At 31.9% G+C, this 72,089-nt stretch overlaps 5 protein-coding genes across 5 annotated transcripts; 3 read left to right on the top strand and 2 right to left on the bottom strand.

The window, feature by feature from the left end:
• Positions 1–24,858: 24,858 nt before the first annotated feature.
• LOC119603530 lies at positions 24,859–25,909 on the bottom strand (the record flags this gene model as incomplete). The annotated part of the gene is made up of 2 exons (XM_037955573.1): positions 24,859–25,104; positions 25,160–25,909. Coding segments are annotated over 2 exons (996 nt in total), but the record flags the coding sequence as incomplete, so codon positions are not given.
• Positions 25,910–27,787: 1,878 nt separating this feature from the next.
• On the bottom strand, positions 27,788–29,060 carry LOC119603529 (putative gustatory receptor 59d). Its single transcript, XM_037955572.1, has 2 exons — positions 28,395–29,060; positions 27,788–27,949 (listed from the first exon to the last, which is right to left on the bottom strand). The coding sequence occupies exons 1-2, from the start codon at positions 29,058–29,060 to the stop codon at positions 27,788–27,790; spliced, it is 828 nt and encodes a 275-aa protein (XP_037811500.1).
• A 9,871-nt stretch (positions 29,061–38,931) lies between these two features.
• LOC119603528 (putative gustatory receptor 59d) lies at positions 38,932–39,669 on the top strand. The gene has a single exon (XM_037955571.1). The coding sequence runs from the start codon at positions 38,932–38,934 to the stop codon at positions 39,667–39,669; it is 738 nt and encodes a 245-aa protein (XP_037811499.1).
• A 1,564-nt stretch (positions 39,670–41,233) lies between these two features.
• Positions 41,234–42,698, top strand: LOC119603527 (putative gustatory receptor 59d). Its single transcript, XM_037955570.1, has 2 exons — positions 41,234–42,289; positions 42,540–42,698. The coding sequence occupies exons 1-2, from the start codon at positions 41,234–41,236 to the stop codon at positions 42,696–42,698; spliced, it is 1,215 nt and encodes a 404-aa protein (XP_037811498.1).
• Positions 42,699–45,337: 2,639 nt separating this feature from the next.
• On the top strand, positions 45,338–46,742 carry LOC119603526 (putative gustatory receptor 59d). Its single transcript, XM_037955569.1, has 2 exons — positions 45,338–46,390; positions 46,584–46,742. Exons 1-2 carry the CDS (start codon positions 45,338–45,340, stop codon positions 46,740–46,742), a joined length of 1,212 nt encoding a protein of 403 aa, XP_037811497.1.
• The last annotated feature ends 25,347 nt before the right edge of the window (positions 46,743–72,089 follow it).

Raw genomic sequence — 72,089 nt, 5'->3', positions numbered from 1 at the left:
GGTCAGATTGGAAATTATGCAGTTTATAACCTACCATCTAAATTGATTTGTTATAGCATTTGTAACACTGACAGTTATCGTTTGCTGAACCAATAAAGTATGCAAATATATTATGTTTTCTTATAAAACTCTTAATGTCCGTCAATTAGGGACCAGAGAAGTATAGCATTTTTGAGTCATTAAAAAATGAATGTGTACTTCCATTAAAGGAATTTTTATGTAGTTTTTGTTGGTATGTCTTTGTTTTTTATTCCCAAAATTAAATTAATTAACAAATTTATACATTTGTAAGATTATAATCTCGTCCTTTTTTGTTAAGTGTAAATTTCATTTACAAACCACTTCGCTTCAGTACGTTTAAAACACTTAACATGAGACGAGTTTCCTACTGGTTATTAAATTTACTACAAATACATGGCATACTATTAGGCTACACCACATTGTTTATTGATTTTAAAAATTATCGTCTGAAACGGTACAAATTTGTAATCTTCTATGTAAGAGTAATAAATTGTGTAAATCTTTTAATGATTATAAATTCAATCCACTGGAATATAGTTATACTTGGTTTAGAAGTGAACAATGTTGTAATGAAAATCACTCTTATAAGTATGATCTTAATACGTTTGATCCTGGCGTCAGTGAACATAAAAATGTGCACTGCTAGAGATATTCATTTGAAGAAATGGTTAAAGGAAGTGCTAAATCTACAAACAACTAACAGTGGAATCCTTAAGTGCAATAAAAAAATTCGAAAGTTATGGCTATTTAATGCTGGCCTTTTAATACCTCACACTATTAACATGTATTATTACTTTTGGGATTTCTTTCCTACTCGTGATCTATGGACCGATATAGAGGTGTATTTTATTTGCACTCAATTAAGTATGGAACACTATATATTGCTGCATCATTCAGCTTTATTAAACTACCTCCATGAATGCTTTCTTTTCTAAATCATCAGTTGGCCAATGCTAGGGATTTCCCTAAAAATATCAGTAGTAATTATTTTCAACTTATTAAACTACTCGAGCAATTGAATAAAATATATAGCCCTTTGGCCTTTTGCATACAAATACATTTCCTTATAACCGTTTCCATAGCAGCACATACCACTGTTAATGTCATTTATAATCCCCATAACTATTCGGATATATTTGAATTATCTTTGGTTGGGAACTTTTATATATTACTTATTATGCATATGTTTGGTTATTTTATAATATGTCATCAAGTCTTTCGTACCTCAAGACAAACCAAGGAGATCCTGCAACAGTATGAAAACAAAACGCATAATCAAGAGGTTAGTTCACTTGTGATATTAATATTTGTAGGTGGTATTAATTAATTTTATTATCTTTTTATCTACAGATTGATAAGATATGCCTTAGTCATTCCATAATACAAATATCTGTCAATATTTTTCATTTATTTAAAATAGACTTAAGTTTTTTATTTCATATTGTATCACAAATATTTTTATATACAATAATGCTGGTACAAATTAGTTGGCATGCTAGTAATTTAAAATATATAAATGTATGAAAAGTATTTAAATAAAATAATTTCTGCAATAAAATGTATTCTGAATTTCATATTCTAATATAGAATATTTCATAGTCTATTAGAATATAGACTAGACTATAGACTAGACTATAGACTAGACCTATAGACTAGACTATAGACTAGACTATAGACTAGACCATAGACTAGACTATAGACTAGACTATAGACTAGACTATAGACTAGACTAGACTATAGACTAGACTTAGACTAGACTATAGACTATAGACTAGACTATAGACTAGACTATAGACTAGACTATAGACTAGACTATAGACTAGACTATAGACTAGACTATAGACTAGACTATAGACTAGACTATAGACTAGACTATAGACTAGACTATAGACTAGACTATAGACTAGACTATAGACTAGACTATAGACTAGACTATAGACTAGACTATAGACTAGACTATAGCTAACTAGAGACTATAGACTAGACTATAGACTAGACTATAGACTAGACTATAGACTAGACTATAGACTAGACTATAGACTAGACTATAGACTAGACTATAGACTAGACTATAGGACTAGACTATAGACTAGACTATAGACTAGACTATAGACTAGACTATAGACTAGACTATAGACTAGACTATAGACTAGACTATAGACTAGACTATAGACTAGACTATAGACTAGACTATAGACTAGACTATAGACTAGACTATAGACTAGACTATAGACTAGACTATAGACTAGACTATAGACTAGACTATAGACTAGACTATCGACTAGACTATAGACTAGACTATAGACTAGACTATAGACTAGACTATAGACTAGACTATAGACTAGACTATAGACTAGACTATAGACTAGACTATAGACTAGCTATAGACTAGACTATAGACTAGACTATAGACTAGACTATAGACTAGACTATAGACTAGACTATAGACTAGACTATAGACTAGACTATAGACTAGACTATAGACTAGACTATAGACTAGACTATAGACTAGACTATAGACTAGACTATAGACTAGTCTAGTCTATAGTCTAGTCTATAGTCTATAGTCTAGTCTATAGTCTAGTCTATAGTCTGGTCCTAGTCTCTATAGTCTAGTCTATAGTCTAGTCTATAGTCTAGTCTATAGTCTAGTCTAGTCTAGTCTATAGTCTAATCTATCGTCTAGTCTATAGTCTAGTCTATAGTCTAGTCTATAGTCTAGTCTATAGTCTAGTCTATAGTCTAGTCTATAGTCTAGTCTATAGTCTAGTCTATAGTCTAGTCTATAGTCTAGTCTATAGTCTAGTCTATAGTCTAGTCTATAGTCTAGTCTATAGTCTAGTCTATAGTCTAGTCTATAGTCTAGTCTATAGTCTAGTCTATAGTCTGGTCTATAGTCTCTATAGTCTAGTCTATAGTCTAGTCTATAGTCTAGTCTATAGTCTAGTCTATAGTCTAGTCTATAGTCTAGTCTATAGTCTAGTCTATAGTCTAGTCTATAGTCTAATCTATCGTCTAGTCTATAGTCTAGGCTATAGTCTAGGCTATTGTCTAGTCTTTAGTATAGTAGTATATTCTAGTGTAAAGTCTATAGTCTAGTATATGTTTAGTCCATCATTTCCCTGGGTTTGAATTTTGAAAAAACACAAACATTTTCACAATCGAAGTAATCTGTTTAAAATTTTGTTTAAACTCCTGGGAAAGCAATAATTAAGTAATGAGTTTAACAGCTAAAATATTTATCCAACTGTATTTAATTATATGAAATGAAATATTGATAAATGTTTAAAGCTAACTAGGATAGAATAGGAATATGTGTAGTTACTTATGTATGTAGTTGTTATAGCCACCATCAAAAATATAGCTAAATTAGTTTTGGTCTGATTTATACTGGGAATTTTCGCTCTCATAACGAATAAAGTATACTAGATTATTGACTAGGCTATAAACTTATAATATAATTTTGTTCTCCATAATTTATGTTTAATTAAACTATTTTGCTCATTAGCACGAATAAAAGCATAAATTAAAATAACATAATTATTAGAAAAGCGGCATTAGGACAGTTGTTAAGACATCAAGTAAGGCAAGTTGTGCAGATCTTTAATTAAGTATGCTATTTTTTTCATCTACTACTGATATTTGCATATATGTTTGTAATAAGAGAATCATATATGAAAATATGTTTGCCGATATTATGAACAAGAATCTTAAGTTGATTTCATACATTCCATAAACACTGACGTCAGTAGATACTAGAGCACATTCGCAAGAAAATTCGTCCAGCTGTAACAAAAATTTTTTGAATTAACGAATAAAATATTTAGTTAAATAAAAACCTCTTTGTTATTATCCTCTGTCGTATATATTGATAATGTCCTGTTAGTTTTCCAACTGATGCCGCAAACTTGATCGCATATAAAATAATACACCAACATGTGCATTATGAGTAAAATAAAATAACCTAGAGTTTGTATGAAGTCTATATGCTTTTCGATCAATAACGGATGAGGTAATATCATAACAATTAGAAACAGTATAATGGAAAATATTACCAGGTTATTTAGTTGCAGGAAAAATAATACTGTAGCATATATTTTATTTACTTGTTTTAGTAACTTGCATAGATGAAAATAAATCCTGCTTAAAGCACAATTATATTGTTCATTTTCTAATTGATTGTTTAGCAAAGAAAAGTATTCAAATAGATAGCACAAGGTGGCGGCATGATGTAACATTATTAGGTGTTGCATACCTGTTAGGCCCGTGACAAGTATGAATTCTATAACCACATAGAAAGGAACTGCAAGTGCTAGAGAATAGGCTTGCACCGCCATCATTATGTTATGAATTAGGAACAACAAAGCATTAAAATTCCACAATTTACGAAGTTTAGTATCCCTCGTTGTATTTTGATAACGTATAAAATATTTAAAATGTAAGGAAAATATTTCGTTTAACAATTTTTTCAATTGCTTGTCTCTTTTCCAACGCAGTGTAATGACTGCCAAAATAAGGCTTATACGCATAATAGCATTAAAATAGAAAAATAAGACAATAAGAATGTTCACTTCATCCAGTTGAAATGCTGATAAACTGAAATACAACGATTTTACGTTAAAAACCGAATATATTATATTCATTGCGATTACATAGAATTTAAGATATTTATTCGATTTCAAACGCAGACTATTAAAATCTATAACGATGGTTGTGTAGCCTAAAAATATGCACTGCACTTGCACGAACAGTAATAACCAATATTTAAACCGCTTCATCTCAAATGCTAATAGCATACTGATAGAAAATTGAACAGTGAATTTCTTACTTTTGTCACTAATCATTTAATTAGCCGTATCGCTAATCAGCTATTAAATAATTTCTAAAAGTTAGAAGAATATGATATCCCATTCTGTTGAAAGATTATATCATTCTCAAAATTTTAGTAAAGGTGAACGACCAATATATCTATAGACTATTTTATAGTCTATCCTATAGACTATTTTATAGTCTATCCTATAGACTATTTTATAGTCTATCCTATAGACTATTTTATAGTCTATTCTATAGACTATTTTATAGTCTATTCTATAGACTATTTTATAGTCTATTCTATAGACTATTTTATAGTCTATTCTATAGACTATTTTATAGTCTATTCTATAGACTATTTTATAGTCTATTCTATAGACTATTTTGTGGTCTATTTTATAGACTATTTTATAGAATACTTCATAGTATATTTTATAGACTAGTCTGTAGTCTAGCCTATAGACTAGTCTTAGTCTAGCCTATAGACTAGTCTGTAGTCTTGCCTATAGACTAGTCTGTAGTCTAGTCTATAGTCTAGTCTGTAGTCTAGTCTATAGTCCTAGTCTGTAGTCTAGTCTATAGTCTAGTCTATAGTCTAGTCTATAGTCTAGTCTATAGTCTAGTCTATAGTCTAGTCTATAGTCTAGTCTATAGTCTAGTCTATAGTCTAGTCTATAGTCTAGTCTATAGTCTAGTCTATAGTCTAGTCTATAGTCTAGTCTATAGTCTAGTCTATAGTCTAGTCTATAGTCTAGTCTAGTCTATCATAGTCTAGTCTATAGTCTAGTCTAGTCTAGTCTATAGTCTAGTCTATAGTCTAGTCTATAGTCTAGTCTATATTCTAGTCTATAGTCAGTCAGTCTATAGTCTAGTCTATAGTCTAGTCTATAGTCTAGTCTATAGGCTATTCTATAGTTAGCTATAGTCTAGTCTATAGTCAGTCTATAGTCCTAGTCTATAGTCTAGTCTATAGTCTAGTCTATAGTCTAGTCTATAGTCTAGTCTATAGTCTAGTCTATAGTCTAGTCTATAGTCTAGTCTATAGTCTAGTCTATAGTCTAGTCTATAGTCTAGTCTATAGTCTAGTCTATAGTCTAGTCTATAGTCTAGTCTATAGCTTCTGTCTTAGTCTAGTCTATAGTCTAGTCTATAGTCTAGTCTATAGTCTAGTCTATAGTCTAGTCTATAGTCTAGTCTATAGTCTAGTCTATAGTCTAGTCTATAGTCTAGTCTATAGTCTAGTCTATAGTCTAGTCTATAGTCTAGTCTATAGTCTAGTCTATAGTCTAGTAGTCTCGTCTACTAGTCTAGTCTATAGTCTAGTTCATAGTCTAGTCTATAGTCTAGTCTATAGTCTAGTCTATAGTCTAGTCTATAGTCTAGTCTAGTCTAGTCTATAGTCTAGTCTATAGTCTAGTCATGTCTAGTCTATTAGTCTAGTCTATAGTCTAGTCTATAGTATAGTCTATAGTCTAGTCTATAGTCTAGTCTATAGTCTAGTCTATAGTTAGTCTATAGTCTAGTCTATTAGTCTATAGTCTAGTCTATAGTCTAGTCTATAGTCTAGTCTATAGTCTAGTCTATAGTCTAGTCTATAGTCTAGTCTATAGTCTAGTCTATAGTCTAGTCTATAGTCTAGTCTATAGTCTAGTCTATAGTCTAGTCTATAGTCTAGTCTATAGTCTAGTCTATAGTCTAGTCTATAGTCTAGTCATAGTCGAGTCTCTAGTCTAGTCTATGTCTAGTCTATAGTCTAGTCTATAGTCTAGTCTATAGTCTAGTCTATAGTCTAGTCTATAGTCTAGTCTATAGTCTAGTCTATAGTCTAGTCTATAGTCTAGTCTATAGTCTAGTCTATAGTCTAGTCTATAGTCTAGTCTATAGTCTAGTCTATAGTCTAGTCTATAGTCTAGTCTATAGTCTAGTCTATAGCCTAGTCTATAGTCTAGTCTATAGTCTAGTCTATAGTCTAGTCTACAGTCTAGTCTATAGTCTAGTCTATAGTCTAGTCTATAGTATAGACTATAGTATAGTCTATAGTATAGTCTATAGTCTAGTCTATAGTCTAGTCTATAGTCTAGTCTATAGTCTAGTCTATAGTCTAGTCTATAGTCTATATAAAATTGTACGAAATATTTTAGTATAATGCAAAATAATCTTGAAAAAATTAATTTACATAATTTACGATTTATTAATTTATGCAAACATTTTTGTTCATTTTTAAATAATTTTTCTAATGCATTTTTTTATGAAAATAGTTCGAGAATTATATTATGCTTCTTCTTAAGTTTTATGAAAACATCGTTAAATCATTCATTTCGCTTATTTTCTTAATTGAAAAGGGTTTTATTAAGTAATATTTCGTATTATGCACGAAATTTTTGTAAATATTACGAAAAAAAGTTAGTTAGTAGTTATTTTCAGTGTACTATGAACGACTTCCATAAGAATCGAAGGATTCTGTTACAAATTTTGTTTAAACTCCTAGGAATACAACAATTTCGTAATGAATTCAACAGGAAATTATACAGGATATGTTTATATACATATGTATATGTATGTAGTTGTAGCCACCATCAAAAATATTGCAAAATTTGTTTTGATTTAGTTTATGCTGGGAATTTTCGCTCACATAAACAATAACTAGACTATTGACTAGGCTATAGACAACACTATAAGATAAAAGTATAGGCTACACTAGACTAATGTACACTTTAATAATTTTGTTCACAATAATTTGTTATTTATTTTTAATTAAATTATTTTGATCATTAACATGACTTAAAGCATAAATTAAAATAACATAATTTTTAGAAAAGCGGCAGATGTTGCAGATTTTTAATCAAATATGCTATTATTTTCATCTACTACTGATATTTGCATATATGTTTGCAATAAGAGAATCATATATGAAAATATATTTGCCGATATTATGAACAAGAAGCTTAAGTTGATTTCATACATTCCATAAATACTGACGTTAGTGGATACTAGAGCACATTCAAAAGAAAATTCATTAAGCTGCAAAAAAAATATATTAATTAACGAATAAAATATTTAGTTAAACAAAAACCTCTTTGTTATCCTTTGTCGAAAATAGTGACAATATCCTATTAGTTTTCCAATTGATGCCGCAAACCTGATCGCATATAAAATAATACACCAACATGTGAATTATGAGTAAAATAAAATAACCAAGAGTTTGTAGGAACTCTATATGCTTTTCGATCATTAACGGTTGAGGTAATATCATAGCAAGCAGAAACAGTACAATGGAAAATATCACCAGGTTATTTAGTTGTAAGCAAAATAATACTGTAGCATATATTTTATTTACTTGATTTAGTAACTTGCATAGTTGAAAATAAATCCTGCTTAAATTACAATTATAGTCTTCAGTTTGCAATTGATTGTTTAGCAAAGAGAAGTATTCAAATAGAGAGCACAATGTGGCGGCGTGATGTAGCATTATTAGGTGTTGCATACCTGTTAGGCTCATGACAAGTATGAACTCTATAACCTCATAGAAAGGAACTACAGTTGCTAGGGAATAGGCTTGTACCGCCAACACTATGTTATGAATTAGGAACAACAAAGCATTAAAATTCCACAATTTACGAAGTTTAGTATCCCTCGTTGTATTTTGATATCGTATAAAATATTTAAAATGTAAAGAAAATATTTCGTTTAACAATTTTTTCAATTGATTGTCTCTTTTCCAACGCAGTATAACGACTGCCAAAATAAGGCTTATACGCACAATAGCATTAACATAGAAAAATAAGACAATAAGAATGTTCACTTCATCCAGTTGAAATGGTAATAAACTGTAATATAACGATTTTACATTAAAAAACGAATATATAATATTCATTGCGATTGCAAAGAATTTAAAAAATTTATACGATTTCAAACGCAAACTATTAAAATCTACAACGATGGCTGTGTAGCCTAAAAGTATGCACTGCACTTGCACGAACTGTAACAACCAATATTTAAACCGCTTCATCTCAAATGCTAATAGTATACTGATAGAAAATTGAACAGTGAAATTCTTATTTTGTCACCAATCATTTAATTAGCCGTATCGCTAATCAGCTATTAAATAATTTCTAAAAGTAAGAAGAATATGATATCCCATTCTGTTGAAAGATTATATCATTCTCAAAATTTTAGTAAAGGTGAACGACCAATATATCTATAGACTATTTTATAGTCTATCCTATAGACTATTTTATAGTCTATTTCTATAGACTATTTTATGGTCTATTCTAAAGACTATTTTATAGACTACTTCATAGTGTATTTTATAGACTATAGTCTAGTCTATAGTCTAGTCTATAGTCTAGTCTATAGTCTAGTCTATAGTCTAGTCTATAGTCTAGTCTATAGTCTAGTCTATAGTCTAGTCTATAGTAGTCTAGTCTAGTATAGTCTAGTCTATAGTCTAGTCTATAGTCTAAGTCTATAGTCTAGTCTATAGTCCAGTCTATAGTCTAGTCTATAGTCTAGTCTATAGTCTAGTCTATAGTCTAGTCTATAGTCTAGTCTATAGTCTAGTCTATAGTCTAGTCTATAGTCTAATCTATAGTCTAGTCTATAGTCTAGTCTAAAGTCTAGTCTATAGTCTAGTCTATAATCTAGTCTATAGTCTAGTCTATAGTCTTGTCTATAGTCTAGTCTATAGTCTAGTCTATAGTCTAGTCTATAGTCTAGTCTATAGTCTAGTCTATAGTCTAGTCTATAGTCTAGTCTATAGTCTAGTCTATAGTCTAGTCTATAGTCTAGTCTATAGTCTAGTCTATAGCCTAGTCTATAGCCTAGTCTATAGTCTAGTCTATAGTCTAGTCTATAGTCTAATCTATAGTCTAGTCTATAGTCTAGTCTATAGTCTAGTCTAGTAGTCTAGTCTATAGTCTAGTCTAGTCTAGTCTAGTCTAGTCTAGTCTAGTCTAGTCTAGTCTTCTAGTCTATAGTCTAGTCTAGTCTATAGTCTAGTCTAGTCTAGTCTAGTCTAGTCTAGTCTAGTCTAGTCTAGTCTAGTCTAGTCTAGTCTAGTCTAGTCTAGTCTAGTCTAGTCTAGTCTAGTCTAGTCTAGTCTAGTCTAGTCTAGTCTATAGTCTAGTCTAGTCTATAGTCTAGTCTAGTCTATAGTCTAGTCTAGTCTATAGTCTAGTCTATAGTCTAGTCTATAGTCTAGTCTAGTCTAGTCTAGTCTAGTCTAGTCTAGTCCTGTCTAGTCTAGTCTAGTCTAGTCTAGTCTAGTCTAGTCTAGTCTAGTCTAGTCTAGTCTAGTCTAGTCTAGTCTAGTCTAGTCTAGTCTAGTCTAGTCTAGTCTATAGTCTAGTCTAGTCTAGTCTATAGTCTAGTCTATAGGTCTATAGTCTATATAGTCTATAGTCTAGTCATAGTTAGTCTATAGTCTAGTCTATAGTCTAGTCTATAGTCTAGTCTATAGTCTAGTCTATAGTCTAGTCTATAGTCTAGTCTATAGTCTAGTCTATAGTCTAGTCTATAGTCTAGTCTATAGTCCTAGTCTATAGTCTAGTCTATAGTCTAGTCTATAGTCTAGTCTATAGTCTAGTCTATAGTCTAGTCTATAGTCTAGTCTATAGTCTAGTCTATAGTCTAGTCTATAGTCTAGTCTATAGTCTAGTCTATAGTCTAGTCTATAGTCTAGTCTATAGTCTAGTCTATAGTCTAGTCTATAGTCTAGTCTATAGTCTAGTCTATAGTCTAGTCTATAGTCTAGTCTATAGTCTAGTCTATAGTCTAGTCTATAGTCCTAGTCTATAGTCTAGTCTATAGTCTAGTCTATAGTCTAGTCTAGGTAGTCTAGTCTATAGTCTAGTCTATAGTCTAGTCTATAGTCTAGTCTATAGTCTAGTCTATAGTCTAGTCTATAGTCTAGTCTATAGTCTAGTCTATAGTCTAGTCTATAGTCTAGTCTATAGTCTAGTCTATAGTCTAGTCTATAGTCTAGTCTATAGTCTAGTCTATAGTCTAGTCTATAGTCTAGTCTATAGTCTAGTCTATAGTCTAGTCTATAGTCTAGTCTATAGTCTAGTCTATAGCCTAGTCTATAGTCTAGTCTATAGTCTAGTCTATAGTCTAGTCTATAGTCTAGTCTATAGTATAGTCTATAGTCTAGTCTATAGTCTAGTCTATAGTCTAGTCTATAGTCTAGTCTATAGTCTAGTCTATAGTCTAGTCTATAGTCTAGTCTATAGTCTAGTCTATAGTCTAGTCTATAGTCTAGTCTATAGTCTAGTTTATAGTCTAGTCTATAGTCTAGTCTATAGTCTAGTCTATAGTCTAGTCTATAGTCTAGTCTATAGTCTAGTCTATAGTCTAGTCTATAGTCTAGTCTATAGTCTAGTCTATAGTCTAGTCTATAGTCTAGTCTATAGTCTAGTCTATAGTCTAGTCTAGTCTAGTCTAGTCTTATTAAAAACTTAAACTCTATGATACTTTATGTTTCTTCTAATTCGGCCCTTTATGTTTAGTTTCCCATTATATTATATTTTTCCACTTTTAGGAAGCGTTTTATAAGTATTAACTGTAGTGAGACATTTATCGAAGAAATATGTTAATTTGTTAATTAGTTTCATATCAGAGCTGAAAACTAATTTATTTTAACAAAAGGATAAAGAGGTTCTATAGAATTAAAGGTTAATAACTTCGGTAGGTTTTTCACCAGAAATTGAAGGTGTATTGATAATACTATTCATTTATTTTTAGCACATTTATGTTCATCATCATGTTCATCCTTCTATATAAGATTCTAAAAGAGATATGTTATTACAGGGATGGGATATTACATCAGCTAATTACCAACTAAAAAAATGTAGACAAATAAAATAATTACTAGCAAAGTAGGTGTCTGTATCATCTATTTTCTAGTAGTTTAATTTTAACCGTTGCTATGAATAGTTTAAAATATTGGTTTTTAGAGTTTACGCAATTATGTTGCATACTTTTAGGCTACACAGCCATCGTGATAAATTTTAAAAATCTTCGTTTAAAATCATATAAATTTGTAAGAGTTTATGTAATCGCAACAAATATAATATATTGCATTGTTAATATCCAAAAGTATATTTCAGTTTTTCAAACATCAAACTGGATGAGGAGATACTAAACTTCGTAAATAGTGGATATTTAATGCTTTTATGTTCATAACTCATAACATGTTCTTGGCGGTACAAGCCTATTTACTTATAAATGAAGTTTCCTTCTATACTATTATAGAGTTTGTGCTGGTTATTAGCCTATCAGGTATGCAGCACCTGATAATGTTACACCATACCGCCACCTTGTGCTACTTATTTCAATACTTTTCTCTTTTAAACAATCAATTAGAAAATGAACAATATAATTCTAATTTAAGCACGATCTATTTTCATCTATGCAAGTTACTAAAAAACGTAAATAAAATTAATTCTACAATATTATTATTACTGCAACTAAATAACCTTGTGATATTTTCAAATGTAACATTTGCATTTATGGTTACACTGCCACAGCCAGGAGCACTAGAAAGAAATACATTTAGGGTTTATTCAGACTTCTGGTTATTTATTTTACTTATAATTCATGTGATTGTGTATTATTTTATGTGCGATGATGTCTGCAGCAGCAGTGGCAAAACTAAAGGGATATTGTTACATTTAACAACAGAGAGGTTTTTGTGGAACTAAAATTTTATTATTTCTTATTAATGTTTTATGTTGCAGTTGGAAGAGTTTATTTAAAATGTGCATTACAATCTACTGATGTCAATGTTTATGTGGTGTAAGAAATAAACTTGGGATCCTTGTTCGCAGTATTCGCAAACATATTATCATATATGATTCTCTTAATACATATATGCAACTTGCAATAGCAGATAACGAAAATAGCATGCTTTAAATACTAAATGCCTTTTTCATAAACAAATTTTTATTTTATAAACGGACGGTTTATAAATCAAATTTTGTATGGAAATTTTGTATTATAAACCTTTTATAAAGTAAAAAAAGTAAAAAAAAACAAAAAGCCTAAAGTCTAGTCTATAGTCTACTCGATAGTCTACTCGATAGTCTAGTCTATAGTCCAGTCTATAGTCTAGTCTATAGTCTAGTCTATAGTCTAGTCTATAGTCTAGTCTATAGTCCAGTCCATAGTCAAGGCTATAGTAAAGGCTATAGTCTAGTCTATAGTCTAGTCTATAGTCTAGTCTATAGTCTAGTCTATAGTCTAGTCTATAGTCTAGTCTATAGTCTAGTCTATAGTCTAGTCTATAGTCTAGTCTATAGTCTAGTCTATAGTCTAGTCTATAGTCTAGTCTATAGTCTAGTCTAAGTCTAGTCTATAGTCTAGTCTATAGTCTAGTCTATAGTCTAGTCTAGTCTATAGTCTAGTCTATAGTCTAGTCTATAGTCTAATCTATAGTCTAATCTATAGTCTAGTCTATAGTCTAGTCTATAGTCTAGTCTATAGTCTAGTGTATAGTCTAGTCTATAGTCTAATCTATAGTCTAATCTATAGTCTAGTCTATAGTCTAGTCTATAGTCTAGTCTATAGTCTAGTCTATAGTCTAGTCTATAGTCTAGTCTATAGTCTAGTCTATAGTCTAGTCTATAGTCTAGTCTATAGTCTAGTCTATAGTCTAGTCTATAGTCTAGTCTATAGTCTAGTCTATAGTCTAGTCTATAGTCTAGCTATAGTCTACTATAGTCTAGTCTATAGTCTAGTCTATAGTCTAGTCTATAGTCTAGTCTAGTCTAGTCTATAGTCTAGTCTATAGTCTAGTCTATAGTCTAGTCTATAGTTAGTCTATAGTCTAGTCTATAGTCTAGTCTATAGTCTAGTCTATAGTCTAGTCTATAGTCTAGTCTATAGTCTAGTCTATAGTCTAGTCATAGTCTAGTCTATAGTCTAGTCTATAGTCTAGTCTAATCGTCTAGTCTATAGTCTAGTCTATAGTCTAGTCTATAGTCTAGTCTATAGTCTAGTCTATAGTCTAGTCTATAGTCTAGTCTATAGTCTAGTCATAGTCTAGTCTATAGTCTAGTCTATAGTCTAGTCTATAGTCTAGTCTATAGTCTAGTCATAGTCTAGTCTATAGTCTAGTCTATAGTCTAGTCTATAGTCAGTCTATAGTCTAGTCTATAGTCTAGTCTATAGTCTAGTCTATAGTCTAGTCTATAGTCTAGTCTATAGTCTAGTCTATAGTCTAGTCTATAGTCTAGTCTATAGTCTAGTCTATAGTCTAGTCTTAGTCTAGTCTATAGTCTAGTCTATAGTCCTAGTCTATAGTCTAGTCTATAGTCTAGTCTATAGTCTAGTCTATAGTCTAGTCTATAGTCTAGTCTATAGTCTAGTCTATAGTCTAGTCTATAGTCTAGTCTATAGTCTAGTCTATAGTCTAGTCTATAGTCTAGTCTATAGTCTAGTTATAGTCTAGTCTATAGTCTAGTCTATAGTCTAGTCTATAGTCTAGTCTATAGTCTAGTCTATAGTCTAGTCTATAGTCTAGTCTATAGTCTAGTCTATAGTCTAGTCTATAGTCTAGTCTATAGTCTAGTCTATAGTCTAGTCTATAGTCTAGTCTATAGTCTAGTCTATAGTCTAGTCTATAGTCTAGTCTATAGTCTAGTCTATAGTCTAGGTCTATAGTCTAGTCTATAGTCTAGTCTATAGTCTGTCATAGTCTAGTCTATAGTCTAGTCTATAGTCTAGTCTATAGTCTAGTCTAGTCTAGTCTATAGTCTAGTCTATAGTCTAGTCTATAGTCTAGTCTATAGTCTGTCTAGTCTAGTCTAGTCTAGTCTATAGTCTAGTCTATAGTCTAGTCTATAGTCTAGTCTATAGTCTAGTCTATAGTCTAGTCTATAGTCTAGTCTAGTCTAGTCTATAGTCTAGTCTATAGTCTAGTCTATAGTCTAGTCTATAGTCTAGTCTATAGTCTAGTCTATAGTCTAGTCTATAGTCTAGTCTATAGTCTAGTCTATAGTCTAGTCTATAGTCTATAGTCTAGTCTATGTCTAGTCTATAGTCTATAGTCCTATAGTCTAGTCTATAGTCTAGTCTATAGTCTAGTCTATAGTCTATTCTATAGTCTAGTCTATAGTCTAGTCTATAGTCTAGTCTATAGTCTAGTCTATAGTCTAGTCTATAGTCTAGTCTTATCTAGTCTATCTAGTCTATAGTCAGTCTATAGTCTAGTCTATAGTCTAGTCTATAGTCTAGTCTATAGTCTAGCTCTAGTAGTCTTAGTCTAGTCTATAGTCTAGTCTATAGTCTAGTCTATAGTCTGTCTAAGTCTAGTCTATAGTCTAGTCTATAGTCTAGTCTATAGTCTAGTCTATAGTCTAGTCTAAAAGTCTATAAGTCTAGTCTATAGTCTAGTCTATAGTCTAGTCTATAGTCTAGTCTATAGTCTAGTCTAAGCAGTCTATAGTCTAGTCTATAGTCTAGTCTAAAGTCTAGTCTATAGTCTAGTCTATAGTCTAGTCTAAAGTCTAGTCTAGTCTAGTCTATAGTCTAGTCTAGTCTAGTCTATAGTCTATCTATAGTCTAGTCTATAGTCTAGTCTATAGTCTAGTCTAGTCTATAGTCTAGTCTATTTCTAGTCTATAGTCTAGTCTATAGTCTAGTCTATAGTCTAGTCTGTCTATAGTCTAGTCTATAGTCTAGTCTAAAGTCTAGTCTATAGTCTAGTCTATAGTCTAGTCTAAAGTCTAGTCTAAAGTCTAGTCTATAGTCTAGTCTAAGTCTAGTCTATAGTCTAGTCTATAGTCTAGTCTAAAGTCTAGTCTATAGTCTAGTCTATAGTCTAGTCTATAGTCTAGTCTATAGTCTAGTCTATAGTCTAGTCCTATATCTAGTCTATTCTAGTCTATAGTCTAGTCTATAGTCTAGTCTATAGTCTAGTCTATAGTCTAGTCTATAGTCTAGTCTATAGTCTAGTCTATAGTCTAGTATATAGTCTAGTCTATAGTTTAGTCTATAGTTTAGTCTATAGTCTAGTCTATAGTCTAGTCTATAGTCTAGTCTATAGTCTAGTCTATAGTCTAGTCTATAGTCTAGTCTATAGTCTAGTCTATAGTCTAGTCTATAGTCTAGTCTAGTCTAGTCTATAGTCTAGTCTATAGTCTAGTCTATAGTCTAGTCTATAGTCTAGTCTATAGTCTAGTCTATAGTCTAGTCAATAGTTTAGTCTATAGCTTAGTCTATAGTTTAGTATATAGTCTGGTCTATAGTCTAGCCCTAATCTACTCTTTAGTATAGCCTGGTCTAGTTTATAGTCTAGTCTAGTATTTTTAAGAAATGTTATAATCAGTATTACCGATGTCCTATCATGCCGGTTTAAAATTAACTCTAATTGCCTTTCATAACATTTGCTAGACAAAATCTATAGATTAGTCTATATTCTAGTCTATAGTCTATGGGTTAATTTGTTAATTGGCTTTATATGGGATGAAAAAATTCTATATTATCAAAACGTACAAACATACTTACAATACATAGTAGCAAATCTAATATTTTTTAAAACTGGGGATGTAGTTTAGCCTTTTAAAAGTAATTTTCTTAAGAAAAATTAAATGGTTTTTATCAATACTTTTGTAAAACATCTAAAATTGATCGTAGACACTTATAAATTCATTGACAAGATATTTTTAGGTTATTTATAATGAAATTTATAACCAAATTTAGTGATTGCTTAATAACAGAAATATGTTTTTGCTTTTGCTATATCCAATCAGTTTATTTTTAACATTTGGCGACATGAATCGTTTTAAATACTGGCTATTAGAGTTCACGCAATTTTATTGCATACTTTTAGGCTATACAGCCATTAACATAGATTTTAAGCATTTTCATTTAAATTCGAATAAATTGGTTAAAATCTATGTAACCGCAATCAATATAATTTATTTTGCTTTAAATATTATTACAATATATTACAGTTTTTCTGAAATCAAAGTGGATGATGTGAATTTTTTTATTGTTTTCTATTTCGCTGCAAATGCTCTATTGCGTATAGCTCTGACCCTGGTGGTCATTATAACGCGTTCGAAAAGGGACAACGAATTGGAGAAATTATTAAATGAAATGTTTTCTTTATATTTCAAATATTTCATACGTTGCCAAAATGCCCCGAGGTGTGCTAAGCATTTTAAATTGTGGAATTTTAGTGCTTTGCTCTTATTGCTGCACAACTTGATAATGGTGTTGCAAATCCGTTATGTTTCAACTAACGTATTTTCGTTCCTTCAGTTTATATTTGTTTGCAACCAAATAGCTATGCAACACTTGATAATGTTGCAACATGCGGGCATTTTATGCTTTATATTTGATTATTTTTCTTTATTAAACTATCAGCTACAAAACGAAGAATATAATAGCAATTTAATATTGATTTACTATCACCTATGCATGTTATTGAAAAGAGTGAATGGAATTTATTCTACAACACTATTATTATTGCAACTAAATATGGCGATGCTAATTTCCATTGTGCTGTTTGCATTTATCACAATAATGCCTCTAGAGTTGTTTGCCGACAACGTTCTACGCTTAACTCTTTCTGCCAGCTATTTTATTTTACTTTTTATTCACATGTTTGTGCATTATTCTATATGCGATCAAGTCCGTGGCATTAATGAGGAAACTAACATGATCTTATTGCGATTAACTACAGATAATGAGAACAAAGAGGTTTGTTGTAATAGTGAAATTTTCTTTAAATTAATAATAATTTTTTTATTGCAGTTGGAAGAATTTTTATTTAAGTGTGCCTTAGTACCTACTGACGTTAAAGTTTATGACCTAACTATGGATTTAAAATTATTGTTCTCAATGTTCGCAGCAATTTTCTCATACATGATTCTCTTAATACAAACATATATGCAAGCCACAATGTTGGATGAATCTATTAAACTGGAAAACGATAAAGATCTAAATGGAAAAAATTAAAACAGAAGTCAATTTTATAAGAAGTTAAATTGATAAGAAGTAAGAATATGTAGATAATACATAGAAATTATTTTACATATAAATAGTCTATAGTCTAGTCTATAGTCTAGTCTATAGTCTAGTCTATAGTCTAGTCTATAGTCTAGTCTATAGTCTAGTCTATAGTCTAGTCTATAGTCTAGTCTATAGTCTAGTCTATAGTCTAGTCTATAGTCTAGTCTATAGTCTAGTCTATAGTCTAGTCTAGAGTCTAGTCTATAGTCTAGTCTATAGTCTAGTCTATAGTCTAGTCTATAGTCTAGTCTATAGTCTAGTCTATAGTCTAGTCTATAGTCTAGTCTATAGTCTAGTCTATAGTCTAATCTATAGTCTAGTCTATAGTCTAGTCTATAGTCTAGTCTATAGACTAGTCTATAGTCTAGTCTATAGTCTAGTCTATAGTCTAGTCTATAGTCTAGTCTATAGTCTAGTCTATAGTCTAGTCTATAGTCTAGTCTATAGTCTAGTCCATAGTCTAGTCAATAGTCTAGTCTATAGTCTAGTCTATAGTCTAGTCTATAGTCTAGTCTATAGTAGTCTAGTCTATAGTCTAGTCTATAGTCTAGTCTATAGTCTAGTCTATAGTCTAGTCTATAGTCTAGTCTATAGTCTAGTCTATAGTCTAGTCTATAGTCTAGTCTATGGTCTAGTCAATAGTCTAGTCTATAGTCTAGTCTATAGTCTAGTCTATAGTCTAGTCTATAGTCTAGTCTATAGTCTAGTCTATAGTCTAGTCTATAGTCTAGTCTATAGTCTATCTATAGTCTGGTCTTTAGTCTAGTCTATAGTCTAGTCTATAGTCTAGTCTATAGTCTAGTCTAGAGTCTAGTCTATAGTCTAGTCTATGGTCTAGTCTATAGTCTAGTCTATAGTCTAGTCTATAGTCTAGTCTATAGTCTAGTCTATAGTCTAGTCCATAGTCTAGTCTATGGTCTAGTCTATAGTCTAGTCTATGGTCTAGTCTATAGTCTATGGTCTATAGTCTAGTCTTTAGTCTAGTCTATAGTCTATCTATAGTCTGGTCTTTAGTCTAGTCTATAGTCTAGTTTATGGTCTAGTCTATAGTCTAGTCTGTAGTCTAGTCCATAGTCTAGTCTATAGTCTAGTATATAGTCTAGGCTATAGTCTAGTCTATAGTCTAGTCTATAGTCTAGTCTATAGTCTAGTCTATAGTCTAGTCTATAGTCTAGTCTAGTCTATAGTCTAGTCTAGTCTAGTCTATAGTCTAGTCTAGTCTATAGTCTAGTCTATAGTCTAGTCCATAGTCTAGTCTATAGTCTAGTCTATAGTCTAGTCTATAGTCTAGTCTATAGTCTAGTCTAGTCTATAGTCTAGTCTATAGTCCAGTCTATAGTCTAGTCTGTAGTCTAGTCTATAGTCTAGTCTATAGTCTAGTCTATAGTCTAGTCTATAGTCTAGTCTATAGTCTAGTCTATAGTCTAGTCTATAGTCTAGTCTAGTAGTCTATAGTCTAGTCTATAGTCTAGTCTATAGTCTAGTCTATAGTCTAGTCTATAGTCTAGTCTATAGTCTAGTCTAGTCTATAGTCTAGTCTATAGTCTAGTCTATAGTCTAGTCTATAGTCTAGTCTATAGTCTAGTCTATAGTCTAGTCTATAGTCTAGTCTATAGTCTAGTCTATAGTCTAGTCTATAGTCTAGTCTAGTCTAGTCTATAGTCTAGTCTATAGTCCTAGTCTATAGTCTAGTCTATAGTCTAGTCTATAGTCTAGTCTATAGTCTAGTCTATAGTCCAGTCTATAGTCTAGTCTGTAGTCTAGTCTATAGTCTAGTCTATAGTCTAGTCAAGTCTAGTCCAGTCTATAGTCTAGTCTAGACTCTAGTCAAGTCTAGTCTATAGTCCAGTCAGTGCTCTAGTCCACAGTCTAATCTACATATATTAAGTATTTGAGGTCAATGTTCAATATCACTTTTAAAATTAATTAATTTAAAGCTTTTTTATTTTGTAAATTAACTTGAACTAAAACATTAATAAATTGTACAGTTTGAGCAATTATTGAAAATAAACATTTCAAGTCAATATTAAACATTCCTCTAATATTGATATTTACTTTGAATACAGCAAGATTTAATGAAACTAATTCAATCTGTAATGAATAATTAACTTAGTTAAATAAGAATGAAACTAAAAAGTAAATTTAACTTACTTCTTGGTCATTTTCATCTTTAGCAGTGAAACACCTTAAAATCCAAGAAGTTTTTCGTATTGTATTTATCACTCGATCACATAACAGAAAATACAAGTACATATGTATGCATAGCATTATATAGAGTTTTCCACCTAGCATATAGTCGTATGAGTTCAGTTTTTCATTTTCAGTTGTAAAATATATAATTACTACATAACCCACAATGGAATTTGTTATTATCAGCGATAGCTGAGTCCACACAATAACAGGACTGTAGATAATGTTCAGTTCCCTTATTAATTCAGTCAATTGAAAATATATTAAACTTAATTTTGGATCCATTTCATTGTTTTGTAATTGATAATTTAATTTCGAGCTGCATTCATGTATGTGACATAATAGGACTTCATGATACCACAAAATATAGTGTTGTAAGTTAATAATGCCGCATAGCAAATACATGTCAAAAAAACGCCACATTTCTTGGGATATATACAATTCATAAAGATTTACAAATAAGGAAATACCATGTAAAAACATAATAAATCCATTTATAAACACCCATTTGCGCAGGCTAGTATCGGCTGGTATATATTTAAAGCGATCAAAATATGCAGTCTGTATTAACAATAACTTCTCGAACCATTTCTCCATATCTTTATCTCGTCCTCTTCTCATCAAGATGACCAAGAACATAATTATAAAACGCAAATAAATGGTAGTAGCAAAAGCATAAGCAATCAAAGGATTTTTCACATTCAGCTGAATATGACTCAAATTAACTTTAACTGCATGCGGCAAAGCGTATAAGAATAATAAACTGCTTATGGTCATAAATATATTTAAGAATTTTGATACTTTCAATTTTCTAGTTTTTAAATCAATTCGAATTGTTGTAAAACCCAACCAAATGCCATAAAACATGGCAAAGTAAACCATAAAATATTTCCAGTATCGCATGTTTAAAGACTCGTCCAATACTGAGTGGATAATTGTGGCTAAATCGTTTAACATGTTAGTACTACTAACTAGATTATCTGAAATTCAATTAATTAGATAAATTTACTATAAACTTGGTAACACTGTCAGTCAGTTAATATTTAATTATGTGGCATTTTTACAGGATGTACATTCCATACAATAGTTATAACAACAATACTTTTCTAAGTCAGCTTTCTATAGAAAACTTATTTATCGAAGTTATGCAATTAATATGGCAAAATAATATGTTTCCAATATAAAGGGTATGATACCTCAATAAGAAATGAAATTTAGTCTAAAGTCTAGTGTTATACATAGTCTGGTCTATAGTCTAGTTTATAGCCTAATCTACAGTCTAGTCTATCATCTTAAATATAGTCTATTATACAGTTTATTCTATAGTCTAGTCTATAGTCTATCCTATAGTATAATCAAAAGTCTAGTCTAGACTATTCGAATTGCTGTAAACCCAGCCAAATGCCATAAAAATAGCCAAGTAAACGAATAAATATTGAACGTATCGCATGTTTAAAGACCTGTCATTCATATACAACTACATTAATATATAATTAATGTAGATTATCTTGACGTCAATTAATTAGATAATTATTAGTATAAACTTGGTTACACTGGATGCTAAAATTCAATTATGTGGCATTGCAACAGGATGTATATTCCTGGAAAAAATTATAAAAAAAAACAAACTGACATAACTAGACAATAGACTATAGACTGGTCTAAACTAGACTTGACTACAGAACAGAGTATAAAATAGACTGTAGACTAGACTATATACTAGACTACATACTATACTATAGACTGGTCTAAACTAGACTTGACTACAGAACAGAGTATAAAATAGACTATAGACTAGACTATATACTAGACTACATACTATACTATAGACTAGACTATATACTAGCCTACAGCCTATACTATAGACTAGACTATAGACTAGAATATAGACTTGCCTATAGACTAGACTATAGACTAGAATATAGACTTGCCTATAGACTAGACTATAGACTTGCCTATAGACTAGACTATAGACTAGACTATAGACTAGACTATAGACTAGACTATAGACTAGACTATAGACTAGACTATAGACTAGACTATAGACTAGACTATAGACTAGACTATAGACTAGACTATAGACTAGACTATAGACTAGACTATAGACTAGACTATAGACTAGACTATAGACTAGACTATAGACTAGACTATAGACTAGACTATAGACTAGACTATAGACTAGACTATAGACTAGACTATAGACTAGACTACAGCCTATACTATAGACTAGACTATAGACTAGACTATAGACTAGACTATAGACTAGACTATATACTAGACTATAGACTAGACTATAGACTAGACTATAGACTAGACTATAGACTAGACTATAGACTAGACTATAGACTAGACTATAGACTAGACTATAGACTAGACTATAGACTAGACTATAGACTAGATATAGACTTAGACTAATAGGACTAGACTATAGACTAGACTATAGACTAGACTATAGACCTAGACTAAGACAGACTATAGACTAGACTACTAGACTAGACTATAGATAGACTATAGACTAGACTATAGACTAGACTATAGAACTAGACTATAGACTAGACTATAGACTAGACTATAGACTAGACTATAGACTAGACATAGACTAGACTATAGACTAGACTATAGACTAGACTATAGACTAGACTATAGACTAGACTATAGACTAGACTATAGACTAGACTATAGACTAGGACTATAGATAGACTATAGACTAGACTATAGACTAGACTATAGACTAGACTATAGACTAGACTATAGACTAGACTATAGACTAGACTATAGACTAGACTATAGACTAGACTATAGACTAGACTATAGACTAGACTATAGACTAGACTATAGACTAGGACTATAGATAGACTATAGACTAGACTATAGACTAGACTATAGACTAGCCTATAGACTAGACTATAGGACTAGACTATAGACTAGACTATAGACTAGACTATAGACTAGACTATAGACTAGACTATAGACTATAGACTAGACTATAGACTAGACTATAGACTAGACTATAGACTAGACTATAGACTAGACTATAGACTAGACTATAGACTAGACTATAGACTAGACTATAGACTAGACTATAGACCTAGACTATAGACTAGACTATAGACTAGACTATAGACTAGACTATAGACTAGACTATAGACTAGACTATAGACTAGACTATAGACTAGACTATAGACTAGACTATAGACTAGACTATAGACTAGACTATAGACTAGACTATAGACTAGACTATAGACTAGACTATACTATAGACTAGACTATAGACTAGACTATAGACTAGACTATAGACTAGACTATAGACTAGACTATAGACTAGACTATAGACTAGACTATAGACTAGACTATAGACTAGACTATAGACTAGACTATAGACTAGACTATAGACTAGACTATAGACTAGACTATAGACTAGACTATAGACTAGACTATAGACTAGACTATAGACTAGACTATAGACTAGACTATAGACTAGACTATAGACTAGACTATAGACTAGACTATAGACTAGACTACAGACTAGACTATAGACTAGACTATAGACTAGACTATACTAGACTATAGACTAGACTATAGACTAGACTATAGACTAGACTATAGACTAGACTATAGACTAGACTATAGACTAGACTATAGACTAGACTATAGACTAGACTATAGACTAGACTATAGACTAGACTATAGACTAGACTATAGACTAGACTATAGACTAGACTATAGACTAGACTATAGACTAGACTATAGACTAGACTATAGACTAGACTATAGACTAGACTATAGACTAGACTATAGACTAGACTATAGACTAGACTATAGACTAGACTATAGACTAGACTATAGACTAGACTATAGACTAGACTATAGACTAGACTATAGACTAGACTATAGACTAGACTATAGACTAGACTATAGACTAGACTATAGACTAGACTATAGACTAGACTATAGACTAGACTATAGACTAGACTATAGACTAGACTATAGACTAGACTATAGACTAGACTATAGACTAGACTATAGACTAAACTAGCCTATAGACTAGACTATAGACTAGACTATAGACTAGACTATAGACTAGACTATAGACTAAACTAGACTATAGACTAGACTATAGACTAGACTATAGACTAAACTAGACTATAGACTAGACTATAGACTAGACTATAGACTAGACTATAGACTAGACTATAGACTAGACTATAGACTAGACTATAGACTAGACTATAGACTAGACTATAGACTAGACTATAGACTAGACTATAGACTAGACTATAGACTAGACTATAGACTAGACTATAGACTAGACTATAGACTAGACTATAGACTAGACTATAGACTAGACTATAGACTAGACTATAGACTAGACTATAGACTAGACTATAGACTAGACTATAGACTAGACTATAGACTAGACTATAGACTAGACTATAGACTAGACTATAGACTAGACTATAGACTAGACTATAGACTAGACTATAGACTAGACTATAGACTAGACTATAGACTAGACTATAGACTAGACTATAGACTAGACTATAGACTAGACTATAGACTAGACTATAGACTAGACTATGACTAGACTATAGACTAGACTATAGACTAGACTATAGACTAGACTATAGACTAGACTATAGACTAGACTATAGACTAGACTATAGACTAGACGATAGACTAGACGATAGACTAGACTATGGAAACCTATAATAGTAGAGCGTTTTCTTAAAGAAAAATTATGCGTTATGATTTAATTATTGGATTTACTTAGATACAACAAATAACAATATATTTATTAAATATTTTTCCAAAAACTATTTACTCCTGGGACGCTTCGTTCATTACATTAAAAGCTTTTTTAAATTCCTTCTGTAAAATCTGACCCACATCATGAGAATCTTTAAGGTAACGTATAGATATGGCCACATCATTTTGTACCAAAATCAATACCTGACGTATGGTGAAACCAAACATAACAAACGAAGTGTGCTTATTTAGATTAAACATGCCGCAAATATTAATGAAAAGTCTTCTTTGTACCAAATGTAAAGACAATAGTTCGCACTGTAATTGAAAAATATTTTAAGCTATATATTTAGAAAAATATTCACAAACTTACACTTTTTCTCAAACTTTCTTCCATTTCGGGAAATTCCGAAAATTGTTTTACAATAGAACCCGTGATATTATATGAGCTTTGCACGGTATTACAATTAACATCCAGCAAATACAAATCCAATACCAAACAGCAATAACTAAAACTTCCTATGATGAGATCATAATAAGACAAGTTGAATTTAAAGAAGTCTATACACATCATTAGACCATAATAACCCATGGCGGTATTATTGAATATATGAGTCATTAAAACAGTTAAAATTTGAAACATATAGGAATCATTTAATTCACCCACTATATTCATGAGATTACAGTGTATATAAGTAATACAGTCCATTTCAGCAGCCAAGGCTTTTTGCATTTGCTGTTGAGAGCGCTGTGATCTCCATGAGCTCACTCTTACTATAGTCACATAAATTTCCTCCAAACGATAGTTGATTATATAGAATCTTGATCCGATATAGAGCAGACACATATAGAAATGCATTACTACACCATGTAAAATATTTAAAACAATCACCACATAAAAAAATGTCAGATACCACCAGCCCGAGGTACTAATGACATATCGGTAGACTATATACATAATCGATAGAGACTGCAACCAAACACTGGCGTATTTCAGAAAAAATAAGCTATCGAATTTTTGTATTAATTGCGGTGGATATGTAACTCTTTCAAAATATTCCTCCTCCAAAACAATTAAGCGTTCGACAATTTTTCTCACACGACACTCACGTTTCCAGCGCAACACTCTAGTCTATAGTCTAGTCTATAGTCTAGTCTATAGTCTAGTCTATAGTCTAGTCTATAGTCTAGTCTATAGTCTAGTCTATAGTCTAGTCTATAGTCTAGTCTATAGTCTAGTCTATAGTCTAGTCTATAGTCTAGTCTATAGTCTAGTCTATAGTCTAGTCTATAGTCTAGTCTATAGTCTAGTCTATAGTCTAGTCTATAGTCTAGTCTAGTCTAGTCTAGTCTAGTCTATAGTCTAGTCTAGTCTAGTCTAGTCTATAGTCTAGTCTAGTCTATAGTCTAGTCTAGTCTATAGTCTAGTCTAGTCTATAGTCTAGTCTAGTCTAGTCTAGTCTAGTCTAGTCTATAGTCTAGTCTAGTCTATAGTCTAGTCTAGTCTATAGTCTAGTCTATAGTCTAGTCTATAGTCTAGTCTAGTCTATAGTCTAGTCTAGTCTAGTAGTCTAGTCTAGTCTATAGTCTAGTCTAGTCTATAGTCTAGTCTAGTCTAGTCTAGTCTAGTCTATAGTCCTAGTCTAGTCTATAGTCTAGTCTAGTCTATAGTCCTAGTCTATAGTCTAGTCTATATCTAGTCTATAGTCTAGTCTATAGTCTAGTCTATAGTCTAGTCTATAGTCTAGTCTATAGTCTAGTCTATTCTAAGTCTATAGTCTAGTCTAAGTCTAGTCTATAGTCTATCTATAGTCTAGTCTATATCTAGTCTATAGTCTGTCTATAGTCTAGTCGATAGTCTAGTCTATAGTCTAGTCTATAGTCTAGTCTATAGTCTGTCTATAGTCTAGTCTATAGTCTAGTCTATAGTCTAGTCTATAGTCTAGTCTATAGTCTAGTCTATAGTCCTAGTCTATAGTCTAGTCTATAGTCTAGTCTATAGTCTAGTCTATAGTCTAGTCTATAGTCTAGCTATAGTCTAGTCTATAGTCTAGTCTAGTCTATAGTCTAGTCTATAGTCTAGTCTATAGTCTAGTCTATAGTCTAGTCTATAGTCTAGTCTATAGTCTAGTCTATAGTCTAGTCTATAGTCTAGTCTATAGTCTAGTCTATAGTCTAGTCTATAGTCTAGTCTATAGTCTAGTCTATAGTCTAGTCTATAGTCTAGTCTATAGTCTAGTCTATAGTCTAGTCTATAGTCTAGTCTATAGTCTAGTCTATAGTCTAGTCTATAGTCTAGTCTATAGTCTAGTCTATAGTCTAGTCTATAGTCTATCTATAGTCTAGTCTATAGTCTAGTCTATAGTCTAGTCTATAGTCTAGTCTATAGTCTAGTCTATAGTCTAGTCTATAGTCTAGTCTATAGTCTAGTCTATAGTCTAGTCTATAGTCTTGTCTATAGTCTTGTCTATAGTCTAGTCTATAGTCTAGTCTATAGTCTAGTCTATAGTCTAGTCTATAGTCTAGTCTATAGTCTAGTCTATAGTCTAGTCTATAGTCTAGTCTATGGTCTAGTCTATAGTCTAGTCTATAGTGTAGTCTATAGTCTAGTCTATAGTCTAGTCTATAGTCTAGTCTATAGTCTAGTCTATAGTCTAGTCTATAGTCTAGTCTATAGTCTAGTCTATAGTCTAGTCTATAGTCTAGTCTTAGTCTAGTCTATAGTCTAGTCTAAAGTCTAGTCTATAGTCTAGTCTATAGTCTAGTCTTTAGTCTAGTCTTTAGTCTAGTCTTTAGTCTAGTCTATAGTGTAGTCTATAGTCTAGTCTGTTGTCTAGTCTAAAATATGTTGTTTAGTTTTTTCATAAAACATTTTTGTAAAAGAATTTTAAACTTTTTTCATTTAACAATTTATAAAGCTGTTTTAATTAATACTGACTTTAATATTTTCACTTAACAATTTATTAAACTTTGAAATTTAAATTCAAAATATGGATGTGATTTAATTACTTTTCGTATACTTTAAATCGTATTGCATTAAAACAATAGCATTTGATATGGTCGAACTAAGAATGGCAAAAGCCATAGGACGATTCATATTGAATAGGCCTATCAGATCGAATTCCAAAGGAAATTGAGCAAGCTGCAGGGAAAAGTTGTCGAGCTAGAGGAAAAAAATTAAATTTAACCAATTTTAAAGTTTGAAAATAGACTCAATCGTTCGAAACATCTCAACTTACACTTCTCTCTAAACGATTATCTAATTTACAATTCCAAATTGGTCGCCCTTTTAATAAGTCTCCAGTTTTCTCCATCAAATCCACGGTATTTAGCATGATGAATATAAATAACTGTATATCCAGGTAACATATAAAAAGTGCAACTGGTACAAAATATACCACCCATTCGCCATAAGAGGCCCATATATCGAGATGATTGGATAACATGGCAAATATATAAATCACACAAATATTATTCACATATAAATCCAACACTACACAAACCCCTTATACATCATATATTTTGTTAATGCGTTTCAAATAATTTATTAATATACATTGAGTCACTGACAACTCGTCTAGTTGATCAGCCAAGAGGCAATAATTTACTGGATTTCTCACTCCTGATTTACAAATTGTATTTGCGGTATTTAAAATTCTTTTAATTTCTTCATTGATAATAGTCATGAAAATATTGATGTTTAAAATGGCAAAATAATATAGAGTCATAACAACATTTAGAACTGTGGGTATCAAAGCCAAGGCTAGTAAAATATAACGATTCTCCATATCAAAAATTACACCTAAATGTTGATTTATGATTACGTACACTAACACATCAGCTATAAAGGAACGTTTCAATTTGATTCTTATACCGTGTTCCAGATATTGCATATATCTTTCTTCCATTTGCCATTTTTGTAGGAATTTCTTACAAAATTTCCTATAAGAATTTATCAATTGTACCGACTCACGACGTCTAGTCCAATTATAGAAAACTGTTAATATAACTCCAACTACACGTATAATCGAGGTTAAAAAATTTAATTTATAATGTAATTCTGCACTGCCGGGGGGATGACTTTTAATTTCCATGTGCAAAAAGAAATACGTTAAAACACCGAACATTGTTATGCTAATTACGGCCGAATAGACCGTTATGTGAGGTTTTATATGCGCTCTACCCGTACGACAATCGTAGCAGAAATTCAGAATTCCCAATAATTGAGCGTAAATGTAGACCGTGCTTAACATCCAATATGTTGACCGTTTCATGTTTAGACGTAAAATAAAAGACGAATGTATTGCAGCTTAGTTAAACTAGCAGTGGTGGTAAGTATTTTTAAGACAGAAGTTGAAGAGATTTTATTCTTTTGCTAGAATAAAGTCTCTTCAACTTCTGGATACTTAGGAATTTTTAATATAGAATAGAAAGTTTTAATTTCGAATAGAAATTGTTAAGTTTGAGTAAAGCTTTTGCTTCAATCATATAAAGCTGTAATTTTCATTTTTTGTAGAAAGCTTTTGCGTTACCCATTTAATTATGAAAAGCTTTTGCTTTTTTAAACTTTCAGCAGAAAGCTTAGGAAAAGAAAATTTCGTAGAAATTGTTTTCCTTGACAATTTTCCAAAGAAAGCTTTTGCTTTGAAAAAACTCTATAGAAAACTCGTAAATTTCAATTAGAATTTGACGTTATCGAATAGAAAGATTTTATATTTCGTTTTCTAAAGAAAGCTTTAGAATTATGCAAAAAGCTTTCGCTTTATGTACTTATCAGTGGAAAACTTTTAACAAAAGCTATTATTTATAAAAAAATATCTGGCATAATTTTCTACTGAAAGCTTTTAATTTAAACTGCATTGTCGTAAATAGATATTTTATTATTATATAAAAAGCTTTTGCCATGTTTAATCGAAATTTGTCTTATAAAGCTTTAGCTTTACACTGTTTAGAATAAAAAGCTTTCGATTTAAGTTATTTTCTCGGTAGAAGACTATTTGTATAGTAAACCTTTTAGTGCACAATATTCAATAGAAAATTTATATTAAAAGCTTTTAATGTTTAATTTCAAAGAGAAATTAATAGTTTTTTAATTAACTCTAAAATGAATTCATTATTTTAAATCCTTTCTCTTGATGACCTAGTGCAAATTAACTATTAAAAACTAATTTAATTAACACTAAGGGGAATATGACTAACTGTAGATGTAATATCGTCTACAATAGATAATAATCTTAACTTATAATCTATATGTAATTGTAACAATATTGAATGTATGTTACTTGCTCTAGAATTTGCTTCAGAGTTCGGAGAATTTCCCCTATTTTCATTATTAAGCCTTGATTAAATCAGTTTTTCTTCAATAATAACATTTTATTACATTTATAGTTTGGTGTGTTATTGATAAAATTTATTGATTTAAAATTTAATTATTTATATTTAAAATCATATTGCATTAAGACAATAGCATTTGCTATAGCTGAACCAAAAAGTGCAAAAATAATGGGTTTTTTAACCACATACAAACCCACCAAATCAATTTCTAAAGGTAAGGCGGCCATTTGCAAAGAAACGTTCTGCAACTGCAAGGGAAAATATTTAAAACAAAAGATCACAAACTTGTCATTCAAAACTTTACACTTCTCTCCAGTTTTAAATCGCCACAAGGCAGTAACGACTGCTTATATTTTAATAATTTTCCCAATCTATTCACCAATCTTGAAGCATCCAACATGGACCACATAAATAATTTTAAATCATAATAATGTATAGCTAGAGAAAAAATTGCTCTAAATCCTTTAAAAGTATGCAATTGATTCCATAAATTATCAGATGCCGAAGTCATAAATGTCATATAAATAATACAAATATTATTGACGTAAACTGTCAGCATGCAGCAAAAACCCTGTATTTCGTATATCCGATTAAAACGTGCCACATAATATTGCAACTGTATAACCATACTGGCCAGAACATTGACGTAATTACTCATACCTTTACATTTGTTATCACCTTCTGTTGTTGTCGTTTTCAAAATCGCCTCCAATTCTTCATTTATAATTTTCAATAATGCATTAATATTTTGTAAGGTGAAGTAGTAATGCAACATTATCCTATTTAAAACACTAGGTATAAGAGCCAGAGCCAATAGTATAAATATATTAGAGTTTTCAAATATATCACGAAATATTTGCAGCGAACCTGTGAGCACTGTTAAATCGGTGAACAAAGAACATAGAAATTTGATTCTAACACCTTGTTCCATATATTTTATGAAATGTTCATGCTTGTGATATTTTTGTAAATATTGTTCACAGAAAAGTTGATAAGAATTTATGAGCTTAATGAACTCTTGACGTTTTGTCCAATTAAAAATGACGCTGGTTAATGCGCCTCCAATACGTATGAATGTTATGAGAACACTTAAGTTATACAGCAATTCTTCACTTCCCGGTGGCCTTGTTTTTAATTTCATGGTCATGCCGATATAAGGTATGACCGCATATAATGACACATTTAGAAGACCAGCGTATATGGTGACGTAGATATTTTTATAAGCTCTGCGCGTGCGAAAGTCATATGAAAAATTTAAAATTCCCAATAATTTTGCAAAGTAATAACAACAAACTATCATTAGATGCGTTGACCGTCTCATAGTTGTTGTGTTGTGAGTAGTAGTATTTAATAACTGAATTATGGGTTATGAAAATTAGACTAAATTAATGCCGGTATAAGCACTGAAAGGAGAGGGGTAGTAAATGTTTTATGCGCATACATTAGGGGTGATCACAAAGACTATAGACTAGACTATAGACTAGACTATAGACTAGACTATAGACTAGACTATAGACTAGACTTTTTTTTTTTTTTTTTTTTTAAAGAGGTGAAATCATCAAAAGACAATGTGCGAGACTTTAACACGCTAAAACACCCCTACTACTGGTCCATAGTCCCTGCGGTACCACCGTTAAGTATTTCCTCGCAGGGAGGGATAGGTGTAAATCACCAATCTCAATTTTTTTTTTTTTTATACTAATTTCTTCTTCGTATGTCTTCCTGACTTCGGAGCTCCCGAAGTACAGATTTTGTGAAGTTACATATAAATCTCCAATTTTCCTCTGATTGTAGCATTATTTGTGTTATATTTCCTGTGTTTATACTGACACCAATATTCATTTCGAGTTCTCTTCTCTCATTGACAAATCTTGGACATTCGAAGAATACATGTTTCGCATCTTCTTGTACGTTATAACAGTTAGGACAATATGGATCACTTTCACGCCCAAAACGATACAGGTATGCTTTAAAGCAACCATGTCCACTCAGGAGCTGAGTGAGGTAGAAATCCAGATCACCAAATTTCCGTTTTACCCAGGTTCCGACATCGGGAATGATTTCCCATGTCCATCTACCCTTAGTAGATGTGGACCATTGCCTTTGCCATATAGCTATGCTTTCGTTTCTTGCCATCTGACGGACAGAGTCAGGATTTGAATCATGTCTGTTTGTAAAAATCTTCTCAGCTTCCTTAGCTTGTAAATCAATAGGAAGAATGCCAGATATTACTGAGGACGCCTCATCTGACACTGTTCGATAGGCGCAGCAGACACGTAGTAGTGCCAATCTGTGCACAGAGGTTAACTTATTCCGATAAGAGCGAAATTTTGTTGACTCTGCCCATACGGGAGCAGCATACATTATAATACTCCTTACAACACCTGCAAGTAGCCTTCTTCGTAAGTATTTAGGACCTCTGGTATTAGGCATTATGCGACAGAGGGCATTACATGTGCCTCTTGCTTTTGTCTCTACATACTCCAAGTGTTTCTTGAACGATAGACGATCGTCTATGATTAAACCGAGATATTTCAGTTGATCTTTCGTTTCAATTGTGCAGTTACCAATTGTGAGAGTAATACTTTCTCTGACTTTACGGCTGCTTATTAGCACAGCCTCTGTTTTATGTTCTGCTAGAGTCAGACCCATTTTATCAAGCCAAGCACGGACCAGGTGTATACTACTATTTGATATAGTTGTCGCTTCTGCAGTATATTTTGCCACAGCTACGAGAGCTAAGTCATCCGCGAATCCGATGATTTGGACGTTTTCTGGAAGATTTATTCGTAGAACTCCATCATACATTATATTCCAGAGTATTGGCCCAAGGACGGATCCTTGCGGTACTCCTCCTGTAACTTTATATTCCTTTACACCCTCGTCAGTGTCATATATCAGGACTCTATCTCTAAAATAGTCCTGTATTATTGCAACCAAGTAGCGTGGAACATTAAGTCGAACTAGGGTATCTAATATTTTATCCCATTTAGCTGTATTAAAAGCATTTTTGACGTCTAATGTTACGACTACACAATATTTTTTGGTACCATTTCTCCATATTTTTCCTTTTATTGCACTTTTAGCTGTATCAACTACGAGTTTAATTGCATCCATTGTTGATTTACCCTTTCTGAATCCAAACTGGGTTTTTGAAAGTCCACCTACCAATTCAATACTTTCCTCTAGTCTTCTGCAGACAACGCTTTCTAATAATTTTCCACACGTGTCTATCATACATAGAGGACGATATGACGACGGGTTGCTCAATGGTTTATTATTCTTAGGGAGAAGTACTAGCCTTTGTCGTTTCCATATTTTTGGAAAATGTCCATGTTGTAAGCATGTGTTGACAATTTTAGTGAGTTGCTCGGGGAAATGTTTAGCAATCTGTTTCAGGACGAGGTTAGGTATACCGTCAGGTCCTGGGGATTTCCTGTCTTGAAATTTTGAGGCTGCCAGCTGTATTTCGTTTGGCGTTACTGGCGGAAAATCAAATGTTTCATCAGGAATATTGTGCTCCCATGAGCTTATTCCTTGATTTGGAAACAGGTGTTGCACTATATTCTCTAGTACACGGGCGTCGTTAGGTGCTTGTATACTATGACTGTTTAATTTTTTAGTCACAAGTTTGTAGGCCATTCCAAACGGATCCTTATCGACATCGTCACATATTTTAAGGAAACTAGTTCTCTTGCTATGACGTATTGCATTCTTGAGGGCTTTTTTCTTGGCTTTGAGCTCTTGATGGTATAAAATACTTTCCAGTGTACCTCTTCTTCTCACAAAGATTCTTCTGGCGCGGATGCAGTCCCTACGTAACTGAGCAATATCCTCATTCCACCAGTAGACTGGTGTTTTATTCGGACCCTGTCTCTTTCGTTTCATAGAGGCATTGCACGCTTGTGTTAATTTGTTTACAAATTGTTTTGCCATAACCGCCGGCGTACCATTTAGAGAATAGTCGCTTACACACATGTTAAATATTTCACTGTCGAAGGTATTCGTCTTCCAGCTTAATGTCGTGGGTTTCCTCAGGACAGAGTTTGAGCGTGATATATCGGTCATATCCATAATAATTGCGGAATGGTCACTATGTGTATAGATATCACTGATAGACCATTTGATCCGATTTGCAATGTTTGAGCTTGCAAAAGCTATATCAATTGTAGAACCTCCACCATTTCGGCTAAACGTACGCTCATTACCAGTATTCAGGAGTACAATATCAAGAACACTAAGTGATTCTAAAAGAATATTTCCCCTTCTGTTTGTACGTGGACAACCCCATTCTGTAGCCCAGGCATTGAAGTCTCCTGCTATCAATACTTTATCCTTGTTTAGCAAGTCAGACACCAGCCTCGCAATTATCACTTTAAAATCCTCATCCGTATATCTAGGTGGTATATAACAACTGTATATATAAATTCCATTTACATTTGCACTAACAAAACCATCTTCTTTTATCGTGGACATGGACTGCGACATTTGTTTTCTTCTAGACCAAATAGCAGATGTACCTGAATTATCGTTAACCCATTTTGGTGAAATGTAGCAGCGATATGGCTCACTAAGGATAGCAACGTCAATGTTTAGTTCTCGTACACTTTGGTCCAATAAATCTTGAGCAGCTTGGCAATGGTTTAAATTTAGTTGGAGCAATTTCATGCGCGTTTGCTTAGGTTTTGAAGCGCTTTAACATAGAAGGGACACACTCTTGCCCCCGTAGTGTGGTCACTTTTTGCCGCGATAGTTTTACAAAGCAAACAGTTTGGAGTATTTTTGCAGGACTTTATTTTGTGTCCAATTTCTCCACAACACAGGCAGTTGTTGGTGTAGTCATTTATACTTTTACACTTTGCAGCTGGATGACCAAACTCTAGGCATTTGAAACATCTCCTAGGTGCAATTTTTTCTCGTATACGACAAATAACCCAACCTATACGAATCTTAGAAAGCTCTAAAAGTTTGTTTGCTAATATCGCATTGATACCAATGGTTGCAATTTGGGTACCACCATATGCTTTTCTCATGTTTTTTACTGCCGTTAATCGCACTTCTTTAAAATCTTCGGATAGGTTAATCAGGGCCTCGTGAACTTCTTCTTTTGTGGTTATTTCATCTATGTCTTTGATTTCTAAGAACAATTCGTTTATCATTACTCGCACTGCTGCGTCTGTGCCAATGACCTCTTTGACTGTCTGACTGAATTCGGACGTACTCTGGTGGGCTGATTTATTTAATTCAAGAAGCAGTTCCCCTTTTGCAGTTTTCCTGATGCTCTTAACATTTTGGCCAAGAACAACTAACTTCGGATCCGTTTTTACTTTTTTAAGGATATCCGCATATGTTGTTTCACCACATGTTTCAATGACAAGGGCATCTGGTCGTGGATACTTTTTCTTTTTCTTCGCTTTTGGATTAACTTTCACCCATTTAGGTTCAGTACCAGTTTTCTCCACATTTTCGTCCTTGGAGTTGCTCGATGTTTCGTTTTCTTTATTTTCACTGGTTTGTTTTGAGGCTTTTGCATTCTTCTTTTTCTTAGGATTGTTACCTTTTGGGCTCTGTGATACTTGATCTCTTTTCCTCTTTGGGGTGTTCAGTTGTGGTGGCTGTGGACGGACTGCTTCGTCCCTTTGGTTGCTCGCGTCAAGTGATGCAGGATCAATTTGATTCACTTGTGGTACGTAATGCTCTGGAAAAACTTCCATAAATATCGCTTGGATCTCTAGGGATATTGATATTATCTCTTTATGTATATTGTTTCTACCTTTGAAATAACTCACTAGTTGCGATATTTTTTCGCCTAATTTACCTAGTTTTGCCTCTCTGGGGTTTTCGGTAACGGCAGTTGCCGATGCAATTGGTGGTTGTACAACTACCGAACTTCTCGCAGAAGAGTCAACTGTTTCCTCTGTGTGGTTGTTAACAGCAGTATTAATGCTATTATCGTTGTTGTTGTTGTTTTCAGTACGCATATTTGTGGGTCCAAACTTAAGGCCGCTATCTCCGCCCGTTGTGCAGTCATGTATTTCGATCCCATGGTTGTCTATGCTAGCAGGGAGGCCATGCAAGGGTTGACTTGAAGTCCTTATGAGTCTACAAGCCAGTGCCAGATCCATGTTAATCGGGAAACTCATCCGAACCTGCACCACCAACTGAATGATGACGAAGCTTCGAACGTACCTTAAGATTTGCCAAATTTTACTAGGACGGAAGGCAGTTGTGATATTTGCCTGGAAGCCATTTCAACAGAATATCACTTCTGACTACTTAGGTTCCAGATTACCGCAGCTGTCGGCCCAAAAATCGTAAATCAAAAACATTGGTCCAGAAATGCCATAATTAAGATCGTACTGGGCTTGATCTTAATGCCTTTCGGCGGGAATAAGTAGTTTGGGCAGGTGTAGAGCTTTTTTCCATCGGAATAGGGTTTCAACGCAGATATTACTCTTTTACAGATATACTGCCAGTGCAGGATAATATCTATAGAGTGATGTTTTTACCGCTGGTGTTTTGGCCGGTTTTTTTTTTTTTTTTTTTTTCCCACAGGGAGGAACTATATTGATAGACACTTATTCAAGGGCGGCATCCACTCGCCCCGACGCTGGGTTTCTCTGAGCTCTTGTACCTATTTTGGTACGCTCTCCACACCTGCGACAACTCAGGGTCCGCGGGGTCGTTAAACCCGTTATCCTATAAAGGATACCCTTGCGGTAAGACTATAGACTAGACTATAGACTAGACTATAGACTAGACTATAGACTAGACTATAGACTAGACTATAGACTAGACTATAGACTAGACTATAGACTAGACTATAGACTAGTATAGACTAGACTATAGACTAGACTATAGACTAGACTATAGACTAGACTATAGACTAGACTATAGACTAGACTATAGACTAGACTATAGACTAGACTATAGACTAGACTATAGACTAGACTATAGACTAGACTATAGACTAGACTATAGACTAGACTATAGACTAGACTATAGACTAGACTATAGACTAGACTATAGACTAGACTATAGACTAGACTATAGACTAGACTATAGACTAGACTATAGACTAGACTATAGACTAGACTATAGACTAGACTATAGACTAGACTATAGACTAGACTATAGACTAGACTATAGACTAGACTATAGACTAGACTATAGACTAGACTATAGACTAGACTATAGACTAGACTATAGACTAGACTATAGACTAGACTATAGACTGGACTATAGACTAGACTATAGACTAGACTATAGACTAGACTATAGACTAGACTATAGACTAGACTATAGACTAAACTATAGACTAGACTATAGACTAGACTATAGACTAGACTATAGACTAGACTATAGACTAGACTATAGACTAGACTATAGACTAGACTATAGAATAGACTATAGACTAGACTATAGACTAGACTATAGACTAGACTATAGACTAGACTATAGACTAGTCTATATATAGTCTATATATAGTCTATATATAGACTAGACTATAGACTAGAATATAGACTAGACTATAGACTAGACTATAGACTAAACTATAGACTAGACTATAGACTAGACTATAGACTAGACTATAGACTAGACTATAGACTAGACTATAGACTAGACTATAGACTAGACTATAGACTAGACTATAGACTAGACTAGACTAGACTATAGACTAGACTATAGACTAGACTATAGACTAGACTATAGACTAGACTAGACTAGACTATAGACTAGACTATAGACTAGACTATAGACTAGACTATAGACTAGACTATAGACTAGACTATGGACTAGACTATAGACTAGACTATAGACTAGACTATAGACTAGACTATAGACTAGACTATAGACTAGACTATATACTATAGTAATCTAGATTGTAGACCATATTGTTTTAAACTGATAGTAGCCCAATTGTTTAAAAAACGTTTAATTCATTACTGACTTTGTTTACATTTTTAATAAATTAATAAAGTGCAAATACTATTTTGACAGAACTGTCATTGAAAATCGAATGATGTACTCTATATTTATGAAAAAATAAATACTCAACATTTACATTTCAATCTAAAATATATAAGTTTCACAACATATGTTAATGTAGATAGTGTTTTCGAAAATAAATGTGGTTTATATATATTCCGTGAAATAATTAAATTCTAAAAATATGAAAGGATGAAAAAACACTTACGCTAATAAATTTTCTGCTACTTGCTAGATATAAAATTATTCGACCTTTAAAGTGGATAACGAGTAACTTCTTTCATTTATTTCGTAATAGCACTTTTATACAGACATATCTACGTATATAGTGAATAATCAATTTATTAAATACTAATGAAACGTTAATTAACTAATACATTATTACAAAACAACTTGAGTTAGTCACATGACCAAAGTCAAATCCGTCCCTAAAGTAAACAAATCATTTGAAATTACACCATGAAACGGTCAACACGTTGGATGATTGGCTTCGTTTATTATATATCACAACTCCTGGGCTTGTTGGCCTTTTCGTACGACTATGACACGGGCATAACAAAAACAACTTTTGTAATCACATCCTACAGCTGTCTGATAAGTTTCCTGATGTTTTGTTCACTGCCACTACTTACGCGCATACAATGGAAGCCACGAAATGCCAATGGTCCGGAATTGCATTTTAAAATCACCGCTTTAATGTGTTTGATACGTATGTTAGCCATATTGATAACGATCATTTTTAACTGGACCCGACGTCAGCAGTTTTTAAGAACGATCAGGGATTTTCAACATTTACGTAAATGTTTGTTAAATAAATTTGTCATGTCTAAAAAAGTGGAACAAAATTTTGAGAAAGCCATAAGATCTAAGTTCTATTGGGGCTTTATGTCAAATATTGTAACATTTGTGGGTTCTTATGATATTTTACGAGGCATTTTCAACATTGAATCGCCCATTATAATAACCGGTTTAGGCATTATGGCCACTGTTTTAAATGTCGTAATGACCCATTACTTTTTCGCTCTACTCAATATCAATACTCTATTGGCCGTCATCAATGAGGAGTTAAAGAAAATTTTGAATAAGTCTTTGCAATTGTTTAAACTGCAACGAGCTAAACAAATAAAACCAGGAGCTTTTATAACGACCTGCTGCAAATTGGCCGATGAATTGGATATTTTGGCCATTAATCAATATAATTTGCAAAATATTGGTGTTCGAGTGAATAGTATGTATGATTTACAGGGAGCTTGTGTAGTCTTGACATTGTATATGAATAATATCAGTGTTATTTATATGGGCTATATGCTGGTACAGCATGAACAGCTGTCACAGGATTACGGAATTTTAGTTTTATTTTTTATACCAATATCATTATTATTCTACTACATGGATTTGAATATCTTCATAATAAATATGCTGAATTTTGGAGATTTAATAAAGACGTCAGCCGATTTGCTGCAGAATAGTCAACCCTGCTTGCCAACTTTGGATGTGAGATTCGAGAAGAGTGTGAGTAACAAAAGTATTAATATATTTTTAACATTTTTCACCATATGATTTTTGCAAGTCACACTTTTTTAATTAATCATATATATTCTTTGCACATCTTCAGACTATACTATAGTTCAGAAATAGACTAACAAAATTTAGTCTAGACTATAGTCCAAAATAAAAAGTGGACAGAAGCCTAATTAAAGACTACACTATATTTCAGACTATATATTAGACTTCAATCCAGATAATGGAATTTGTTATAATGCTAACTATATTATAGTCCAGATTATAGACTAGACTATAGTACAGATAATAGACTACAATATAGTCTACTATAGTCTAACTTTAGTCCAGATTATGCTATAATCCACACTATTGAAAAAGTAACAGACTTCAGTCCTGGCTATAAACTAGACTGTAGTCCATTGACTATAGTCCAGACTATAGAGAATGTTATAGTCCCTAGCATAGGCTATATAATATATAGGTTAGAGTCAAGTTTAGACTATTGACTGAGCTATAGTACATAATACCGTGTATATTGCAGTCCAGACTATATACTAGACTACAGTCCAGATTATAGACTAGACTATAGTCCAAACTATAGACTAAACTATAGTCCAGACTATAGACTACACTATAGCCCAGATTGTAGTTCAGACTGTGGTCTAGACTATAGTTCAAATTATGATCCAGACTAGATTATAGTTTAGACTATAGTCCAGATTAGACTATAGTTCAGACTATAGTCCAGACTAGACTCTAATGCAGAACATACACTAGACTATTGTCAAGAATATAGTAGACTATAGTCTAGATTATATTCTATACTACAGACCAAATTATAGACTATACTATGGCCCTATATAAACTATAGACTAAACTATAGTCCAGGCTATAAGCTACACTATAGTCCAGACAATGGACTACACTATAGTCCAAACTATAGACTAGACTATAGTTCAGACTAAAGTCCAGACTAGAATGGAGTTCAGACTATAGTCCAGACTAGACTATAGTCCAGACTAGACTACAGTTCAGAATATAGTCCAGAACATACACTAGACTATTGTCAAGAATATAGACTAGACTATAGTCTAGACTATATACTAGACTACAGACCAAATTATAGACTATGGCCCAGGCTATAGATTATTATATAGTCCGTACTATAGACCATATTATAGTTCAGACTATAGACCATACTATTGTCCACACTAGAGACCATACTACAGTTCAGACTATAGGCCTGATTATAGCCCAGGCTATAAACTAGACTGTAATTCAGACAGAAAAATAGACTATAGTCCAGACTATAAAGTTTATTTTTATCCAGACTATATACTGTACTACAGTTTGGACTATAGACTATTCTATTCTAGTCTTCACTATTAATTATACCATGATGAGTGAGTTTTATCAGAAAAATTAATTGAGGAATTGTAAAGAAATGAGTGCATAATGGAAACAAATATTATATTATTAACTTTGTAAATGAATATCAATAATAAAACTGATTGGTAACGATAAACTATCTAATAAATCTATCGTTAAAGTACTTTACTCATACTCCTTCCGCCAACATTGACGGAAGATTTATTTGTCTTCCGGCAATACGTAACAAACCATGAAACGGTCAACACATTGGATGATTATCTGCGTCTTTTGCATATCTCAAGTACTTGGTATAGTGGCTTTTTCCTACAACTATGATACTGGAAAGTTGAAAACTACTTTCTCCATTACTTTATATAGTTGTATGGTAAGTGCTTTGATGTTTAGTTCTGTTGCACTAATACCTCGTATACAATGGAAACCGAGAAATGCCAATGGACCCGAACTGCATTTTAAAATCACTGCCTTAATATGTTTAGTACGTATAATAGCGGTTCTAATAAGTGTGATACTAAACTGGATCAAACGCAAGGAATTTATAAGAAACATAAGAGATTTTCAACGTTTAAGATCAACTTTGTTAAAAAAATATGTTATGTCGACGAAGGTGCAGCAGTATTTTGAGAAATCTATAAGAGACAAATTTTTCTGGGGTTTGATGTCGAATATTATGGTGTTTACAAGTTCTTATGACATACTTCGGGGAATTTTTGATCTGGAGTCGCCGCTTATTATAACGGGTTTGGGAACCATGTCCACGGTTTTGAATATCATAATGACTCATCACTTTTTCGCTTTACTAAATGTAAATGCTCTTTTAGCTGTTGTCAATGAGGAGCTGAGGAGAATATTAAACAGCTCCTCAGTTTTATTTAAACTACAGCGTTTGAAAAAAATTAAACCGGGTGCCCTAATAACAACATGTTGCAATTTGGCCGATGAATTGGATGATTTGGCATTTTATCATTATAAATTTAAACTTATAGGAGAACGAGTGCAACGTTTGTATGATTTACAGGGTGCTTGTGTAATGTTGACTTTATATATGAATAATATCAATGTGCTCTATATGGGCTATATGATAGTGCAGCATGAGGAATTATCACAAGAGTTGGGCGTCATTTGGACTTCTATAATTGTATCAATAGTGTTATATTTCTTCTATAAAGATTTACATTTATTCACCATAAACATGTTGAATTTTGGTGACAATGTGCAGAGAACAGCTGATTTGTTGAAAAATCGTCAACCCTGGTTGCCAACATTGGATGAGAGATTTGAGAAGAGTGTGAGTAGTAAAGACGGAATGCATATTAAATGGATAACTTGCAAATAAATATCAATAAATTAACCATTTCTATAGTTTTCCCATCTGATCTTCTAACCATATTCAAACCATATCACCTATTTTCATCACATTTCATTTTTAGTCATGCATGACATGCACTTAAGTAATTGATGACACATCACCTAGCAATTCATCGGCTGTTTTTAAAATTGTAATCTTTTTGTTTTTCTTCTTATACATTTCTTTACAGTTAAAAGACTTTTCTATACAATTGGCTTTATTTCCTTTGGAAATGAAATTGTTGGGTTTATTTCAATTTAATCGTTCCATGTCATTTGCCACCTTTGGCTCCACCATATCGAATGCTATTGTTTTAATGCAATATGATTATAAATATAGTAAGAATTAATATTTAGAAAAAAAACAGACATTAAGCTGCACCTTAGTAAAAATTGTAAATTTTTAAAATTATTTTCTTTTTTAAAAATAATAATAAAACTATAATTACTGTCATTTGAATAAAATCCAAGCCCAATACCTTTTAATTTTTTCTGTTCTCCCTTTACTTTTTGTAAAATGGGCACGTCATATAGGTAAAGGAAAAAGCAAATAATATAAAAGATGTTTTAAACATTTGTGCATGCACTAGCATGCCTTTTTTACTAATACGAAATTATTTATATTCTCGCCTTAATCTCACCTTAAATTAAAATTGAGAATAAAAATGATTGAAAACACAATTAGAAAGATTAGTTTTTTAAAGGGTGTACGATTTCAAGGACATAAAAAATTTGGCAAAGGATAAAGAAAATAATATAGTTCAAACTGCAGAAAAGAGTTTAAACTAGACAATAGTCCATAATATGGATTAAGCTATATACTAGACCTGACTATAGATTACACTATGTACTAGACTATAGACTAAACTATAGACTAGACTATAGTCCAGACTATAGACTTGACTATAGTACATATTATAGACTAGACCAGCGGTTCCCACCGTTTTTTACTTCGCGGACCCCTTGAGGAATTTATTTAATTTGACGGACCCCCATACATATTTTGATATATTATTGTTATAAATAATTGTTCATACGAAAATTGTCTTAGTCCTGGTCCATAAACCCTATAAAATATTCCCGTACATTGAGAATATTTAGTATTTCGGAGATGTTTTCAATTACATGGTTTTAAATATAGAATGACTTCTAACATGATGTTTAATTTTATGATCGTGAGAGCTTTCATGTTCATTTCTCGCCAAGGTAGCGAAAAGGTTTCTTTATCAAGTATTGTCGACATGTGTTTAAAGAGTCATGTTTCTAAATTTTTTTGCGATTGCATAGGAGTGAGCTGAGTATGTAAGCTAAGTTTTCGGGAAAATATGTGAAAGTTAGACTTCTTCGATGTTGTTGCGTAATGCGTTACCCACATAAAATATGACCTGAACTCTTTGCGAATGTACTGTGAATTTAGATCTTAAATTTGAATTTTAAAATACCTACTAATTATTTTACTGCGTGGTTTTGACTATTTACGCAAAACGCTATGAATTTTCTGATGTTGATTTAATAATATTGGACAACAAAATGAAGTTAAAATCTGTGTATCACGTCACGTATATTTAAAATTAACTAGATTAACACTTTTGCTTACAATTTATAAAAATATTATGAAATGTGACCTAACTTCATATTCCGGGATACCAGTATCAGTATTTAATTCTAAGGCAAATCATTATCCGTCTAATATAAAAACATTTATTTCGATACATATACATTTATAAAAATTACAAATCACGTAATACTTTACTTTATAAAAGTGAAACAATAAATTTGTAGGGCCTAGCTTCATCCTGATAAACGACCGAAACAATAAAATTCAAAAAGTCACCAACAAATCTGGGATTATTGAATAAAAATTGTGTATTTTAGTATTTATGAAAAATTTGGAGATATTTTTAATATTTTCTAACATATAGAGAATATTTTTTATTCATGATTTTTTTCGTTCGTCTTCGCGGACCCCCTAGGATTTTGCTACGGACCACTAGGGGTCCGCGGACCCCCTTTTGGGAACCGTTGGACTAGACTATAGACTAGACTATAGTCCAGATTATAGACTATAGTCCAGACTGAAGACTAGACTATAGTCCAGACTATATACTAGACTATAGTCTAGACTATAGACTAGACTATAGTCCAGACTATAGACTAGACTATAGTCCAGGCTATAGAATAGACTATAGTCCAGACTATAGACTGTGGACTAGACTATAGTCCAGACTATAGACTAGACTTTTGTCCAGACTATAGACTAGAATATAGTCCAGGCTATAGACTAGACTCTAGTAGAGTAGACTATTGTCCAGACTATAGACTAGACTATTGTCCAGACTATAGACTAGACTATAGTCCAGACTATAGACTAGACTATAGTCCAGACTATAGACTAGACTATAGTCCTAACTATAGACTATACTATAGTCCATACTATAGACTAGACTATAGCCCAGACTATAGAATAGACTATAGTCCAAACTGTTGACTAGACTATAGTCCAGAATATAGACTAGACTATACAGAGTATAGACTAGACTATAGTCCGGCACATAGACTATACATTGTTCAGAGTATATACTAGACTATAGTCCAGACTATAGACTACGCCATAGTTCAGACTACAGACTAGACCATACATAGTACAGAGTATAGACTAGACTATAGTCCAGACTATAGACTAAACTATAGTCCAGATTTTAGACTAGACTACAGCCTGCATTCAAAGCTAACTGACCATACAACTTTATTATGATTCACCGATATAAGATTGTTTTTGTAGCAGAAAAATTTGCTGAGACATTATGAAGAATGAGTTCGTAATGGAAACAAGTATTTAATTAAAAACTATGCTAATGGACGACAATAAAAAACTGATTGGTAATGATTAATTATCTATAACAAATCTATCATTAATGTACAAATATATTAAATAAGTCTTCAACATTGACGGAAGTATCATATGTCTTCCGGCAATACGAAAAATACCATGAAACGAACAACACGTTGGATGATAATCTGCGTCTATTACATATCACAATTACTGGGTATAGTGGCCTTTTCCTACAACTATGACTCGGGTAAATTGAAAACAAACTTTATCATCACTTTGTACAGCTGTCTGGTCAGTGCTTTGATGTTTAGTTCGGTAGCTCTGCTATTTCGCGTACAATGGAAACCGAGAAATGCCAATGGCCCTGAGCTTCACTACAAAATCACTGCCGTAATCTGTTTGGTACGGATAATAGCGGTTTTAATAACAGTAATGTTAAATTGGATCAAACGTAAAGAGTTTATGAGAACCATAAGAGATTTTCAACATTTACGTTATAATTTATTTAAAAAATATGTAATGTCAGTGAAAGTGCAGTGCTATTTTGAGAAATCTATAAGAGCGAAATTCTATTGGGGTTTTATATCGAATATTATAACATTTTATGGTTCATTTGATGTATTACGGGGTATTTTTGATCTGGAGTCACCGTTAATTATAACAGGTTTAGGAGCCATGTCCACGGTTTTGAATGTCATAATGACTCATCACTTTTTCGCTTTACTCAATGTCAATGCTCTTTTAGCTGTTGTCAATGAGGAGGTTAGAAGAATATTAAATACTTCCTCGGTTTTGTTTAAGTTACAACGTTTGAAACGAATCAAACCGGGAGCCCTGATAACATCATGTTGCAATTTGGCGGATGAATTAGATGACTTGGCAGTCAATCAATATAAATTACAACGTATAGGGGAGCGAGTGCAACGAATCTATGATTGGCAGGGTGCTTGTATAACGTTGACTGTGTATATGAATAATATTAATATTCTCTACATGGGCTATATGATTGTGCAACATGAGAAGCTGTCCGAATTAAGCATGTTATGGACTTTGATAATTTTATCAATATTATTATTTTTCTTTTATATGGATTTACATTTATTTATGGTAAACATGTTGAATTTTTGTGATAATGTGCAGAGAACAGCTGATTTGTTGAAAAATCGTCAACCCTGGTTGCCAACATTGGATGAGAGATTTGAAAAGAGTGTGAGTAGTAAAGAGAGATTAAAATTAACTTAATAACTTAAACCACATTATAATATCATCATCTTTTTCATCACATTTCATTTCTGGTCATGCATGACCCCTTACATTTACTTAATGAAACATGACTTAACAAGTTATCATTTGTTTAAAAAAATATATATATAATTCTTTCCTTTTGTACATTTATTTACAGTTAAAAGATTTTTCCATACAATTGGCTTTATTTCCTTTGGAAATGAAATTGTTGGGTTTATTTCAATTTAGTCGTTCCATGTCATTTGCCACCTTTGGCTCCACCATATCGAATGCTATTGTTTTAATGCAATACGATTATAAATATAGTAAGAATTAATATTTTGCAAAATACACACATTTTAGTAGAACCTAAGCTGCACCTTAGCAAAAACTGTAAATTTAATAAACTTTTTCTTCAATATTTTGAAGGAATAAAACAATAATTACTGTCATTTAAAACAAGTCAAGCCCAAAACCTTGTCATTTTCTCTCTTTTGCTTTTATTTCCTGTTAAACAGACACGTCATTTGCTTATTGACCCGCTTACTTTATGGCATAAAGAAAAGTGAAATGAAATAAAAATATGTATTTATGCATGCACTTGCATGTCTTTTTTAATAATATAAAATTTCTATGTATTTGATCTCGCCTTAAATTAAAATAACGCAAAAACAAATCATTGAAAATTCCATTAGAAATTTACATTTTGTAAAGGGTTAAACACAATATAGTCCAGATTATTGTTCAGAATATGAACTAAACTATATACCACACTATAGACTAGGAAATAGAGTAGACTGTGGACTAGTCTAAAAACTACTTTATAGAATTGACCAGAATATAGACTAGACTATAGACTAGACTATAGACTAGACTATAGACTAGACTATAGACTAGACTATAGACTAGACTATAGACTAGACTATAGACTAGACTATAGACTAGACTATAGACTAGACTATAGACTAGACTAAACTATAGACTAGACTATAGACTAGACTAAACTATAGACTAGACTATAGACTATAGACTAGACTAGACTATAGACTAGACTATAGACTAGACTATAGACTAGACTATAGACTAGTCTATATACTAGACTATAGACTAGACTATAAACTAGACTATAGACTAGACTATAGACTAGACTATAGACTAGACTATAGACTAGACTATAGACTAGACTATAGACTAGACTATAGACTAGACTATAGACTAGAATATAGACTAGAATATAGACTAGACTAGACTATAGACTAGACTATAGACTATAGACTAGACTAGACTAGACTAGACTAGACTAGACTAGACTAGACTAGACTAGACTAGACTATAGACTAGACTATACTAGACTATAGACTAGACTATAGACTAGACTATAGACTAGACTATAGACTAGACTATAGACTAGACTATAGACTAGACTATAGACTAGACTATAGACTAGACTATAGACTAGACTATAGACTAAACTATAGACTAGACTATAGACTAGACTATAGACTAGACTATAGACTAGACTATAGACTAGACTATAGACTATACTAGACTAGACTATAGACTAGACTATAGACTAGACTATAGACAAGACTATAGACTAGACTATAGACAAGACTATAGACTAGACTATAGACTAGACTATAGACTAGACTATAGACTAGACTATAGACTAGACTATAGACTAGACTATAGACTAGACTATAGACTAGACTATAGACTAGACTATAGACTAGACTATAGACTAGACTATAGACTAGACTATAGACTAGACTATAGACTAGACTATAGACTAGACTATAGACTAGACTATAGACTAGACTATAGACTAGACTATAGACTAGACTATAGACTAGACTATAGACTAGACTATAGACTAGACTATAGACTAGACTATAGACTAGACTATAGACTAGACTATAGACTAGACTATAGACTAGACTATAGACTAGACTATAGACTAGACTATAGACTAGACTATAGACTAGACTATAGACTAGACTAGACTATAGACTAGACTAGACTATAGACTAGACTATAGACTAGACTATAGACTAGACTATAGACTAGACTATAGACTAGACTATAGACTAGACTATAGACTAGACTATAGACTAGACTATAGACTAGACTATAGACTAGACTATAGACTAGACTATAGACTAGACTATAGACTAGACTATAGACTAGACTATAGACTAGACTATAGACTAGACTATAGACTAGACTATAGACTAGACTATAGACTAGACTATAGACTAGACTATAGACTAGACTATAGACTAGACTATAGACTAGACTATAGACTAGACTATAGACTAGACTATAGACTAGACTATAGACTAGACTATAGACTAGACTATAGACTAGACTATAGACTAGACTATAGACTAGACTATAGACTAGACTATAGACTAGACTATAGACTAGACTATAGACTAGACTATAGACTAGACTATAGACTAGACTATAGACTAGACTATAGACTAGACTATAGACTAGACTATAGACTAGACTATAGACTAGACTATAGACTAGACTATAGACTAGACTATAGACTAGACTATAGACTAGACTATAGACTAGATATAGACTAGACTATAGACTAGACTATAGACTAGACTATAGACTAGACTATAGACTAGACTATAGACTAGACTATAGACTAGACTATAGACTAGACTATAGACTAGACTATAGACTAGACTATAGACTAGACTATAGACTAGACTAGACTATAGACTAGACTATAGACTAGACTATAGACTAGACTATAGACTAGACTAGACTATAGACTAGACTATAGACTAGACTATAGACTAGACTATAGACTAGACTATAGACTAGACTATAGACTAGACTATAGACTAGACTATAGACTAGACTATAGACTAGACTATAGACTAGACTATAGACTAGACTATAGACTAGTCTATAGACTAGACTATAGACTAGACTATAGACTAGACTATAGACTAGTCTATAGACTAGACTATAGACTAGACTATAGACTAGACTATAGACTAGACTATAGACTAGACTATAGACTAGACTATAGACTAGACTATAGACTAGACTATAGACTAGACTATAGACTAGACTATAGACTAGACTAGACTAGACTAGACTATAGACTAGACTATAGACTAGACTATAGACTAGACTATAGACTAGACTATAGACTAGACTATAGACTAGACTATAGACTAGACTATAGACTAGACTATAGACTAGACTATAGACTAGACTATAGACTAGACTATAGACTAGACTATAGACTAGACTATAGACTAGACTATAGACTAGACTATAGACTAGACTATAGACTAGACTATAGACTAGACTATAGACTAGACTATAGACTAGACTATAGACTAGACTATAGACAACTATAGACTAGACTAGACTAGACTATAGTCTAGTCTATAGAGTGACCTATGGTCTAATCTATAGTCTGAACTATTGTCTAATCTATAGTCTGAACTATTGTCTAATCTAAAGTCCGGACTAAAGTCGAATCTATAGTCTGGACTATAGTCCATTCTATAGACTAAATGAAGTCCACTCTATAGTCTTAAATATAGTCGACTCTGTAAGCTAGAATTTAATCCAGTCTATATAATAGAAATTTTTTTCAATAGAATTTATAGAAAATTTAATTTTCTTTTATAGAGAAACACTGAAAATAAGGAAATATTTTTGATATTTTTCTAGCCCATTTACATATCGGCTGACGATACGTTTATTTAAAAATTTTCTGAGTAACAACAAACATTATTTAATAAACAAATCACTCAGTGTTTTAACAAACTATAGAAGCTACACCTCACTGCTCTAATTAAAGTCTGTGTCACTCTTAAAACTTAAGTTTTATGACATGCTTGGTTAATTAAATGCTATAGAAGAAGATTATATAGAAATAACAAATAAGATTTAGCAAAAAGAAGTTCTGTCACTTTTGCACCAAAAGTAAAAGAAAACAGTTGTGTTTTGAAACAAAATAAGAATGTCGTTTGGGGGCTTGTATTATCCAGCTTATACAGCAGGTCTTGGTTCGAAGCCTAGATTTCAAAGTACTCATCCTTTTCGTAATTTGGTAGGTGCGGGCTCAAACATGAATAATCAATGGTCTGGAGCTAGTGGTCAATCAGGTTATGGGTAAGTAGGAATGTATTGTCAATGAATTGCTCTACAAATGTTGTGTTTATATATAGCTTGGATCCTCCCGATTATGATTATCATTCGGGTCCCCCGGCTCATATGCCCAGTGGTGGAAGTTATTCTTATCAAGCTGCCTCCGGTACTGGTTATGGGCCTCCCGCAGTACCTGCTGTTCATCCACCGGCAAAACCTTCACTAGGTCTTAGTGGTGTTGGTGGTAAAAAAAGCGGAGGTGGTAAAAAGGGTTCTTCGGCTATGTCGGCTTTGACTTTGTTGTCTTTCTTATTTTTCATCAATGTTTTACAAGGTTGCATTAAAGATCATATGGATGCTATGAATCCCACCGTCATGGTTATGACTACCAACGTTATACGTAAAAGTTTTAATAAAATGGGTGATATGAATTCTAGAGAACAAAGTTCTGGTTATAACCCCAATTCAGCCAATATCGTTATGCAACCGGCAGATTTAGTAGCAGCAGCGGCTGCACAAGCTCCTTCCAAGGTACAATCAACAGGACCATCAGTTAATTTGCAATCGCCTTATAGCAATAATCCGGGAGAAAATAACAAACCTGTGGAGCAGGCTAAACCTGCTGTATCTTATCCAACACAACAGCAGCTTTCTCCTCAATACACCTACAATACGCCAGAACCTGAGGTACCCATTAGTTATGCAAAACCACATAACCATGATCCTCATAAACCGGATCCATATGAGCATATGTCATATTACCCACCACAACAACAAACTCACTCTTATAATAATCAAACTTTAGTAGTTCAACACAATCCCCCCTACAAACCACCAGCACTCGAGCAACAATACAATTACCATCACACCGAATATAATGCCCAACCAGCACCCCAACCATCCATAATTATACCACAATATAGCAATTCACAAAACCCCTTCTATGAACATCAACATCCGGATTTTTCTACACTTTACCAGGGAGATATAAAGCCTCAGTATGGCAACATGCAAAATGAGTACAATTTTCGTAAAAAATATGAAGTGTCTCCACAACCCAATACACAAACCTCTCCACCTTGGTCTTCAAATATACATTCATCGTCGTCATCATCATCGGTACTATCGGGACCTTTTCGTCGAGCTTCAGTTATTGCCGTATCGCCTAAAACAAAATGGATTACGGTACCAGCTAAAATAACCGACCGCACAAATTTCGATACAATTGGGGAGGACTTGGAAGAGGTACTTGAACATCATGATGATCGGAATGCATTTCGCAGACGATTTAATTAAGACCATAAACCAAAACGCAAAATAGAATTAATCTATTACCCTTGACTATAATCAGTCTATAATCTGGATTATAGTCAGTCTATAGTCTGAACTATATTCAGTCTGGACTATAGTAAATCTATAGTCTGAACTATAGTCAGTCTATAATCTGGACTATGGTCAGTATATAGTCTGAATTATAGTCAGTCTATAGTCTGGACTTTGATCAGTCTATAGTCTGGACTAAAGTCAGTCTATAGTCTGGTCTATAGTCAGTCTATAGACTGGACTATAGTCAGTCTATAGTCTGTACTATAGTCAGTCTATAGTCTGGACTATAGTCAGTCTATAGTCTGGATTATAGTCAGTCTATAGTCTGGATTATAGTCAGTCTATAGTCTGGACTATAGGCAGTCTATAGTCTGGACTATAGGCAGTCTATAGTCTGGACTATAGTCAGTCTATAGTCTGGACTATAGTCAGTCTATAGTCTGGACTATAGTCAGTCTATAGTATAGACTATAGTCAGTCTATAATAAGTCTATAGTCTGGACTATAATCAGTCTATAGTCTAGACTATAGTCAGTCTATAGTCTGGACTATAGTCAGTCTATAGTCTGGACTATAGGCAGTCTATAGTCTGGACTATAGTCAGTCTATAGTATAGACTATAGTCAGTCTATAATAAGTCTATAGTCTAGGCTATAGTCAGTCTATAGTCTGGACTATAGACTGGACTATAGTCAGTCTATAGACTGGACTATAGTCAGTCTATAGTCTGGACTATAGTCAGTCTATAGTCTGGACTATAGTTTGGACTATAGTCAGTCTATAGTCTGGACTATAGTCAGTGTGGACTATAGTCAGTCTATAGTCTGGACTATAGTCAGTCTATAGTCTGGACTATAGTCAGTCTATAGTCTGGACTATAGTCAGTCTATAGTATAGACTATAGTCAGTCTATAATAAGTCTATAGTCTGGACTATAATCAGTCTATAGTCTAGACTATAGTCAGTCCATAGTCTGGACTATAGTCAGTCTATAGTCTGGACTATAGTCAGTCTATAGTCTGAACTATAGTCAGTCTATAGTCTGGACTATAGTCAGTCTATAGTCTGGACTATAGGCAGTCTATAGTCTGGACTATAGTCAGTCTATAGTATAGACTATAGTCAGTCTATAATAAGTCTATAGTCTAGGCTATAGTCAGTCTATAGTCTGGACTATAATCAGTCTATAGTCTAGACTATAGTCAGTCCATAGTCTGGACTATAGTCTGGACTATTGTCAGTCTAGAGTATAGATTGTAGTCACTCTATAGTCTGGACTATAGTAAATCTATAATTGACAAATTAATTAGGGTAATTCTTGTTTTTGTTCTATTTATTTATTTTCATAATTTTTGTTTCTTTATACAATTTTCCAAATAATTTATAATAAATTGTTCACTTTTTCCAAATGAATTCATTTAGCAATAATAAATTGTTAACTCATCAGCCAAAAATATAAAAATTACACAAATTACTTACATACCCACTACTCTGAGGGAATTTTCATTCATAACTCTAAAGTAGTATTAATTCTCTTAATATATTATTATGAAGAATTTGTTGCAATGTTTTTTTTTAAAAAAAAAACTACAAATCATGTTGATGTCACGCATGGGAAAGTCAAGATATTTACGCAAATTTTCTTTTGTTGTTGGTGGGTATTTAGTCGGGGTCAAATTATTACGAGTACAGCCCTCTTTTAATACCTATGAAAATGTTGTACCCAATTTTTCTTAAGAGGAGGAGGGATTTATTGACAAATTTGCTGAATGGTTGGCTTTAATACTTATAAGAAAAAGTGTGTGTTTTTACTTATTATATCCTTGACCTATTTTTGATTAAAATTACTACTTTGGAACAGCTTTATATACATATATTTTTGCTGCTGGTGGTGTTCTTGTTTTTATTTTGGGTTTTTTTTATTTGTTTTTAACTGTTGGTTGTTTTTTGGTCACCACGTGAGAGTATTGTTATTTTTGGAACTATTTTTAAGAGAACGGTTTTAAGAAGATTTCTTTCTTTTTGTGCTAGTTATTTAGCAATTAATATTAGCAAAGTGTGTTTATTTCCAAAAGAAATAAATATCAAGATTATGCTCGTAAATGTGTTTAACTCTTTAATAAAGTCAAAATCAAACGCCCTTTCTAAATACTAAATACAACGTGAAAGAACTTTAATTTTTCAGTAATTTTTTCAATATTTATTATAAGTCTATGCAAACCTTTAATATTTTCTATGTAAATTTACTAAGATTTTCAGCATATCTTATAAAAACTTTAACTCTTATCTAAATAGCAAAATTATTCATGTTATAAACTAATTTTCTGTTAAGTAACGTGATTTTACAATCAACAGTCAGTCATATTTTGCTGCAAACAAAAAAAAACCCCACAGAAAGAGATTTTTCTATTTTGTTGTAATAAAAACAAAAATATACAGAAGCCAACTCTAAAACTATTAAAAACAATTCAAAATATTTTATACAAATATTGGACGGGTATTACAAACTTAAATTCACAAACACTTATACACAATAACAATAAAACTTTACACATACAAACATTAAAATAAGAAAACAGTAAAAGTTTTCATGTCCAAGGCGAATTTATGTCAACCGGAAGTAGGTTTACTGACCCACGTTTTTCGTATAATACTAATACTACTACTAATTCTAATGTACTAATACTAAAACAGTTAAAAAGTCAGTAAGAGTGTTCTATATAGGGAAAAGAATTCATAAAGCTTTAAGCGTTAACCGTGCAAGGAATTTAACGAAAGCACTAATAATAAAATATGTATATGTATGTTTAGTTGTATATAAATCCTAGTAAGCTAGTAGGAATGAATGTGAATATGTGCAAAAACAACTAAAAAAGTAAGTCCTATATATATGACTATATATGGGACTAGTACGAGTGTAATCTGGAAAAATTAAGAAACTATAGTCTAGTCTATAGTCTAGTCTATAGTCTAGTCTATAGTCTAGTCTATAGTCTAGTCTATAGTCTAGTCTATAGTCTAGTCTATAGTCTAGTCTATAGTCTAGTCTATAATCTAGTCTATAGTCTAGTCTATAGTCTAGTCTATAGTCTAATCTATAGTCTAGTCTATAGTCTAGTCTATAGTCTAGTCTATAGTCTAGTCTATAGTCTAGTCTATAGTCTAGTCTATAGTCTAGTCTATAGTCTAGTCTATAGTCTAGTCTATAGTCTAGTCTATATCTAGTCTATAGTCTAGTCTATAGTCTAGTCTATAGTCTAGTCTATAGTCTAGTCTATAGTCTAGTCTATAGTCTAGTCTATAGTCTAGTCTATAGTCTAGTCTATAGTCTAGTCTATAGTCTAGTCTATAGTCTAGTCTATAGTCTAGTCTATAGTCTAGTCTATAGTCTAGTCTATAGTCTAGTCTATAGTCTAGTCTATAGTCTAGTCTATAGTCTAGTCTATAGTCTAGTCTATAGTCTAGTCTATAGTCTAGTCTATAGTCTAGTCTATAGTCTAGTCTATAGTCTAGTCTATAGTCTAGTCTATAGTCTAGTCTATAGTCTAGTCTATAGTCTAGTCTATAGTCTAGTCTATAGTCTAGTCTATAGTCTAGTCTATAGTCTAGTCTATAGTCTAGTATAGTCTAGTCTATAGTCTAGTCTATAGTCTAGTCTATAGTCTAGTATAGTCTAGTCTATAGTCTAGTCTATAGTCTAGTCATAGTCTAGTCTAGTCTAGTCCTATAGTCTAGTCTATAGTCTAGTCTATTAGTCTAGTCTATAGTCTAGTCTATAGTCTAGTCTATAGTCTAGTCCTATAGTCTAGTCTATAGTCTAGTCTATAGTCTATTCTATAGTCTAGTCCTTATAGTCCATCGTCCTATAGTCTAGTCTATATCCTAGTCTATAGTCTAGTCTATAGTCTATAGTCATTAGTCTAATCGGGGCGGTCTAGATCGTCCTAGTCTATAGTCTAAGTCTATAGTCCTAGTCTATCGTCCTAGTCTATAGTCTAGTCTATAGTCTAGTCTAATAGGTCCTAGTCTACTAGTCTAGTCCTATAGTCCTAGTCTATAGTCTAGTCTATAGTCCTAAGTCTTAGCTAGAAGTCTAGTCTATAGTCTAGTCTATAGTCTAGTCTATAGTCTAGTCTATAGTCTAGTCTATAGTCTAGTCTATAGTCTAGTCTATAGTCTAGTCTATAGTCTAGTCTATAGTCTAGTCTATAGTCTAGTCTATAGTCTAGTCTATAGTCTAGTCTATAGTCTAGTCTATAGTCTAGTCTATAGTCTAGTCTATAGTCTAGTCTATAGTCTAGTCTATAGTCTAGTCTATAGTCTAGTCTATAGTCTAGTCTATAGTCTAGTCTATAGTCTAGTCTATAGTCTAGTCTATAGTCTAGTCTATAGTCTAGTCTATAGTCTAGTCTATAGTCTAGTCTATAGTCTAGTCTATAGTCTAGTCTATAGTCTAGTCTATAGTATAGACTAGACTATAGTCTATAGTCTAGTCTATAGTCTAGTCTATAGTCTAGTCTATAGTCTAGTCTATAGTCTAGTCTATAGTCTAGTCTATAGTCTAGTCTATAGTCTAGTCTATAGTCTAGTCTATAGTCTAGTCTATAGTCTAGTCTATAGTATAGACTAGACTATAGTCTATAGTCTAGTCTATAGTCTAGTCTATAGTCTAGTCTATAGTCTAGTCTATAGTCTAGTCTATAGTCTAGTCTATAGTCTAGTCTATAGTCTAGTCTATAGTCTAGTCTATAGTCTAGTCTATAGTCTAGTCTATAGTCTAGTCTATAGTCTAGTCTATAGTCTAGTCTATAGTCTAGTCTATAGTCTAGTCTATAGTCTAGTCTATAGTCTAGTCTATAGTCTAGTCTATAGTCTAGTCTATAGTCTAGTCTATAGTCTATAGTCTAGTCTATAGTCTATAGTCTAGTCTATAGTCTAGTCTATAGTCTAGTCTATAGTCTAGTCTATAGTCTAGTCTATAGTCTAGTCTATAGTCTAGTCTATAGTCTAGTCTATAGTCTAGTCTATAGTCTAGTCTATAGTCTAGTCTATAGTCTAGTCTATAGTCTAGTCTATAGTCTAGTCTAGTCTATAGTCTAGTCTATAGTCTAGTCTATAGTCTAGTCTATAGTACTAGTCTATAGTCTAGTCTAGTTAGTCTAGTCTATTGTCTTGCCTACAGTCTAGTCTCTATTCTTGTCTATAATATTTTTTATAGTCTAGTTAAAACACTTCCCATCCTGCCTTCGTATTCACCATGGATAAGAATTTTTCCTTATATATTTTGAAATACGTGTGTGTAGGTTGTATATAGGAAAATCCACAGAAATTGTGTTAGCCATGTATTTTGTTTTGACCATAATTGTTTTTAGCTTGAAAATCAGCTTTAGTTTCTTAGTAGACGGCAAATGCAACGGATCGATTTTGGCAAATATAAACATGGTGAAAACGGTTACAAAAATAAAAATAAATGCTATAAAAGTATAAAATTAAAATTATACTAGAAAGTTAGCTGTCAAATTTAAAAAATAAAGGGTTTTATTAAAAAAATATATATTGTTGTGCAAAAATATATATCGAAATAAAGTTTGAAAGGAATATACAAAGTTATAAAAATGATGTAAAAATTAAAATTTAAAAATAATCCAAAGAAACGCCTTAAAACATGGAAAATGAAGATAGTGAAAAAATCAAAGTTTAAGCTGTTTCTTGGAGAGTTGATAAAATGTATGTGAAAGTAAATTTTTGTAATCGAATCTTTAAAATATATTTAATGTATTTAATCGGTCAATATACCCTCGGCTAACATTTTAGTATTTTATCGACAATACACTCAAAATAAAAAGTTGACAGAACTTTTTTTTAATTTATTAACGGAACTGTTGGATCAAAAGCTTTCCTAAAATACATATGTATGTAGGAAACTATATATATAAAGCGTCTACGTTGAGAGCGAAAGCTGAACTATTGAGATGAAAGATTTTGTCATTACTTATGTGAAGAAATCATACACACGCTCTACCAATAAGATTTACGGATCACAGAGAAATGACTCCTTAAAACCAGTTCCGGAACTAGTTATACATACAAATGCATATCAGTACTCATAAAGTGTTATTAATTTATTTTATTTTTCGAGTGTACTGGTGTCACATCTTTAAATGCTATAAATTACAAAATATTTTGAGAATAATAAAAAAAAAAAAAACTTATTTAACTTTACATTTCTACTGCATGTGGTAAAATTTTATCACACCCCATAATTCTTCTTAAAGGAAAATCATTAATTATTCCTCTCAGCCCACCTCTGGCCCCACAATCCAACACTCTTCATGTGTTTTCAGTTTTAACGTACTTTATAAAATCAGCAGTGACATAGGTCGCAAATTTTTAGTTAAATGTATATAAAATTGTTTCACTTGACTCTTCTTTGCGTTTAACTTTAATATTTTTTTAGTTTTGGGAAAATTTATTTCCAACAACGAATAAAAATTTTCAAAATGTACGTACATTTTTTTGCTTCAAAATAGAATGACACGAACATACAAACTCACTCACTAGAATTCATTCTTACACTCACGTGTGTTAAATTGCTTTAAGTGATGAATTACGTAGACGCTACATTAGCCAAGGATTTTCCTATACAAACACACTTACTTATAAGAAGGTGAAAAAGGAGGTGCTGGACGAAAAAAAGTTTGCTTAACACAGTGGGTAAACGTTTATTAACAACGCGATTTGACCAGTTGGACAAAAAAGACTGAAGTGTATTGAAAAGCATTATGTAGGCCTAAGCTGATAGAGTTCTTTGTAGACAGTAGAGGCGTAAATGATAGTAGAGATTTTTTAGATTTTGAAACTAGAACTAGAACTGACTAGAACTGAACTAGAACTACTAGAACTGACTAGAACTGAACTAGAACTGAACTAGAACTGAACTAGAACTGAACTAGAACTGAACTAGAACTGACTAGAACTGAACTAGACTGAACTAAACTGAACTAGGAACTGAACTAGAACTGACTAGAACTGAACTAGAACTGAAAGAACTGAACTAGAACTTGAACTAGAACTGAACTAGAACTGAACTAGAACTGAACTAGAACTGAACTAGAACTGAACTAGAACTGAACTAGAACTGAACTAGAACTGAACTAGAACTGAACTAGAACTGAACTAGAACTGAACTAGAACTGAACTAGAACTGAACTAGAACTGAACTAGAACGGAACTAGAACTTAACTAACTGAACTAGAACTGAACTAGAACTGAACTAAACTGAACTAGAACTGAACTAGAAACTGAACTAGAACTGAAACTAAACGAACTAGAACTAACTAGAACTGAACTTAGAACTGAACTAGAACTGAACTAGAAACTGAACTAGAACTGAACTGATAACGAACTAGAACTGAAACTAGAACTGACACTAGGAACTGAACTAGAAACTGAACTAGAATGAACTAGAACTGAACTAGAACGGAACTAGAACTGGAACAAGAACTGAACTAGAACTGAACTAGAACTGAACTAGACACTGAACTAGAACTGAACTAGAAACTGAACCAGAACTGGAACTAGAACTAGAACTGAACTAGAACTGAACTAGAACTGAAACATAGAACTGAACTAGAACTACTGAACTGAACGCGAAGAACTAGAACTGAACTAGAACTGAACTAGAACTGAACTAGAACTGAACTAGAACTGAACTAGAACTGAACTAGAACTGAACTAGAACTGAAATCTAGAACTGAACCAAACTAGAACTAGAACTGACTAGAACTGAACTAGAACTGAACTAGAACTGAACTAGAACTGAACTAGAACTGAACTAGAACTGAACTAGAACTGAACTAGAACTGAACTAGAACTGAACTAGAACTGAACTAGAACTGAACTAGAACTGAACTAGAACTTGAACTAGAACTGAACTAGAACTGAACTAGAACTGAACTAGAACTGAACTAGAACTGAACTAGAACTGAACTAGAACTGAACTAGAACTGAACTAGAACTGAACTAGAATGAACTAGAACTGAACTAGAACTGAACTAGAACTGAACTAGAACTGAACTAGAACTGAACTAGAACTGAACTAGAACTGAACTAGAACTGAACTTGAACTGAACTAGAACTGAACTAGAACTAAACTAGAACTGACTAGAACTGAACTAGAAGTGAACTAGAACGAAACTAGAAGTGAACTAAAACCTTTCTTTAACCTTGTGATCCCTGCTATAATTTCTCTCTTCACATTTACTTCTTTTAAGGATTTGTTTGGTTTACTTATGTGTGTTTGTAAAAGTCGCTGTATGTATTTAAATTTATGACCATTGTTCTTCTATTTTTTGTTGTTAACATTCTCTATAGTTTTATTGACCCTTTTTCCGTGTTGCTGTTCCTTCAGCCAAAGCCAAGGAAATACTCTCAACTTTAGCCGTTAGAAGTAAAGTTTGTTGCTATTTTTTGCTTTAAATTTTATGCAAACAATTTTGCATAATATGGTCTGGAAAGAAATATCTATCCTAAAAGATAGTGACTAAAATATAAAAGGACAATTTGTAAAGTATTTATGATATTACTGGGAAGCATAGGGAATACCAAGAAAAAGTTCTGTTAAAGGAGTAAAAAATTAGAAAACATTAAAAAGTTGTAAAGCCATTTATGTAGCGGTCAAATACATACCGTTATAGAGTTAATAACAATTATACGTCTGGTGGACAAAATTAGTATGTTCGAAGGAGTAGTTGGGGTAAACTAGGTTATGTTATTAACACTCTGCGTTTCTTTAAACAAAAATATATAAAATTGAATTAACCAAAAAATTTTGGAATATTTATCTTTTAATTAAAATGTTTGCAAAATTTATCCAAAATGTTTTTATAATGTGACAACTTTTTAAATGACTTATCAAATCCTTAGTTATTCCAATTGATTTTATGGCCATTCAAACTTGCTTTAATATCAATTTCATTCAATTACATGTTTAAAACTATGCTACATTATTGTGCCTTTTTAGCACCTTAAAGTATGCTTTACAAAACAAACTTTACTCATTTTAGCTGATTATATGCCAATTCATAGTTAATTTTCCTTGAAGACAAACAAAAAAAAAACGACAACAACAATAAAAAAGTGTTACAAAGAAAATCGCGTGTCAAAATAAAATAACAACAGGTTGCTTGAAGCGAAAAAAAAATAAAACAAACTAACTCTTTTTTTAAGGCGAATTTATTAATATTCGCCCTAATAATTTCAAATCAGCTTTGGTAGTTGTGTAAAGTATTTTAACACTCTCCCAACTTATAAATTACTCTCTTTTTCTCTTTTTGCTCTTATTATAACACTTCAAAATTACCTTAACTTTCTTCAAACATTTTCTTAAAAGAAAAACTTTTCTTTTAAATAACAAACACTTTAGTTTTGTTTTCTTGTTCAAACGCAGCGAATAGTGTTGATTGTAAAAATTTCAACAATTAAGAAAAAAAAAAACATTGCAATAAAAACTAATTTAGTACGTTTGCATGCTCTGTTTTTAGATATTTTTTTTTTTCAATTTTATTTTGCTTTTTTATAACTTTAATGCAATTTCAAGTGTTACAATCTAACTTTTTTTTTTAATTTCAAAAAAATTATAAAAAAATTGTGTGTAGTTAAATGGAAAATAACAAGCAAAAAGCTGAATATGAATATTTAAACGGTTAAAGATATATTAAATGAAGTTAATTTTAGAATGATTTATAGTTTTTCGATTAAATGTTGAGATACAACTACAACATTAGAAAAAGCGATAAATTACATTTAAATTTAAGATCTTAATCAAATGTGTGAAAAAAGAAAAGAAATTAGGATTTGAAAATTAAAAACTGAATAACACGATTTGAATGATTTGAAGTGTTGAACTTGAAAGATTTGAAGTGTTGAAACATGTGAAAAGTTGGAACCCAGAAATGTATAACAGAGGTAAAACCCAATTTTCCAGTTGACAGGTTGAACCTTCACATGACATTATTATCTGATGCTTGTTCGTAGTAGGTAATACAATTGTAAGGAATAAAATTTTGGAATAAATATTGATCAATTAACTAACTAACTAACTAACTAACTAACTAACTACTAACTAACTACTAACTAACTAACTAACTAACTAACTAACTACTAACTACTAACTAACTAACTAACTAACACTAACTAACTAACTAACTAACTAACTAACTAACTAACTAACTAACTAACTAACTACTAACTAACTAACTAACTAACTAACTAACTAACTACTAACTAACTAACTAACTAACTAACTAACTACTAACTAACTAACTAACTAACTAACTAACTACTAACTAACTAACTAACTAACTAACTACTAACTAACTACTAACTACTAACTAACTAACTAACTACTAACTAACTAACTAACTACTAACTAACTAACTAACTAACTAAACTAACTAACTACTAACTAACTAACTAACTAACTACTAACTAACTAACTACTACTAACTTAACTAACTAACTAACTAACTAACTAACTAACTACTAACTAACTAACTAACTAACTAACTAACTAACTAACTAACTAACTACTAACTAACTAACTACTAACTAACTAACTAACTAACTAACTAACTAACTAACTACTAACTAACTAACTAACTAACTAACTAACTAACTACTAACTAACTAACTAACTAACTAACTAACTAACTAACTAACTAACTAACTAACTAACTAACTAACTAACTAACTAACTAACTAACTAACTAACTAACTAACTAACTAACTAACTAACTAACTAACTAACTAACTAACTACTAAACTAACTAACTAACTAACTAACTAACTAACTAACTAACTAACTAACTAACTAACTACTAACTAACTAACTAACTAACTAACTAACTAACTAACTAACTAACTAACTACTAACACTAACTAACTAACTACTAACTACACTAACTAACTAACTAACTACTAACTAACTAACTAACTAACTAACTAACTAACTAACTAACTAACTAACTAACTAACTACTAACTAACTAACTAACTAACTAACTAACTAACTAACTAACTAACTAACTAACTAACTAACTAACTACTAACTAACTAACTAACTAACTAACTAACTAACTAACTAACTGACTAACTAACTAACTAACTAACTAACTAACTACCTAACTACTACTAACTACTAACTAACTAACTAACTACTAACTAACTAAAACTGACTGACTTACTTTTCAGTCGAATTTTTTAAAATTTGTCGTTTTTTTATGAAAAACTTAAATTTTAGGAATAAATCACGTTTTTAGAGAAAAATTGGATTTTTACATAAAAATATTTTTATGAATCGGATCGGATTTTTTTTGCGAAAATTTAATTTTTTTTTTTTTTTTTTTTGATTTTTTTACGAAAAATTAGATTTTTAGTGATAAATCGGTTTTTTTTAAATAAAAAAACTGATTTTTTTTGTAAAATGTGTGATATTGAATGAACAACCAAATTTATTAATGAAAATTTAAAAATTCGAATTTGTAAAGCAAATCCTTTTTATTAATGAAAATTTCGTTTTTTATACACTTAACATTCGTGAGAAAGGTTCCGTTTGTAATTTCTACAATGTAATTTTCCGACCCTATTAAGTATATGTGTATATTATGGATCCTGATAGATAGCGGGGTCGATGAAGTCATGTTCGTCCGTATATCTGTCTGTCAATCCGTCTGTTGAAATTAAGTTCTGAGAAGAGAGCTTTCCTAAATAGCAGAGATATTAGCAAAAATCCGAGGCAAACTCTGAAAATTATAAATTGTTTAAATTATCACTATGGTGAAGGGTATATAAGAGTCGGCACAGCCGAATGTAGTACTTTCACTCGTTTTTCTTTAATATATCATTGGTGAAAAATCATAAATTATGAATCTTGAGAAGCTGTAAACCTCTTTTCTAAAACAAGTCTTTTTTTAATGAATCGGTTTCAATTATAGATCGATCAAGTTTTTGAGAACATATTAAAAATCACTCAAATTTCTAAGGGTATCACCCATCAAAAAAGTGAAAGTGAAGTTTTGTATGAATCATATCAATCATTTAACAAATTGTTTTTCGTTTTTGCACCTCATAAACATACATACATATGTGTGTATGTATAAGTAAATATGTACAATATTAAAATTACAATTGTTAAGAGTTGTAAAAAAATAATTACATACTACAAATTTTCAATTGCTTCATGGCCATTTGTAATTAATTTAACAGCTCTCTAACGCCTAAACTCAACCAGTTGCATGAACAAAACGATGGTAATAAAATTTGAAAACTATAAATCATATTTTGTACTAGAAGTAGTATTTGGAAACTTCAAAAAAAAAAAAAAAACAAATCTGAACAATTGTTAAAAGTAATTAAAGAAAAAAACATGGAGTTATGGCAGGTGTATTTTTTTGCCTTCTTTTTAAAATACTTTGTTGGTAAAACAAGTATAAATTTTTTGGTAATTTTTTTATAATCACATATTACAAATTTCAATTTTTTTTGGTTTGTAATGCATTATATTTCTAACAGGGTTGAAAACCCATCAAATAACTAGCCATTTCAAAGAAAAAAAAATTCAAAAACACCAAAAAATCATTGCAAATAATTGTAATTTTTAAGAGTTAACAATAAAATGGTAATTTCATAGAACATGACATGCAAAGCAAATAATTTTTCAATTATACTTTAGGCCAAAGAAATTGCAGTTTAAATTATTACAACTTAAAGATGCAACATGTTGCTGATTGCTTTTTTAAATTTTACCTTCAAATGTTATAAATTTTTACTTTTGGTCCCATATTAAATCTGATATATATCAAAGCAATTAATTTTTGGTAATTTATGTTGTCACTGTTTTATTATTTTCTTTGGTTTAAGATTTGCCATAAATTGTTATTACTTAATTATTCATAAAAGCCTCCACATAAAAAATATTTAACCTAAATTGTATATCTGATCTTGAACGAGGTCAGTAGAATATCCAAAAATAAATGGGAAAATCAATATAAAGAAACAAGTCCTACGTCAAAGTGAAATGTGCTATTTTCCTTTTTTTGCAGCAATTCCTTAACCCTCAAATGGTTTACGAAAAATTTGTGCAACAAAGTTTATAACAAAGACTAAACTAAAACAAACATTTAATTTTAATTGTCAGTTTTCCTTAAACACTGTAAATTGACAACACTGTTTGCTATGTAAACTTTTGCAAACATAATCGCGTGTTTTTGTTATTGTCTTTAATTCCTACTCCCAAATCGTACGAGTGTTTTAAATAGATCAATGCCAATTACTAAGATTTGATTGGCAACCTAATACTCAACATTCTAAGGTATTTTCACATTAACCCAGTTCACATTAACCCAGACCTAGCAGTACCCTACATCTACAAATGTTTGTTTTAAACTAGACTGCATAATAGACTAAACTAAAGTCTAAACTAAAGACTAGACTATAAACTAAACTATAGACTAGACTATAGACTAGACTATAGACTAGTCTATAGACTAGTCTATATAGTCTAGTCTTATAGACTAGTCTATACTGTCGATATGACTAGACTATTGACTAGACTAGATGTAGACTAGACTGTAGACTAGACATAGACTAGACCATAGACTAGACTATAGACTAACTATAGACTAGACTATAGACTAGACTATAGACTAGACTATAGACTAGACCATAGACTAGACTATAGACTAGACTATAGACTAGACTATAGACTAGACTATAGACTAGACTATAGACTAGACTATAGACTAGACTATAGACTAGACTATAGACTAGACTGTAGACTAGACTATAGACTAGACTATAGACTAGACTATAGACTAGACTAAAGACTAGACTATAGACTAGACTATAGACTAGACTATAGACTAGACTATAGACAGACTATAGACTAGACTATAGACTAGACTATAGACTAGACTATAGACTAGACTATAGACTAGACTATAGACTAGACTATAGACTAGACTAGACTAGACGACTAGACTATAGACTAGACTATAGACTAGACTATAGACTAGACTATAGACTAGACTATAGACTAGACTATAGACTAGACTATAGACTAGACTATAGACTAGACTATTGACAAAACTGTAGACGAGGCTATGGCCCAATCTATAGTATAGTTTATAGACTATAGACTAGACTATAGACTAGACTATAGACTAGACTATAGACTAGACTATAGACTAGACTATAGACTAGACTATAGACTAGACTATAGACTAGACTATAGACTAGACTATAGACTAGACTATAGACTAGACTATAGACTAGACTATAGACTAGACTATAGACTAGACTATAGTCTAGACTATAGACTAGACTATAGACTAGACTATAGACTAGACTATAGACTAGACTATAGACTAGACTATAGACTAGACTATAGACTAGACTATAGACTAGACTATAGACTAGACTATAGACTAGACTGTAGACTAGACTATAGACTAGACTATAGACTAGACTATAGACTATAGACTAGACTATAGACTAGACTATAGACTAGACTATAGACTAGACTATAGACTAGACTATAGACTAGACTATAGACTAGACTATAGACTAGACTATAGACTAGACTATAGACTAGACTATAGGACTAGACTATAGACTAGACTATAGACTAGACTATAGACTAGACTAGACTAGACTATAGACTAGACTATAGACTTAGATATAGGACTAGACTATAGACTAGACTATAGACTAGACTATAGACTAGACTATAGACTAGACTATAGAACTAGACTATATACTAGACTATAGACTAGACTATAGACTAGACTATAGACTAGACTATAGACTAGCCTAGACTAGATATAGACTAGACTATAGACTATGACTATAGACTAGACTATAGACTAGATAGACTATAGACTAGCCTATAGACTAGACTATAGACTAGACTATAGACTAGACTATAGACTAGACTATAGACTAGGACTATAGACTAGACTATAGACTAGACTATAGACTAGACTATAAGACTAGACCTATAGACTAGACTATAGACTAGGACTATAGACTAGACTATAGACTAGACTATAGACTAGACTATAGACTAGACTATAGACTAGACTATAGACTAGACTATAGACTAGACTATAGACTAGACTATAGACTAGACTATAGACTAGACTATAGACTAGACTATAGACTAGACTATAGACTAGACTATAGACTAGACTATAGACTAGACTATAGACTAGACTATAGACTAGACTATAGACTAGACTATAGACTAGACTATAGACTAGACTATAGACTAGACTATACTAGACTATAGACTAGACTATAGACTAGACTATAGACTAGACTATAGACTAGACTATAGACTAGACTATAGACTAGACTATAGACTAGACTATAGACTAGACTATAGACTAGACTATAGACTAGACTATAGACTAGACTATAGACTAGACTATAGACTAGACTATAGACTAGACTATAGACTAGACTATAGACTAGACTATAGACTAGACTATAGACTAGACTATAGACTAGACTATAGACTAGACTATAGACTAGACTATAGACTAGACTATAGACTAGACTATAGACTAGACTATAGACTAGACTATAGACTAGACTATAGACTAGACTATAGACTAGACTATAGACTTAGACTATACTATAGACTAGACTATAGACTAGACTATAGACTAGACTATAGACTAGACTATAGACTAGACTATAGACTAGACTATAGACTAGACTATAGACTAAACTATAGACTAGACTATAGACTAGACTATAGACTAGACTATAGACTAGACTATAGACTAGACTATAGACTAGACTATAGACTAGACTATAGACTAGACTATAGACTAGACTATAGACTAGACTATAGACTAGACTATAGACTAGACTATAGACTAGACTATAGACTAGACTATAGACTAGACTATAGACTAGACTATAGACTAGACTATAGACTAGACTATAGACTAGACTATAGACTAGACTATAGACTAGACTATAGACTAGACTATAGACTAGACTATAGACTAGACTATAGACTAGACTATAGACTAGACTATAGACTAGACTATAGACTAGACTATAGACTAGACTAGACTAGACTAGACTGTTGACAAAACTGTAGACGAGGCTATGGCCCAATCTATAGTATAGTTTATAGTCTAGTCTACAGTCTAGTCTGTAGCCTAATCTATAGTGTAGACTACAAACTGGACTAGTTAATGTTTTACAGTCCAAAGGAATTCAACTGTTACTCTAGTTTTATATGACCCCCAGTCCAATTAAAGGTTAAGAGCATTTCGTAAGGAAATCTAAACCAGTAATTTGTCATCAACTCTTAATAGTTTGTTTTGGTTCATTCTTATTCTTTAACTTTTTTACTTAAGTATGACGGCCTGTATAATGGCCTGTAGCCGGCTTTTTTTTATGGGTCTATAAAATCTAGGCTAAATATTTAAATAATACACAAAAACAATAAAAACACAACAAAGTAAATACAGTAAGTGCTGCAGAAAAAGAGAACACAAACAAAAACAAAAATACAAATAATCAATGATTTACTTAATACACTCAAACACAAACAACACATTACAAAAACAACAAAAGCTTGTGTATAGTTTCTAAACGTAGTATAGAAAAGGCTTTGAAAACTTTAACCGGAAGTTGTTTTTTGTTACTTCCGCAAACGTAACGAACACACAGATACATAAACAAACCTAAGCAAGAGTCAAGTAAATTTAAAAAAAAAGTAAAAGAGAGAAACAGTGTGTATAAGATTGAGAGTGTATATGTTTGTATTTAGTGGATTTTCCCTTCATTAAAAGATTTTCCTTCTTGTTATTGTTGCTTTCAGCAGGAGTGCGTGTGCATTTTAAATATTTTATAAATATGTTGCGCTTCATTTTTTGGTTGTTATTTTTTGAAATTAGTATGAAAACCGGAAGTTTGCATATTTAGACATTAAAAATTCTTAAATAAAATTTTATTAATTTAAAACAAAGCTGAAGTGCAAATTGTATAAATAAAAGCGAATACTACTTTCTTAAAATATAATAACCATAACTTATCTTATTTAATATTTATTAAACACTTTCAGTTTTCAACATTTAATTAAATATTTAATAGCAACAAAACCTGTAAACCTATAATTAAATTTATAAATATAATTAAAATGTTTTGTTTTTCAATAAAAGAAACCACAGTGAAAATCATATTCAACCATAATTAAAATAAAAATATTTGTTAACAAATGCAAAAAAAAAAAACAATAACAACCAGTGAAATTGTTATAATAATTCAAATAATTTTATGCTCTCTTTGATTAATTTTTATTATTTTATAGCACGCTTTTAAAAAATTTTGTTAAACTAACAGTTTTAAAAAAGGCTTTCAACATTGCAGTGCCAATACTTAAAATTAACGGTTATAAAAATAACAATTATAATATATGAGTAACAGAATAAAGTAATTTTAAAACTGATTCATTGTTAGAACAACTTCAACTTGTCTGTGTTAAGCAGAGTGGCAAAATAAAAATGCTATAAAAAGAATTTAACCAAATGTCAAAATTAAAATGAATAATTAAATATTGTCTTTAATGCAAGTAAAAATCCTGTTTTAGTGAATTAATGAAAATTTAAATTTAGGTCTATAGTCTAGCTTATAATCTAATCTATAGTCTAATCTATAGTCTAGTCTATAGTCTAGTCTATAGTCTAGTCTATAGTCTAGTCTATAGTCTAGTTTATAATCTAGTTTATAATCTAGTCTATAGTCTAGTTTTATAATCTAGTTTATAATCTAGTCTATAGTCTAGTCTATAGTCTAGTCTATAGTCTAGTCTATAGTCTAGTCTATAGTCTAGTCTATAGTCTAGTCTATAGTCTAGTCTATAGTCTAGTCTATAGTCTAGTCTATAGTCTAGTCTATAGTCTAGTCTATAGTCTAGTCTATAGTCTAGTTATAGTCTAGTCTATAGTCTAGTCTATAGTCTAGTCTATAGTCTAGTCTAGGTCTAGTCTATAGTCTAGTCTATAGTCTAGTCTATAGTCTAGTCTATAGTCTAGGTCTATAGTCTAGTCTATAGTCTAGTCTATAAACTAGTCTATAGTCTAGTCTATAGTCTAGTCTATAGTCTAGTCTATAGTCTAGTCTATAGTCTAGTCTATAGTCTAGTCTATAGTCTAGTCTATAGTCTAGTCTATAGTCTAGTCTATAGTCTAGTCTATAGTCTAGTCTATAGTCTAGTCTATAGTCTAGTCTATAGTCTAGTCTATAGTCTAGTCTATAGTCTAGTCTATAGTCTAGTCTATAGTCTAGTCTATAGTCTAGTCTATAGTCTAGTCTATAGTCTAGTCTATAGTCTAGTCTATAGTCTAGTCTATAGTCTAGTCTATAGTCTAGACTATAGTCTAGTCTATAGTCTAGTCTATAGTCTAGTCTATAGTCTAGTCTATAGTCTAGTCTATAGTCTAGTCTATAGTCTAGTCTATAGTCTAGTCTATAGTCTAGACTATAGTCTAGTCTATAGTCTAGTCTATAGTCTAGTCTATAGTCTAGTCTATAGTCTAGTCTATAGTCTAGTCTATAGTCTAGTCTATAGTCTAGTCTATAGTCTAGTCTAGTCTATAGTCTAGTCTATAGTCTAGTCTATAGTCTAGTCTATAGTCTAGTCTATAGTCTAGTCTATAGTCTAGTCTATAGTCTAGTCTATAGTCTAGTCTATAGTCTAGTCTATAGTCTAGTCTATAGTCTAGTCTATAGTCTAGTCTATAGTATAGTCTATAGTCTAGTCTATAGTCTAGTCTATAGTCTAGTCTGTAGTCTAGTCTATAGTCTAGTCTATAGTCTAGTCTATAGTCTAGTCTATAGTCTAGTCTATAGTCTAGTCTATAGTCTAGTCTATAGTCTAGTCTATAGTCTAGTCTATAGTCTAGTCTATAGTCTAGTCTATAGTCTAGTCTATAGTCTAGTCTATAGTCTAGTCTATAGTCTAGTCTATAGTCTAGTCTATAGTCTAGTCTATAGTCTAGTCTATAGTCTAGTCTATAGTCTATAGTCTAGTCTATAGTCTAGTCTATAGTCTAGTCTATAGTCTAGTCTATAGTCTAGTCTATAGTTCTAGTCTATAGTCTAGTCTATAGTCTAGTCTATAGTCTAGTCTATAGTCTAGTCTATAGTCTAGTCTATAGTCTAGGTCTATAGTCTAGTCTATAGTCTAGTCTATAGTCTAGTCTATAGTCTAGTCTATAGTCTAGTCTATAGTCTAGTCTATAGTCTAGTCTATAGTCTAGTCTATAGTCTATGTCTATAGTCTAGTCTATAGTCTAGTCTATAGTCTAGTCTATAGTCTAGTCTATAGTCTAGTCTATAGTCTAGTCTATAGTCTAGTCTATAGTCTAGTCTATAGTCTAGTCTAGTCTAGTCTAGTCTATAGTCTAGTCTATAGTCTAGTCTATAGTCTAGTCTATAGTCTAGTCTATAGTCTAGTCTATAGTCTAGTCTATAGTCTAGTCTATAGTCTAGTCTATAGTCTAGTCTATAGTCTAGTCTAGTCTATAGTCTAGTCTATAGTCTAGTCTATAGTTAGGTCTATAGTCTAGTCTATAGTCTAGTCTATAGTCTAGTCTATAGTCTAGTCTATAGTCTAGTCTATAGTCTAGTCTATAGTTTAGTCTATAGTCTAGTCTATAGTCTAGTCTATAGTCCAGTCTATAGTCTAGTCTATGGTCTAGTCTATAGTCTAGTCTATAGTCTAGTCTATAGTCTAGTCTATAGTCTAGTCTATAGTCTAGTCTATAGTCTAGTCTATAGTCTAGTCTATAGTCTAGTCTATAGTCTAGTCTATAGTCTAGTCTATAGTCTAATCTATAGTCTAGTCTATAGTCTAGTCTATAGTCTAGTCTATAGTCTAGTCTATAGTCTAGTCTATAGTCTAGTCTATAGTCTAGTCTATAGTCTAGTCTATAGTCTAGTCTATATTCTAGTCTATAGTCTAGTCTATAGTCTAGTCTATAGTCTAGTCTATAGTCTAGTCTATAGTCTAGTCTATAGTTTAGTCTATAGTCTAGTCTATAGTCTAGTCTATAGTTTAGTCTATAGTCTAGTCTATAGTCTAGTCTATAGTCTAGTCTATAGTCTAGTCTATAGTCTAGTCTATAGTCTAGTCTATAGTCTAGTCT

The sequence above is a fragment of the Lucilia sericata genome, unplaced genomic scaffold (assembly GCF_015586225.1).
Source record: "Lucilia sericata isolate MDLA Ls3-8-SP2 unplaced genomic scaffold, ASM1558622v1 Contig000310F_arrow, whole genome shotgun sequence".
Lineage (NCBI taxonomy): Eukaryota > Metazoa > Arthropoda > Insecta > Diptera > Calliphoridae > Lucilia > Lucilia sericata.
This window is presented reverse-complemented; position numbering and strand designations above follow the sequence as displayed.

Excerpts from the sequence above, each read along its gene's own strand:
- LOC119603526 (XM_037955569.1), top strand. The coding sequence starts at position 45,338 with ATGAAACGAACAACACGTTGGATGATAATCTGCGTCTATTACATATCA. Across the intron at positions 46,391-46,583 it reads ATGAGAGATTTGAAAAGAGT|TTAAAAGATTTTTCCATACA; the intron begins GTGAGTAGTAAA and ends ATTTATTTACAG.
- LOC119603528 (XM_037955571.1), top strand. The coding sequence starts at position 38,932 with ATGTCTAAAAAAGTGGAACAAAATTTTGAGAAAGCCATAAGATCTAAG.
- LOC119603529 (XM_037955572.1), bottom strand. The coding sequence starts at position 29,060 with ATGAAACGGTCAACATATTGGATGTTAAGCACGGTCTACATTTACGCT. Across the intron at positions 27,950-28,394 it reads AATCAGGAGTGAGAAATCCA|CTCGACAACTTTTCCCTGCA; the intron begins GTAAATTATTGC and ends TTTTTCCTCTAG.
- LOC119603527 (XM_037955570.1), top strand. The coding sequence starts at position 41,234 with ATGAAACGGTCAACACATTGGATGATTATCTGCGTCTTTTGCATATCT. Across the intron at positions 42,290-42,539 it reads ATGAGAGATTTGAGAAGAGT|TTAAAAGACTTTTCTATACA; the intron begins GTGAGTAGTAAA and ends ATTTCTTTACAG.